This window comes from Bidens hawaiensis, unplaced genomic scaffold, assembly GCF_021521415.1.
Source record: "Bidens hawaiensis isolate Kalapana, Puna unplaced genomic scaffold, B.hawaiensis_p1.1 tig00009285_1, whole genome shotgun sequence".
Classification (NCBI taxonomy): domain Eukaryota; kingdom Viridiplantae; phylum Streptophyta; class Magnoliopsida; order Asterales; family Asteraceae; genus Bidens; species Bidens hawaiensis.
Genome location: NW_027491685.1, coordinates 154,213 through 226,301, shown reverse-complemented (window position 1 = coordinate 226,301; position 72,089 = coordinate 154,213). Strand labels below are relative to the sequence as shown.

General features: G+C 36.7%; 1 protein-coding gene and 1 pseudogene across 1 annotated transcript; both read left to right on the top strand.

Annotated features, from left to right (window-relative positions):
• Positions 1-28,174: 28,174 nt before the first annotated feature.
• LOC143531901 (tryptophan decarboxylase TDC2-like) lies at positions 28,175-29,706 on the top strand. Its single transcript, XM_077027094.1, has one exon. The coding sequence runs from the start codon at positions 28,177-28,179 to the stop codon at positions 29,704-29,706; it is 1,530 nt and encodes a 509-aa protein (XP_076883209.1). The 5' UTR covers positions 28,175-28,176.
• Positions 29,707-63,564: 33,858 nt separating this feature from the next.
• On the top strand, positions 63,565-65,080 carry LOC143531885 (tryptophan decarboxylase TDC2 pseudogene; annotated as a pseudogene).
• The last annotated feature ends 7,009 nt before the right edge of the window (positions 65,081-72,089 follow it).

The window sequence follows — 72,089 nt, the reverse complement described above, 5'->3', positions numbered from 1 at the left end:
CCAACTGCAGTTGAGTTCTAGCCCTTTTTTGTGTTATATTTTCAGGGCTGTGTGCATACTACGATGTGTTACATAATACACTTACCTTAAGTGGTAAGTGTATATTAGAATATGATTACTTGTGTATGTTTGTTGGACGATATAGAATGATTAATTAGTATGCACGTAGTTATATATGTTTACTTATACTTGAAGGTAATAAGGTATGTAACGAACGTATGTGTGATTGTATGGTACGAGGAAGGGTACCGGACCCTAATACACTACAAGAAAGTAACCCTATAGCGACCAAGGTTATATCGAGGGCAATTGTCGTCGCTACAACTAACCTTTTATCGATGACTTTTCGTCGACGTAGGACTGTTCAACTTTTCTACCTTTTTATACCCTATACCGACGACATATCATCGATATAGGGTGGACCAAACTTTTGGAGGGATTTGCAGATTTTTACCGCCAACTTGAAACCCTTTTTCGACGACTTGTCGTCGCTATAGCTTATACTAATTTTTTTAATTTAATTTGTTGATAAATTAATATAAAGGAAAAAAAACTAAAAAAACATATAAATCACCCAGTTTCGACGACTTGTCGGCGCTGCAACTTGAATTAATTTTTTATATTATTGGTTAATAAGTAAATTAAAAAGAAAAAAAATCCAATAAATAAATAAATAAATTACTATGCTAGGATGAAATGCGCTTGCTAAAGGTGAAATTAATTTTATTTATTTATTTATTAATGATTGATAAATAAAAAATATGTAATTTTAAAACTACTTTTTTCCACGTTTTATTTGTTTATGTGCATGTGCTTTACTAATTATTTGATTCTTCTTATAATATGTTTGTATTATTGTGTATAGATGTGTGGGCGGGTTGATGAATGTATGGATCAATCATTGGATGGATGGATCGATGAACGAAGCAACTGATGGATGGGTGGATGGTCGATGAACGGATGAATCAATGGATGGATGAATCGATGGATGGACCAATGAGGGGTGAATTGATGGATTGACAGATGGTTTTATGGATGGATGGATCAATGGATCTGTGAGAACCGAGCCCCGGTGCGGAAGCGTGAATAATGGTCGTTATAAACGGTGGAGCTCGGATCTGAGCTTGGATCGAATCGTATTCGCTCTTGAAAGGGGGTTTTGGACTGATGAGTGGTGTTTGGGAGAGAGCCTGAATCGATTACAATGAACAATAGACTGGAAGAACCATCTTATGCAATCGATTCACAAAGATAAAGAGGTGGTAGTATGATTTCATTAACCAAAAGATTGTCATTACAAAGCACTCATACATACACACATACATACAATAAAGATTAGCCACCTCGAGGAGAGCTCATCCTGGAGACGGCGGTTCACTCAAAGAGATAAACCCTAGATCTCACACAATACACAATACACTCATGCTAGAAAAATTAACAAATACATCTATTTATACTAGTCTAGCATGTCTTGGTCTTCAAGCCATCCACCCTTGGTTGAGACCAAAAATATTAATTAATTTTCACCCACAATAATAATAATTCGATGCGTCGGTCTAAAATATAAGTCCCAACAATCTTCCCCTTAGACCGATGCCATCGAATTTTCTTCCAAGACCACCTCAAAAACTCGTTGTCTTTCGTTGAAATTCTCCCCCTCACGTTAAGCTTCTCCCATTGTTCATTTTAGATCATTTCTCCTATATCACATTCGGATACATTTGTATGGGCATATGAACGAGGTTTTGAACTTCGAAGATCAACTTCAAGTAACAAGGTCATCACAAAAAGAAATAAACTCAATGTGATCATCAAATAATCTTCCATTCTTCAAATCTGTTTCTTCCCTTGTAAATCATCTTCAAACCATTCCCTGAATCAAGATAGCATTCAAGTCAACCATAACCCGTTCTTGATTGTCAAGTGACTGTTTTCATAGGAGGTTAAACTCTACTGAACATCCGTTCACCATGTTACTAGTGATGACTCTATCTTCTCAACCGTACTAGGATATCTGAAGACTCACAAGCAATGAAACATCTCTAAAGAATCTTGGATTATTGATCTTGATCAACTTTTCCTTAACTTGAGTCTTTTCACTTGATTTGAGGCAAGAAATTTGCAATGAAATTCAAGAATTTTTACTCCTCCAATTTCGTTGCAATTGTCTTTGAAAATTGAGTCTTCAAATCAAGTATGGGTGAAACAACCTTGACCATCCTTATCAAGATTGTTGATTCTGTAATAAACAAGGATAAACAAAACATTATGTTGGTTGACACTCATAAGGGATGAAATCCGTAAGCTTGGTCAACACTTGTTCTTGTAAAGCTCTTTGATGAAGTATGTGAAAAATTGATAAGGCTTTGATTTCCTTTTGCTTGTTGATGATTGGATAAAATTTACCAAAATACCCATGGTATATATCTTCCGTAAAGATCAGCTTGGTCAAACGGTCAACGGCACCAAAAATCTCAAGTGTAATTCATTTACGAGCATGGATTCAGTCCACGAGAACACATAAGTTAAAGTCCATTCACGAGCATACTCAGTTTTTACTCAAGCATGCTTGAAAACACTTGTTTTTTTTTTGTTTTTTTTTCATTGAGCATGCTGGGGAGCTTGCTCGAAAACACTTGTGTTTTTCTTTCATCGAGCATGCTAGAGAGCTTGCTTGAGGGCTTGCTCGAAGCCTTGCTCGAGAAAATAAGTGTTTTTCTGTGTTGAGCATGCTGGAGAGCATGCTCGAGGGCTTGCTCGAGGCCCTTGCTCGAGAAAGCACTTGTATTTTTCTGTTGTTACTCGAGCATGCTTCTGTCTTTACTCGAGCTTGCTCGAGACCTTGCTCGAAAATTACTTAGATTTTCTTTTCTTTTCCTGAGCATGCACAAAATCAAAGTGTGCTCGAAGAAGGTTTGCTTGAGTGGAACAAAGTGTGCTCGAGACCAAAAGATAGATTTTGAGATAAACCAGGACGTGCTCGGGGTTTATGTGCTCGAAACCAAACTTGATGTGCTCAATATAAGAGATGCTCGAGATAAGCTGTGCTCGAAGCAACACTTAGTCATTTTACATACTCGAGACCATTCTTATCATGCTCGAGACATCCAGACTTCTTTTCTGCATCATCAATCAATGATTTTCCAATACAGAACCTGCTTGAATATTCTCTTTGCATCTTCCATCTGCTGCTACAAACAATGATTAGATTGCTCCTGGTACCTGTTCATTCTTGACTTCTGCATATCAGATTGTACCAGCAGCAATGTTCTTCAATATTCCCTTTACTGTTTAAGCAGCACACTCATATCAGAAACAGTTACAAGCACATAAAACCCTAATTTTCAGATCAAGAACCAAGCTTCTACATCTGAAATTAATCGTTGTAGCAATATCCCAGTCATCTCGATATCAACCATCTATCTTCAATCTATCAACAGTCGTTACAGATATGAAAATCATCTTCAATAACAGTTTTGCCCCAAAACGAGCTAAAAACACTGTTACATCAGATCTGGATCGATATGACCAAATAAACATGAAAACCACTATTAACCAATCACATAATTTTGTTATTTTTTTCTTTTTATTGATGAAGGGTATACATGTAATTTGTCATCTAGGACGTTTCAATCTCTCTTCCACAGATTATTAAACCTAATTCATTAACAGCAAATCTCCCAAATCTAGAACACATCACGGCCGGAGAACTTTGAAAAGCAGGAGCCCAACCGGCAATCATTGTCGATTGATGACTCCGCGGAACCCTATCCACCACCACAAATTACTTGTCTTCACCGTCAACCATTTTCAATTTGCTCGAACGGGAACAGATCTAGAGTCTGCAAAACCTATCTGAGTGTTAATCCGGTAATAATGTTTAATGGTTTTGACTTTTGAGTAAATCTTCTAATTAAAATTGTTGATTCTTCTTTCATAAATTATATCGAGTGCTTACGTAGATTTTATGGTATTAGATTTATTACTTATTAGTATGCCTTATTCCTTGTTTTTCCTTGAGCAGCTTGTAGTGATTTGTATAACATTAAATCAAGTCTCCCATAATGTTAATAATAATAAGCCCTCATTTGCATTTATGATTGGATTACTGAAGGCATGCGATACAAATTTGGTTGCGAAAGTGACCACAGACAACTAATCTAGGTTATGCAAAATGCACCTATTCGTAAAAATTGAATGGAAAGCCCTGTTTTATATATGTTTCATTCTTTTACGGTTTTTCTCCAGAGATGGATCAGATTTTGATGAGTGGTAGAAGATGAAGCATCACAGACATTGATGGGTCGAACAATTATCATAGCATCTGATTTTGAAGACCGACGAATACAACAAATACAATGGCTAAGACAAACACCGCCGCTACATATACGTAGCACCGCTGGTACATATACGTACTGGTTGGTGAATATACGTACAACTGTTGTACATACACATACGTAACACGGATGGTACATATATGTACCGCTGCTGGTATATACATATACGTAACACGGCTGGTACATATATGTAATAGCGTTTGTTCACTTAAAAATCATTTTATGGTTTGTGACATTTCACTTGTATTTGTATCGTTTGAACTCATGTATTTCTTTAGTTTTACATGTATTTCACGTAGTTGTTGATTATATTTGATTTCATTGTTTTTTTAATACATTAACATGGCAAGTTTACATATATGTTACCCACTTCATTTTAATCTTACTTGAAAAGAAAAGTGGATCAAGATAGTAGATTGGAAAAAAAAATCATGAAACTAAAGAGTGGTATAAGAAAGACGAGAGAGAAATAAAAAAACAGAAGAAAAAGATTATAAAAGTATAATAGAGAAGAGATAAACGAAAATGATGGAAAATTAATAGGTCTTTTGTTTTTTACTAAAATGCCCTTTTTATTAAAATTCTGTATTACAAACTTTTTAATAATTACAATCATGCCACTATTGATATGGGTCCTTGATTAAATGTGATTAATGGTTGGATACAGGTTTTCATAGTTTTCAATTATATTGTGGTTCTCAATTGAACCATCCCTTATATATATACACACACACACGTTACATCACCGGTTCTGGTCGGACCGCGAACCAACAAATCTGGCCGAGTTATTAGAAAACGGGTATATAGTGTATTATTATTTATATTATATATATAGGGTTGAGTTCAATGGAGAAATGAAATTAGAGTGAGAAATTAGAGAAATCCTTTGAACCAATCAGATTCCTTCCTTTTATTTTTATAATATAATTAATTATAGGGGCATATTAGTAATCATAACATTATTCTTAAGTATGGTAAATATTAATTTTATTATTACAATCTGATATCACTGAACCACACAACAATCTAACATTATTCTTACATTATTCTTAAACACCTTTTTTATTGTGTGTACTCTAATTTTACCAACAATCTAATTCGCCACCCACTCAATTACTAACCATCACGCATACCAACAATACATTAACATTGACAAAGTTGATTACACATACCTCACCTACCCCATAAATGCAAATAACTAACTTCATACTTTAACTTTCTATAAACCTTATTCAAAACCATCAAACACCTCTTTGACTTCCTACACATCATTAACAAAGTAACAAATATGTAACATAATGATTGCAATACTTAAAACCATCGAACCAAAAACGTTAAACATAGTTTGTGACACAATAAAGGAGAAAATAAAACCATAACACAACCATACAAAACATCTAATTCAAACATAAACAAAAGGCCAACAACTAATAAACCAAATATCTTCAACACACCATGCTTATGACTTCCTTAAACCCAACATTTTCCTTCCTTTGAATCCTTTTTTTCTTAGCATCCTTTCCTACATTTGCAGCACGTGTCACATTCACAACAAAATCATCATGTTCCACGTCATTTGTGTTTAATGTCCCTTCACCTCCTCTCTTGCCACCACCTATTTTTTTTTCCTACAACACAATCACACAATGTTAGCCACATTGACTAACCTTATTCGATCAAGAATTTCAAACTTACCTTTAGTGGAAAGGTTATCAACTGCATTATAAAATAAATACCTTATCATACCATGAATCAACAACTAACAAGTTTAAAATACTAAATGATCTACATCCGTTACCTCTACTTCTCTTTTACCACGACTATCACTTCCATCCTTAGTCTTATTGGTAACCATTTCACATTCTACACCTGCATTAAGTTCAACCAAACAAAGTGTACGTACTGGAAATAAATTATATTGCCTATACATACAAACCAGATACTTAGAAAACCTTTTGAATGACAAACTTGTTAACCTTCACAACCTACATCATGTTCTACATTACCTAAAAAATAAATTACATTCCCTACACATACAAACCAAATACTTAGAAAACTTTTTGAATGACAAGCATGTTAACATTCACAACCTACATAATATGCTACATTACCTAAAAAATAAATTACATTGCCTACACATACAAACCAGATACTTAGAAAACTTTTTGAATACAATCATGTTAACCTTCACAACCTACATTTCCTACAACATATTCTACAATTGTCACAGTTTACATTAACTATACTCACACACCAGATAAAAGTTAACTAACTAAGTAACCAACACAATCTACTTTACCTATACATACAAACAACCAAATTGTAATACTCTTACGTTCATTGTGTAATAACAAAAAAAATCACTACGTCTTTAATAATGTTTCCTACACAGACATAACTACAAAATAAACACGCAACAACTGACATTTTGATTTGTTAACTAACAAAATAAACAACACAATCTACTTCGCCTATACATACAGACAACCAAAATGTAATACTCCTACATTCATCGTTTAACAACAAAACAAATTCTCAACATCTTTAAAAATGTTTCCTACACAGAAAACACTACAAAATCAACATGTAACAACGCTGCAATTTAAACCCAAAACAAACGGAAACCACCGTATAAAAATACAATACCTAACTACATACACATACATTATCTCTTTTAAACAACTTTACCTTTCACATTGGACCCCATTGGCGGTCTAACACGAATCTTCTTTGAAGTTCTTCTTTCAACACCTTTTTCTAAATAATAAGATTATATAACAATTTAAATGTCTCTTTATTAATAACCAATCTTACTCAGTTATAGCTTCAAAAAAATATACCATTTTTCGAAGACATCTTCATCTTTCTAGTTACCTACACATGGGAGGAACAGCACAATTTATTAGTAACAACCTACATTTTACAGATACAAACAACTAATCTCAACTTGTAAGACCCTTTTAATGACTATTTCCCATAAAAACCCGAATCATACATACACAAAATTCTGATTGTACGCACTAAACCAAAAACCAAAATCATCCTTCATCATTGAAATCAAAACGAAGAACAATCGAAAAACCCTAACCTCTTAACGCCGTCATCGATAATAAGCAAAACAAACACTAGATCTTCAATAACCGATTTCGATTTTATAGGCCATCAGTGAAGGAGAATCTTTTCGGATATTCAAAATATTTCTTTCCACTAAACAAAAAATATTTCCAGGTTTACGCCCCTTGATTGTAGTGTAGGTTGATATTATCGGATCTTTGAAGATAACGAAGGAGAGGATTTGAAGTTTACTGAACGACAATGAAGATGATATGGGAAACCTTCTGAATATATGGTAAATGAAAAGTCAAGTGATGGTTTGAAAACAAATAGGAAGTTTATAAAGAATTAATATAGTTTCCTATTTTAATTGTATTACCCAAAAGACTTTACTACCCTTTTCTTTAAAGAAAACCTCATAAAAATGCAAAATTAATTACCAAAAATCTAGAATTAATGTAGGCCTTTGATCACTATATCTAATGGCCAGGATTCATTTATCCAATTTCTCACATTAATTTCATTTCTCCACTGAACCATCTCCTATACACACACACACATACGAGTGCATTAAAAATGGGTATATAGCATATTATTATTTTACTGGTTTAACCGGTAGTCGAGTCCCGTACGTTAAGCAAACCGGTTCCTGCCTGGGTTCAAGTCCAGTACGTTACGTCAATTTTGATTTATAATAATATAAAAAGAGATTTTGCCGGTTTATCCGGCGGTCGAGTCCGGTTTCTGCCTAGGTTCGAGTCCCGTATACATTTATAGTTTCTGGTTTCTGACTGGGTTCGAGTCCGGATTATGCCTGAGTTGAGTCCGGAACCAAACCGTTAGTGACGGTTCGGTTTCAATTGCGAGCAATATATGTAATATAGATTCTGGTATCGTATACATGTAATTTAGTTTATGGTATTATTTATTATTTATAGTAGAGAATGTTTAGTAAAAAAAACTAATGCACGTTTATTTGTATTGTTTTATGCAGTATAAAATTCAAGAAATTGCGAGCAATATGCAAGATGAAGCAGATGGCAAGGTGACGTGTGCGAATATATATATAAAAATTTAAATAAAAGTTTCACACAAATCGGGTTTTAAAAATGGTTTTCACCAACAATCAAACCACACACGGAAGGCAAGTGTATCTATCGTTTGTAGCAAAGTATCGGTAAGAACCGAGTGTCAATCCATGGACACGGCTAACTTTTGATACTAAATCTTTGTAATTAATTTAACCAAACAAACAATCCAAGTAATTTTTCAAATAACTAAACTAGCATTTAACAATAACAAAGCAAGTAAAATACAACTAACAATCAATCCAAACAAGGAACAAGGCTACTTAGACTATGCATCCACTCAAACTTAGTGACAAAATAGCAATGATAATGATAAACATCATGTATTAAGCACCAACATCAAATTCCAATCAAGGCAACCTAATACTAGCAACAAAACAACATGATGGGTTTTCAACAAGTTAATAACCATAGATTAGTAAGTTTGTCAAAACTACCTAATCTCATAATCAAAGGAAAGCTAGAATGAAAACAACAAACTAACCACCTAAAATCATGTAAAATAGACAAGTTCAAGAACACTAGTTAAACACATGAAACTTTTAATAAGCAAAATATGAACCAAGAATTATGGCCTTAATCCCTAGCAAATATTAACCAACTCAAAGAATCATATTATCACCATACAATTTTCCAATATCATGTGATAGGTTTCATGCTTGTTAAAATTCATAACCAAGTTAATTTCCACTAGTCATTCCTAACTTAATGATATAAACCAAGTATGCATACACAAACTAAGTTCATAAACAAATGCTCAACATATAGTTTTCCAACATATTATGGTTAAACATCTATCAAACTAACAAGACTATGAATTAAAACAAGCATTCAACCATCAAACTCTATTCAAGAACATTTCATAAACTTGAAGAACACCAACTTGTCAAAATCATGCATAGATAAATATCACAAAAGCAAAAGCTTCAACATAATCTAAGTAACAAAAGTATTTAGCCCATAAGGCTTGATACAACAAACAAAATCAAAGTAATCTTACAAATAATTTTGTAAGATTGCAAAAGATTGCAAACTAAGATGAATGATGATTGCTACTTGAAAGGATGATCACACAAAGTTGGAAGCCTTGAATTCTCTCTAACACACACACAATAATTTTTCCAGCAATTCAGAGAATTCCGCTAAGGCTCCGCACTTGAAATGGGAGTAGTGGAGGTGTATTTAAGATTTCTGGACGTATGGCACGGGCATGCACGGTCATGAATCTAAGTGGAAAGTCAACACCCTGCTTTAGTCTGACCAAAAGGTCAGATTTCTCTGTTCTGGCACGGTCATCGGCACGGGCCCGCACGGCCATGCAGGTCATGCACGGGCATCCGCACGACCATGCACGGTCGTGCACTTTTGAATTCTTGCGGCACCAGCTTGCATTGGTAAGATTACCGGGAAGCACGGTCGTGCAAGGCCTTGCACGGTCGTGCGGGGTCGGCAGATTGCTGATTTTGTCCACAAAACGCCCTCTTTTCTTGTTTTCTTTGTCGGGCAGGCGCCCGAACCTGCAATTTCACAAATAACTCTAATAAGTACCAAAACCAATGAATTTGCATGGAGTTTAACACAAATATGAGGATAATTCAATGCAATAAGATGTACACTTTGTGTTACATCACAAGGACATTGATGAGGTTGCGTGTTTGAAACAAGCATTAGGTGAACGGCGTGGTTATGTTTGGGGTGTGGGTAGAACAATTAAAAGTGCAACCCCGACTTTACTTCTACTTCTTATGTACTGGCCTCGCAGTTTACTGAAATGCAACAAAAGTGGGAAGAACAACAAAAGTTGAATAAAGAACAACAAATGGTAAATCAACAAATGCAAAATCAGTTAGCTCAATTACTTGCAATGGCCAACAAACAATCGGGATCTTCAAGGCAACATGATGAAGATGATGAACATGATGAAAATGATTAGGTATATACATTCATTTTAAAAAATTTGCATGATGTAAATATAATAGAAGTTTATTATATCTTTGTTTGTTTCTTTGTTTGTTTTATCTTATAGGTGGATGGTAAAAACTCATCACAAACTCTCCATGGGAGATTATCGTTTATGTTTTGTATAAGATTATGGTAGAATGTGGCATTTATTAGGACTAATACTTTGATACTCATGGTAGTTTAGGATATGGCATGTATTAGAAGTAATATTTTAATACTCTTGGTAGTATAGGATGTGGCATATATTAGAACCATTTTATATGTTATTTTGCAGTCTTGTGTATTTTATTGTTGAGTTGAAAAACAGGAAAATTTAAAATAGAAAAAAAAATATTTGTAAATTTTGCTGCACCTATATCGACGACTTTTCGTCAATATAGGTTATTTTAGAAAAAAAAGTTTTTTGTTTTTAAAACAATCTATATCAACAACTTTCCGTTGATATAAGAAAATATATATATTTTTTAAAAATACCCTATACCGACGAAAGGTCTTCGATATAAGGTTTTTAATAAGATAAATCTTTTTTTAAAAGTAGGTTATATTGACGACTTTTCGTTGGTATATCGTTATCTATATCGACGACTCTATACCGACGACAATTTTTAGCTATTGCGACAAAGAAGCTGCGACGAAACTTATATCGACGAAATGTCGTCGATAAAGCCTATATCGATGACAAACAGGGGATATAGCGATGGAAGTTTACTTCGAAATAGGCTTGATTTGTTGTAGTGATAGTATCCGAGATATGAAGAGCACCAGACCCTAATAGTATCCGAGGGATGAAGGGCACCGGATCGTAATAGTATCCGAGGGATGAAGGGCACCGAACCCAAATAGTATATGAGGCATGAAGGGCCCTAATAATATCCAAGGTATGTAGGGCACCGAACCCTAATAATATCCAAGGTATGTAGGGCTAAATGCTCTTTAAAACGAATGAGTAATAAGAAAGTAATGTAAGTATAGAAATTATAAAGAAAAATGACAGAAAAAAAGTATGTAAGTATGTATGTACGTAAATATGTATGAAAGAAATACTAGTAAGTAGAGTAGGAAAGACGTATCTCTGGATATGTATAAGTAAGGATGTGAAAGTAATGTATGTTATTTGATTAACTAGAACTCACTTAGCGTAGCTGACTTTTAGTATGCACGCAGGTGAGTAGAATGAGGGAGGTTGCTTAGAGGAGGACACGTAGCAAATAAATGAAGACAGGCATCAAAGAGAAGAAAAATTCACGGGTTATTATGTTTAATGTTAAAGACTTATGTATTTTGCTTAAAACAAGTATTTATGTTATGTAAGAATGATTGATTTTATATTTCGTGTATGGTTTTAATTAACTCTGATTATTGAATTATGTGAATGAGTAAATCCAACACAACAAATGTAGGGTTCCCGGGACCGGGGCCTTACATTTACACTAATTTACCGTAAAAATGATTAAAAATTGGCGTATCTATAATATATATAAACGAAAACCCAAAAATCCTATGTGTTGCGATGTGGTCGCTCCCCCCTTTTATGAAAGCCACCATATTTCTTGATTTTTAAATTGAGGACTCTCATTGACTTAACCCAAATCCATGGGTATGGTTCTTACCAAAACCTGATAGGTCTTAAACGGTTTTTGTTTGGTTTTTATTTATAGGTTATTTATATATATACATTTGTGAACCGGATAAGTTTTTTTTAGTTCGAATTTCAAAAAGAAAAAAAAAGGAATAGACATACTTGTAAAATATTATTAATTTTAGATCTATGTTAACATTATTTTTTTAAATAAAAAGAAAATAAAGATATGACATGGGTCCATCTTAGTTATCCAATAAGAGTATGGATTAGAAACAAAAAAGCTACTTAACAACACCATTTGGTAAATATTTCTAAACAAACTTTTAAGAATTATTATACCAAATTAATGTTATTTAATTTTTGAATTTGATTGGATTTTTATTCTTTATTTTATTTTTGGGATCTTAAATTTTATATATGCATGTTATTAAATGACTATAGTTTTTCATAAGCTTATGCCCTTTCTAAAATCTTTTATATTACCTATCATTTTTATAAATATTATAATGTTACAATTTTCGTCTATATATTACCTATCACTTGTTTGAACATTTTATTTCCAGATGGATCGTGATTGGATGTACAAAGCTTCGCATACATCCGAAATTTATGCAGCCGGTGTTCAAAGTTTTTTTAGTGCCGCCGAAGCAAATCGCATAAAAAAAAAGAAGTCGGTCAATTTGTTGTCCTTTTTCCATATGTCAAACATTTCAATATTTTGAGGATATCACTGAAATAGAGGCACATTTGTTCGAAAATGGCTTTATGCCTAGATACGATTGTTGGTCAACGCATGGAGAATCACTAGCTGCTTTTAGCACGTCGTCGACCGCTAATGACACTACATACAACGACGACGCATCAAACCTTAATAGTACGTACAACAACGACTCATCAAACCTTGATGAGAATGATAACCATTTGAATGGCCCCTGTGACAATTTAAATGAAATGTTACATGATATGGAGACTAATATGGGCGATGCTGAAATAGAAAATTTACAACACCTATTTGAAGATGCAGAAAAACCGTTATATACCGGTTCTAGACTTAATAAACTTGATGCGGTGCTGAATTTGAGTAACTTAAAGTCGAAAAACGGATGGAGCAATAAAAGTTTCACGGAACTATTAGTGTTTTTGCATGATCGCATGCTTCCGGAAGACAATGAATTACCAATTTCGACATACCGAGCAAAAAAGCTTATGTGTCCGATGGGATTGGAAGTTGAAAGAATACATGCGTGTCCAAATAATTGTATTTTGTATAGAAAGCGGTACGAAAATGAACATAAATGCGTTGTGTGTGGTGCATCGAGGTATTATCCATGGACCAGCAACAAATCACGTCATATGCTACCGTACGGGCACCTGAACCCGAGCTTGAGCCTGAGCCCGAACCACAAATTACACTAGTAAATGATCCCGAACACGATAAGTGGGAAGATCCTGATTTGGAACCCATATTGGAGAAATTAAAGAAAAAAAAGGGTATCATTCGAGTTATGTTTAATCATTTACACAAATTTATCGGTACACGCCATTCCATTTGCATTTCTTCACCTCAAGGGATGTACCCCGAACGAGTTGCAAATGCAATCCCATATTCAGAGTTGTTAAGAATATTTTCAAAGGAATGGCTTGATTTCAGCATTATACATTCGTTTACAATGTAAGTTATTATTGTTTAAATATGTTACAAAACATATTTAGTTATTTGGATATAGTTTACTTAATTCCTAACTTTTATCTCATATCTATATATTCAAGGTATTTTTTTTTTCTCGCCCAAATCCGAATGCGCATTCCTTGATCCTAGCCGCATTAAAGGTACAGAATGTGACACAAATTCGGAGGCTGTTGTGGAACACATCAAAGAAATATTCAAATATCATGGAAACAAAAGATATTTTCTTGCACCATTTGCTAACAGGTAATATATATGTTTTCGTCAATACATACGCATACATATATTCATATACATATAGTGATACACATACATATTTATATGTTCATAATTTCTACTTTTTAGTGGTCATTGGACGCTTTTTATCTTTGAACCGGGTACCTCAACCGCCTATATTGTTGATTGTTTAAAATGGGGGAAAAGTGAGGAGAGCTACACCATTTCGGGTCTAGCTGATAACGGTTTCGGGAGAAAATTTACATGGACAGTAGTGAATGTATGTTTTATACTTTTATATCAAGTTATTACTTATTACAGGTGCTTAAAATAATTAATTGTGAATTAATTGCAGTGCAACCAACAACAAGAAGGTTGGGAATGCGGCTATATGGTCATTAAACACATGCGGGAATTTGTGGAGACCATTTAATAAATTTTGTTGAAAAGGCAAGTGTTTTTTGCATAAATATATAAAATATCAACTTTTCTATTTATTTGTGTACATTTAGATACTTTTATTATTTGTTTCAGTTATGGAATAAAGGAGGGATTACTTCTCATAAGGAAATTGACTTTATGGTCGTAGACTTAATGGATCATTGGATTAACAAGGTATTTGGAGTTTGACTGTTTGCGGGCTGGGCATGAACTTTCTAAAAGCGTCCCAAGGTTATCCCGAATTCTACTATTTTATGTTCATCTATATCTAAAGCGTAAAGTACAAACTCGCTTATATATGAGTAGGGTTTGAGTTTGATTAACTTCTGACTCAAATGCATATATATGAAGACTTTGGATATGTTGTTTTGTTAGGCAAGTATGAAGACTTCGGATTCAAATTTGCATTGCAAGTATGAAGATTGAATACGACTCTTTCGGGTTGCAAGGATGAAAGTTAGAGTTTTTTGAACTGAATATTTGAAACATGATTTTTGTATTTGGATTGCATTTGTGGTACCTTGAAACATGATTTTTGTACATTTTGAAACCTTTTTTAAATATATTATTTGGTTTTGCATCTATAAAATATTGTATATATGTGTAGATGCAGCTTGCAGCTGCATATATTGTCTGGTTTTGTATATTGTTGTTTCCAGTAAATAATAAAAAAAAAGAATTTAAGCTAAAAGGTGCGGTTAGTTTATATGTTATAAGATGCGGTTTAGTTATTCAGATTAGGATGTAAAATGTGCGACTAAAATATGCGGTTCAGATTAGGATGTAAAAGGTGTGGCTGTGAATATGCAGGTTAGATGATGCGGTTTCTTAAAAGGTGCGGTTCCTATATCTGAAGATTCGCATCTATTTGGTGCGGTCCCAGAACCGCAACTTTTGGCAAAATTCACCGCACCTTTTGGCTGTTTTTGTAGTAGTGATATATATATATATATATATATATATATATATATATATATAGGGAAGTATAAAATGAAAACCCACTTGAGTTGTGAAAACCCTATGTAACATCGTTTTTTTTTGTTACACACGTAATATATGTTGTTATATTTAATACAAAACATCAAAAAATCAAAAAAACATTTTTTTGCTATTTTTTAACATTTTTTACTAATTTTTATATGTTTTCAGAAGAGAGAAAATGTTATATATATGTTTATATTTTTTATTAACTTTAATTGTGGACCACAGGATTTAAACTTTAATTAAAAACATGTAGTTGAGAATGAGTTTTTATAATTTTCACAACTCAACTGGGTTTTTATTTTAACCTAACCCTATATATATATATATATATATATATATATATAGAGAGAGAGAGAGAGAGAGAGATGCCATTGACATAGAGGGTGTTTTGGATTGCTTATTTAACTCTAAAAGTGCTTATTTGCTTATGGCTTTTTGAAATGAAGTTTTAAAAAAAGTGTTTGGATTAGCTTATGTGGTTGGAAAAGCCAATAAGCACTTTTTAAAAAGTGTTTGACTTAGCTTATTTATGTAAAATGACCAAAAAGGTCGTTCTTATATATTTAAAATCATTTACTACTACATTATTTTTTATGAAAGCTAAATCCATTACTTTGCTTGACAATTTTTATAATTTCTTGATTAGACCAAAATAACATTACATTCATACAAATTGTAAATACTTCATAGAAAAAAAAACACAATTTTATTTTAGTACACTCGTACTCGCGATTCCATTATATCTTACGCAATCGTATCTCGTATGGCAAACACCCTCATAATCATATAATCTAGAATAACAATAATATTATAATTATAAAAGAAAAGTATCATAATTGAAATATAATTATGTCCTTCAACATCTGATGAATCAGAGGATAATATTCTTTAACATCGTATGAACAATAATTGGCTGAAAATATAGGAAAAGTAAGGAGACTACACTTAAAAAGTAGTCTTGGCTGGTCGACGGCAACGAGAGAACAAGAGAACAACAACAATGTTATTTTATGAATATATCTTGGATTAGGGTAAAGGGTGGATAGATTAGTAATTTTCCAATCAAAAAGCCAAAAGTGTTTTTGAAAAGTTAGGATTTGGAGTTTTCGGAAAATAGCTTTTCCAACCAATCAAAAAGCCAAAACAAAAAGGACTTTCACATTTGCCAAACACCTTTATAAGAAGATGAGCTGAGAAGAAAAAAGAGGATATTGAAAGCGGTGAAACGTGAAGAGAACATGCAATATGATATTCAAAGGGACCACTATCGAAGCTCATATCACAACTCATTAAGCCTTAAATACAATGAATAGTGAAAGATGGATGTTAACCACTTTTTGATAAATAATATATATATATATATATATAAGGGATGAATCTTACGAGAAGTGATATTACATCGAGAAGTGCGAGAAATGAATCTCATCCATTAATTTTGTTTGATCAATGGTTATTACTCAAAATGACACTCTTGTAATTTATTTTCACCATTTTAATGAACTTTAATATCAAAAAGGATATGCTAGCAATTTTTATGTACCATCATTAAAAACAAATGTATAACTCATAATTACTTAACTAGTCAATTAAATATTCTCATTAAAGCCACAACTAAATCACTCTTTTGAAAATTATTTAATATTTTTGGTGTACTATCATTTTGAAGGCTTACAAATGCTCATCTAATTTTATGGATGATTAATATCTTATTATTTGCAGGTGTACAGTGAAGAAACTGGTAAAATCCTCTTGTATCCATATGAAATGTAGGTACGTACGTACACACATACATACGTAGGCACGTATGTACCTACGTCCCTAAGTGTGTACGCCCCTACGTACGCACATACATACGTAGGTGCATACCTACCTACGTCCTTATGTACGGATATACCTACATGCCTACGTACGTACGTCCCTACGTGTGTAGGTACCTACGTGCCCCCTATGTATGTACATGCCTATGTAATTATGTAAATACATACATTCATAAAGTGTATGGCGTACGTATGAGTTTCATATAATCGGAATATACACGATAATTTCGATAAGTTTGTAATAGTTATTAAAAATTCATGTAAGATATACGTCTCATCTAACAAACAAAACAAAGTAAATACAAGTTAATATTCAAATAAAATTTAAGTTATAATATTCTGTTTTGTGACTTACTAATAGTAATTAATAGTTAACACAAAAAAAAAATTGTTCACTTGATTAACATACCCTTATAATTAATAATTAAATAAATAAGAAGAAAAATTATGATTGGTTCTGTTCACTTCTCGTCCTAAAAATACCTTTGAAAAGAATCAAATCCTATATATATATATATATATATATGATTAAATGTTAGTCTCGTAAGAAATATGGTAATGAAATTTTCGTAACTAATTAAGATATTGACTTTTTTTTTTTGGGTTTAGTCAATGCATTCTTTTCCTCACTCTTGATGATGATTTTGCTGACACTCTGGAGGTAATATGAACCAATATTAAATTTTGTAGGAACGTGTTCGTGTCATGAACAAGACGTAGATCGATATCTATAACTAACGTGAAGTTGCGGAATCCCTAAACGTGATCGAAAACAATAAGGTTTCTCATTATCGTCTCTCTATTTCTCATATATCTCAAGGTATACAACAAGATATGACAAATATCAGTACATATACGTTCTGGACCAAAAAGCTATGAAAACATATGTCAAAATCACTATTTATAGGGTGATAAGATGAATTTTGGCGCATATGTTTCCCCCCAGCGCATAAGTTCTCAACGGATATGTCTTCAGCGTATATGTTATACTCCAGAAAAACAAAAAACTGTTTTGGGCATAACTTCTCGTTATAGCTCCGTTTTACGTGCCGTTTTCGCCCACGTGCTCGTATTCAAATTCTCTATCACTCCATATAATAATATCTTCATTTTAACTCCATCTAAAATGATCAAACTTTTAGCTCCTTTTAAGCTCTGCGAATCTTCATTTGATAAAGACGAAAGCAATAGAATTATGCACTAACAGACTCCCCCTCGGATATTGCCGAGTCTTTCCATTCATATTAAATGCTTTAACATTTTAGCTCTAGGCATCGCTTGTCTTCTCAACACATCTCTTTCAAATTATCAATTCCTTCCTTAAGTGTAAAGAACATTTGACGTCAAGCTTCAAACAATTGTTTAAACATTATCATCTTTATTTGTATAGTCTTTGACACTTTTCAGAACTGAACTTCAATGATTCTCCCCCTCAATTCTTGATATTCTAACAGACTCCATCTCAAGCTTCATGTCTTGATGGGACCTGTTACTCATGATAATTGTAAGTTGAAAATCTTAATTAACAATGTAAGCATACTCAAAAACTTGTAAAGATTTTTCAACCATTTGACAAATTTACCACCACGAACATCAACAAAAAGTTGTTTATCAAGTCCAAATTAATGATCTTGAAAAACACTGACATTTAAGTAATTTTCCACTTGATTTTATAAAATTTTGTATTCCAACATCAACAGTCGAAAATAAAATGGAAAATATAAAATCTTTTTGGTTTTTAATGAAAAGTAATAAAGACAGTAAACAAATTAACTTCAAAGCTATTTACAAACATGTAAACAATTACACATTTTTGCGAGTTTGAGTAGGGAATCATATTGACCAAATTGCCCTTCCATCACAGTTTTAATTAACAATGTAAGCATACTCAAAAACTTGTAAAGATTTTCAACCGTTTGACAAATTTACCACCATGAACATCAACAAAAAGTTGTTTATCAAGTCCAAATTAATGATCTTGAAAAACACTGACATTTAAGTATTTTTCCACTTGATTTTATAAAATTTTATATTCCAACATCAACAGTTGAAAATAAAACAGAAAATATAAAATCTTTTTGGTTTTTAATGAAAAGTAATAAAGACAGTAAACAAATTAACTTCAAAGCTATTTACAAACATGTAAACAATTACACATTTTTGCGAGTTTGAGTAGGGAATCATATTGACCAAATTGCCCTTCCATCATAGTTTTAATTAACAATGTAAGCATACTCAAAAACTTGTAAAGATTTTTCAACCGTTTGACAAATTTACCACCACGAACATCAACAAAAAGTTGTTTATCAAGTCCAAATTAATGATCTTGAAAAACACTAACATTTAAGTATTTTTCCACTTGATTTTATAAAATTTTGTATTCCAACATCAACAGTCGAAAATAAAACGGAAAATATAAAATCTTTTTGGTTTTTAATGAAAAGTAATAAAGACAGTAAACAAATTAACTTCAAAGCTATTTACAAACATGTAAACAATTGCACATTTTTGCGAGTTTGAGTAGGGAATCATATTGACCAAATTGCCCTTCCATCACAGTTTTATTTTCAATGTTTATTATGACTGGTGTTAAGTCAGTCATTGGTATTATTGTCCTCCTAAACCTTCCAAACAAATGATTCAGGAATTTCTATGGTATGTTTAAATGGTTCAATTAAGCACGAATCTTATGTGGACCACACCCATCAGACATAATTTGTATATCTTTATACAATGAGTTTTTCACATGTATACTTTTTCACTATTTACTCAAAATCGATTAGCTGTGACTCATGCAAAAATAACAAAACATAACAACTCAGAACGTTAAAATGTTCCCTTAGATCGGTATTACTACACGCATATAAGGTTCCATTTTAACAAAAATAAAAAGATAAAATAAGTTGAAATTGTATAAGGCTTTAACAATCAGGTCGGATAATACCATATTATCGCGCGGAGAAAGTACAAAGCTTTATACGATTCACCAAGAAAATAATGCAGAATATCCAAATCTTAACCTTCAGGTCGGATAATCTTATCGCGCAGGAGAAGATCCAAGATTTGAATAAAAATAAAGAAAAAATTAAGTTGAATTTCTTTGCAAAATAAAATAAAAAATAGGTTGAATTTCTTTGCAAAATGAACACATGCACACACAGCAATATTTAAACTTTTCTTGTTTCTTAAAGCAAATATTAACTAAGCTTCAAGATCTTAATCCACTAGATTCGGCTGTATTTAAGTTTATATCACTTAATTTTCCTTACTTGTTTGTTTTAAAGGCCTACCAATGCACTAATACATTTAAGAACACAACCTTTTATGCCTACTTTTTACCGGATTTGGGACCAGATGATCAATATACTATCATCTTCCCTTTTTTCTTCAAAAACTCATTTTCAAGGAGCAATATTTTTTCAATGTTTTTGAGTTTTTAGCATTTTTGAATGTTTTTTACTTTTTTTTTTTTAAATATTTTTGAATGTTTTTTGGTTTTTCTAGAAATTTTTACTCCCCCTAAAATCAAAAACATTTTCAAAAAATAAACTTTACTGTTTGATGTGGTCTACAAATATTTTTAGATCACTTTTACTTAATCACAATGGCAGCTTCATTAACAAGAATAAAACAGTTAAGCAATCCAAAGTGAACATGAAAAGCAAACCGTAATGAGCCCCATCTTTCCAGATTTCATGTGTTTGCCCCGCCCTCTATTGATTTGGCAATGTTTAGCACAACCATGCTCCAATGATAGACATTATGAATTATGGGAGCCCCTAGACACACAGTTTTAAGAAAACAGAGAAATCCAGGCCCGCTTGGTCTTGGACCTCATGGCATTTTCAAAATTCTCAACATTTTCAGCAGTTTCAGACAAATTTGTTACCACAAAATGCTTGCTGTCTGAACCCTCAGAATTAACATTTAAAACATCTGAATTTTCTGAAGTTTCGGATTTTACAGATATGACAATGTTATCCGAACTTTCAGAACAAGACTCTTTCTCAACAAAATCTTGTTTTGATTTGACATTTGAGTCTTTTTTCTTAATGATCCAATGATATAACGTTGATTTGGATCTTTTCACATAAAATTTCAAACCCTCAAACCTTTTAACATCACAATCTTTCAAATCAACAACCTTAACAAATTTAGGTTTGATATTTGAATTGACATTTGAGCTTGTATTTTTAGATTTTGAATTTTGAAATTTTTGTTTTTCTGTTTTTAGAACATCTTAGTTGATTTTAGATGTAACAACATCTGATTTTGGAATGTAAGCAAACTTAGAACTCTTCTTATAACAAGTAGATTCCATAGTTTGTGTACATTTCTCTTTACGAACAAAGAAATCCTTATTGGATCGATTTTGAGACTGAATTTCTTTCTCACTTTCAGATGTTGTACTATGTACGAATTCAACCTTATTAACAAATTTTTGGTGGTTTCCATGATCGTGTTTATAACGATTAGGACACACAAAGAACACATGTCCCACTTCGTTACAGTTAAAATATCTCCTCCGGTCAACAAACTTTCTAACCAAAAGTTCTTGAACACGATCACGCCCAGTTTTTATATTTTCCGATTTTAGAGGCTCAGGGAAAATTGGGGGTTGATCCTGCGTATACCCCAAACCATGATCATTATAACCATAGACAACTTCCCCAGATATTTCATCTCTACCTGTCGGTTTGGGAAGAATATTGTCCAGGAGGTGAGATGCTGCTTTGAAACTGTTAAGCTTCAAATCAACCTTTTCATTAACAGTTTGTTTTAACATCAAAATTGTTTTCTCATTTTAATCAATCTTTTCCCCCAGTGCCTTTTCACATGTTCGAAGCTTAGCATAAGCTTCCTTAATACGTTTAAGCTCATTTAGTAAAGAGTCGTTGTGAGTTTTTAAAATTTTATTCTCCACATCTTTTTCTAAACATTATGAAGTAAGTCACATTTTTCACATGACTTTACGTTATGAATGTTTAACGACTCGTGATTAGACTCTGATTTGATTTTAACATGATGAGCAGAAGGTTCAGAGTGTACCTCGAATAACTTAACCTCTTTGACTTTCATAGTCGGGATGTCTGAACTTTCTGTTTTAGCTTGATTGAGAGTAGGTTCAGTTCCCTTAGCTCCAGCAGCAGCTTCCTCAGCTTCATCCTCAACATTAATTTCCCTTAATTCCAATTTCAGAGGATCACAAGTAGACTGACAGCATGATTCCAAAACCAATTCTTCATCAAATTCTGAACCACCATCATTATCGAACTTTAGAGTGGTCTCAAATTCTGGCAGTGATAGTTCTTCAGATTTGACGATCTTTTCAGCAAGTTTATCAATCATCTTTTCAGACTGGTCAGTTTGAACTTCAATCTCATCATCAACCTTTTCAGAATCTTTAATTACCTCATGCATCATTAGCTTCTCGATGAATCGGGAGAGATTGTATGTGTCGGGGTTTGATTGTATTGACAAAATGATTATACCCAAATCTTCAGTTGAAGTTTCAACGAGTATATCGGCCAACCTTTCAATGTATTCGAACTCTCGTTTCACAATCCCCATATGCTTCATTTTGCTCACAAGCTTGCAATATCTTTTGATTAAACGATCAACCGATTCTCCAGTCATCATCTCAAAATCAAATTCTTTCTTCAAAACGTTTCTTCTCGATGTAACTTCAACGTTAAACAAACTCGAAAATCCCATTTTGAAACTTTTTGTAATCTTTATTCAACAAATTTTAGCAACTTTTTGGCTTGTTTAGGCTCGCTTATCAGCAAAACAGTAAATTTCAGCAACTTTCTGGTTTGTTTCAGCAATTTCAGCACGTTTAAACATCAATTTTCAGAGCGAAAACAGTCCGTTTCAGCACAGTTCAGCATGTTACAGCTCGTTTTAAACGCGATTCAGCAACTTTCAGACGCGTTTCAGCTATTTCAGCACTAAAACAGCTCGTTTCAGCAAATTTCAGCGCGTTTTCAGCAGTTTCAGCACGTTTCAGCGTGTTTTTGGCAGTTTCAGCACGTTTCAGCGTGTTTTCGGTATGTTTCAGCGCTTAACAGCGCGAAAACAGCTGTTTCAGCTCAAAAACAGTAAACTTCAGCACCGAAAACAGTTCGTTTAAGCACGATTTCAGCAGCTTCAGCAACTTTCAGCACGTTTTTGGCCCGTTTCAGCAGCAAAATCAGTTCGTTTCAGCGCGTTTTGACAGCCAATCAGCACGTTTTGGTTTGTTAAAACTGTAGGCAGCAAGTTCAGGTTCGTTTCAACCCGTTCATCATGCGAATCAGATCTGAACTCGAGTTTTTACGTGTTTAAACTTCTGATCTGAACCAAACTGCACCCAACACTCGTTTAAATTTTAATTTCTGAAAATGACTAAATTGCCCCTGATCTTAAAGCTTCCAAAACAACGAGCAAACACCAAAAACAACTCGTGAACTTGTAATTCGAACATGAATCCAAATGATATGAGCACCGAACTCGAATTTACCACCGAATGAACTAATAGGAACACTACACTTTTAAGCAAATGAACCGAAAAGAACTCGAACACAAAACCAAACTCAATTAGGAATGAACACGAAATAGATCAAACACCGAACAAGAAGCACGAACAACACCGAACATTTACAATGAATTTGGTAAAGATTTTCAGGTCGCCGGAAAATTCTGTTGTCGCCGGAACTTTGCCGGAAAAAACAGTTAGGGCGCCGGAAAAAGTTGTTAAAGACCGCCGGAAAATTCTGTTGTCGCCGGAAGTAACCAAAACTCAACACGAAGAACACGAACTGACGGAATCAAAAGCGAGCAAGTTAGAAGTAACGGTTAAGCACGAGATTCAACGATTAGTTGTAGAATTGAGCACCGAAAGGCTCTGAGCTTTTGGATATGATTTGACTTTAACGAAACCGAAACGAACTTTTTAATGAGTTAAGAAATAGATCGAATCTTAACGTGAAACGAGTGTATCTTGTTATTTTCTTCCGATATCGAGCACCAAATCTCTGATACCACTTGTAAGAACGTGTTCGTGTCGTGAACAAGACGTAGATCGATATCTATAATCAACGTGAAGGTGCGGAATCCCTAAACGTGATCGAAAACAACAAGGTTTCTCATTATCGTCTCTCTATTTCTCATATATCTCAAGGTATACAACAAGATATGACAAATATCAGTACATATACGTTCTGGACCAAAAAGCTACGAAAACATATGTCAAAATCACTATTTATAGGGTGATAAGATGAATTTTGGCGCATATGTTTCCCCCCAGCGCATATGTCCAGCGCATAAGTTCTCAACGGATATGTCTTCAGCGTATGTGTTATACTCCAGAAAAACAGAAAACTGTTTTGGGCATAACTTCTTCGTTATAGCTTCGTTTTATGTGCCGTTTTCGCCCACGTGCTCGTATTCAAATTCTCTATCACTCCATATAATAATATCTTCATTTTAACTCCATCTAAAATGATCAAACTTTTAGCTCCTTTTAAGCTTCGCGAATCTTCATTTGATAAAGACGAAAGCAATAGACGTATGCACTAACAAATTTGTGTATATATAAAATACAAGAAAGTCAAAGAGTTTCAACTAAATAGTTTTGTCACTATAATTTGTCAAGGAACTTGAGCAATTGCTTCTATACCTTACAAGTGGGTTGAGTTGGGTGACAAGCCAAGAGGTGAAGTTGGTTTACCCGTTAACACTTTTGTTATTTATTTTTTAATAGGTTTGAATATGCAATAAATTAGTAAAATATACTGAAAAGAGAAATGCTTATTTTTGACTTGATGATGACTAGGAATTGCAAATTTGATGCAAACTAACAAAATCAATCATAATTATTTGTTTCCGAATTTCGTGAAACAAGAGTGAGAAACAATAAATTTACATTTATAACCTTATCTTTTGTGTTTAAGTAACAAAAAATGGTTCATTTTGATCCATATAAATGTTTTTAGTTTTGTATCAAAAGTTTGGTTGAGTTAGCATTTGCATCGTCAGTTGTTTGTTAATAAAAAAGGTAAAAAAAAAAACTTGCTAACGTTTTGCATACCAAGGTACTTGGTCGGAGACTTGAGATACTAATAAATATATGTTAGTTATGATTCTAAATATTTTCACTTGATGGCTATTAGTTATTTTAAGTTACTAATTAAGGTTCCACTCTCTTTTTTATATGCATAATTTGACTTTTACTTATAGTAAGGGGTTCAAAACAAGGACTACCGACTATACGGTTAGGTACTGATGTGATTGTCTATTGCCATGCATCTTGTAACAACCGAACATGTCATGGTTTCATGTTTAATTATATAACTGATTTCTAGAAATGAAGATTATGCCCATAATCTATACGGTTCAGTGTCTTAGCCGTTCACTAAATTATTTTCCCACTTAATAAGAGCTCTGTCAATATCCAGATAGTAGAACTATTCTCTCACATAAACTAACCGGACCCTCAACTTCATTGTTATCTTCAATTCTTGCAGAAATCTCATTAATCACGTTTCTTTCTTCAACGGATAGTAAGGTTTTCCTCATGCTAAGAGAATGTATTTGTGACTGAAACCAATCAATTAAAGAAAACACTTCATTAACATTACCTTTCTCAATAATGAACCGATCACTAAGAACAAATAGAAATCTATTCACCAAGCTACAATACCTCCATTGAACTACATTTGTCATGGAATATTAAAACCTAATTCCGTTGAATTAATCGGACCATGAACGAAGGATTGAATGAAGAGAACGGGGTTTCTTATAAGAAGTTTTAATATCATTAGTTTGAAGACGCATTTTTCAAGCGACGACTTTTCATAGTCACCTAAATTTTACAATTTCAAAAATTTTAAAAAATACATAAATCTTAAAATAAATAAATAGAAAATTAATATATATATATATATATAATATTAATCATATATAAATTATTAATAATAGAAAAAAACTTAGTATTAACATATGATTAGAAACTTTCATTAATTTAATTCAACAAGTAAAATTAAATAAATCCCTAAACTCCTGCATTTGTGAACATATGACCCCTTCTTTCTTTGGTTTTATTATTTTACTAGGATATAGCCCGTGTAATACACAAGTGGTTAAAAAAAATACAAAAAAGGTTAAATTTAATAATATACGTAATAACATACCTTGTCGTCTCAACAACATATTAAAACATATTTATATGTCTAAAAATAATATTACATATTTTTATTTTATGGATTCATAACATACTTTATGGAAGAATGATTTTGTTTTAATAATATAAATAAGTAGATTAAAATTAAATAGCTTATTAGGTGTAAATTATAATTTTGAAAATTGTTGAAGTGGAATCTTATATGGATAACTTAGTTAAAGATCATGTGGCAACCATGTTGCTTTAATATAATAGTTAGATTTTACTTTTACTTTTAGTTTTAACATATGACTGGAAACTTTCGTTAACAAAATTCAAAAACTAACATAACTTCTCTTCTATTCTCTATATTGCGTCACCAAACTAAGCTTGATAGAAGTGAATAATATTCTTCTTATCCATTTCGGATATATAGTGTATAATTACAATTCCAACAAAATCCCAATACAAGAAGCCCATACATACAACAAAAACATAAACGAAACTTTACAGAAGTAAAAAATACGGTAGCTCTCCCCAAAATGAAATACGTTTGAGATATATGTGAAATAGTGAAGTGAAAGTGAAGTTAACTCGAATTCAAACTCATAAATTGAATCAAAGCCCAAGACATGCACAATTAAGTCCGTCCAAATTAATTGATAGATCTATTATAGCCCATTTAGCCTTTGAATCCAAATTCATAGATCCATTAAAGCCCCTTTTACAAAAATCTTTTAACCAAGATATACTAAGTGCGTCCAAACAACTCTATACAAACATAAACAAAAAAATAATAATAATAAACTAAAGTTTATCAACTAAATACATAAGTTACTAATATATTTATATTGTTACATATACTCACAATCATTCAAAAAACAATCTAAAAGTAACCCGCATAACAGACGGGCTAAAAGCTAATATATATATATATATATATATATATATATATATATATATATATATATATATATATATATATATATATATCTGTGTGTGGAGAGGATAAAGATTAAACTCATTCTTAAAGAAAAAACTTAAAAACTCCAAAAAATTATTTTTAATTAAAAATAAAAAAATATTTTCAAATTTTCGTTTCTTCTATTCTTCTTATATTTTTTATTACTCTTCATTGGATAAAAAAATAATAAAAAATAAAAAGACATTGTAATGCACATGCATAATACTATTATTAACATCCTTACAATAAATAACAAATATTGTAAAACACCCCTATAAAGGGATAAAATTACTAATAATTAATATCTGATTTAAAAAAAAAGATATTGTTTTTAATATAGTAAAAAGATAAGCGGGTCATTGGTCTCATCAAACTCAGATTGCTTCTAAGAAGCCCTTTTATCATAAGACCCTAAATATGTTATTAAAAACCGGTACGTACCGGCCGGTTGAACTGGTTATACCGGATTTTCGTAAGACAGCCAATAGTTAGAGCATGATATTTTTGGACGTTTGCTAGAATATCGTACCACCAGTTTTTTTAAAAATACCTGTTTAAACTTACAAACCAGTTTAAAATCCAAAACATTTTTGATATTTTTCGTGGCCTACATTTTTTAAATTTGACTTTTAGCATCCTTTATAGTGGTAACAAGGCGGGTCCCCAAGTGATGATCATAAGCCCATAAAATACACGTGTTAGATCTAAACATGGCATTCACTACTCACCAAACTTCCCATATGTGGTAAAAACTCAAAAGCCCATAAATATGGCATTGAATACTCAGCTAACTGATACTGTAACTACATAAAGCATTACGTTGTAACCTTCCACTTATAAATACATCACCATTTCTCCATTCCAATTCGCCAATTCCAAATACTTCATTTCAAACCCATAAAATGGGAAGCCCTAGTTCCGACCATATCACATTCCCACAATTGTCCGTTTCCAAAGACTTCAACCACCTCAACCCCGAAGACTTTCGCGCCAAAGCCCACAAAGCGGTCGATTTCATCGCTGACTACTACAAAAATATCGAAACCTACCCAGTTCTTAGCCAAGTTCAACCCGGCTACCTCAAAAACCGCTTGCCCCAAACCCCACCCAACACACCCGAATCATTTGACACGATCCTAAAAGATGTCCAAAACGATATTATCCCTGGGATGACACATTGGCTAAGCCCAAACTTTTTTGCATACTTTCCTGCTTCGGTGAGCTCGGCCGCATTTGTTGGTGAAATGTTGTGCACGTGTTTTAATGCTGTCGGGTTCAATTGGGTTGCTTCACCTGCGGCAACCGAGCTCGAGATGGTGGTGATGGATTGGCTCGCGGTTATGCTTCACCTCCCGAAAAGCTTCATGTTTTCGGGTTCGGGTGGCGGGGTTTTGCAATCCACCACAAGCGAGTCGACTTTGTGCACCCTAGTTGCAGCTCGTGATCGTGTACTTAATACTATTGGAGTCGAGCATATTGGAAAGTTAGTCGTGTACGGGTCAGATCAAACTCATGTTATGTTCAAGAAAGTATGCAAGCTAGCCGGTATTGATCCTAAGAATATTCGGTCGGTACCGACATGTTTGGAGAATGAGTTTTCTCTTGATCCTAAAACCCTTCGAAAAGTCATTGAAGCTGACGTGGAACAAGGGTTGGTTCCGCTTTTTCTATGCCTTACAATTGGGACCACGTCCACGACCGCAGTGGACCCCGTTAACGCACTTGCTGACGTGGCAAATAAGTATAATATGTGGGTTCATGTGGACGCGGCTTATGGTGGAAATGCATGCATATGTCCAGAGTATAGACATTATCTTGATGGAGTTGAGAAAGTTGATTCACTGAGTTTGAGTCCGCATAAATGGCTACTCAGTTACGCGGAGTGTTGTTGTTTATGGGTGAAAAACCCTAATTTGATTGTGAATGCGATGCGAACCAATCCCGAGTACTTAAAAAACGAGCATAGCGAGTCAAACTCGGTGGTGAGTTACAAGGACTGGCAAATCGGGACGGCTCGAAGGTTCAAGTCCCTACGTTTATGGTTCATCCTACGTAGTTACGGTGTTGAAAATTTACAAGATCACATTCAGTCGGATGTTCGAATGGCGATAACCTTTGAACAGCTAGTGAAGTCGGATGCGAAGTTTGAGGTTGTTGTTCCACGACGATTTTCCTTGGTGTGTTTTCGGTTAAAACAGTTCAACGGGTTTGACTCAGGGTACATTGAGTTGCTTAACAAAAAGCTTCTCGAGCGAGTCAACTCGACCGGGCGAGTTTACCTCACACACACCGCGGTTGGTGGGACCTATATGTTGAGGTTTGCGGTGGGAAGCACACTCACAGAAGAACGCCATGTGATTAGTGCTTGGGAGGTAATAAAGGATGTGGCTAATACCATGGTGAACGAGGACGAATCTTTAAGTTGCAAGTAAAGTAAAATCATATTATTATTTGAATATTGAAAAAATAAATCGTACGTGTGATTTGATCATGATTGAGATGAATATTGAAAATAAAGTGTCCGTGTGAGTATTTGATTGAGAAACATGTTTGATATTGTTATTTGATATGAATAAATGATGTTTTCTAATTTTTGTGTTTGCTTTTATGTAAGAAAAGATTGAATATTAATTAATTAAATTTTTTTTTTTGTGTAATTACAATCCCCCGATCTATTCAACAATAAACATAAATTTAACCCAACAATAAAGGGAAAAAATCTTGAAAAACACAAACAATTTTGTAGCGTCCATTGACTCTTTGGATCAACTCGTTCCACGGTGGATGCCATTCAGTTCATCCGAAGGCATTCGGGACTGTGTAAATGGAAGTCCATGGTGGATGCCACTCCGGATTCCCGACTGACCCGTTGATCGATACCATCTCCTCCTTTGTACATGCTGATTATTCAGCCTGTTTTAATAGGTTCTGAAGAGTTGATGAAGCGGATTTTGCCACCATATGGGTGCAGTTGTTGGTACCCATTTTGGGACGGGAGGTGTGGCTTATTACGGGGATGGTCTTGGTGCAAATGGAACCCGTTTGATGGTTGTTTTGAGGTTGGTTTTGGTCCGGGTGAGGGAGGTTTTTTGGGGGTTGGGTTTTGAACAATAAAAAAAGTTGGTGTGGGTGTAGAGGGCATCAGGTGGTGGTGAAAGAAATTGAGGAGCTGTGGTGCTGTCATAATAGGCCACGGTAGTCAAAAGACGGCTCACGAAGACCTCTTGAAATTGCATCATAGATATTAGGGTTCGCATCGTAGCTTGCATCTGATTGAGGGTATTAAAACCCTTGCCGGAATAACCATCGTTGGAAATAACCGTCAGCTGAGGGTATAAAAACCCTTCCCCTGTCAATTGTAAAATCATCACAAACTCATTTAATTAATAAAGAAATCCGTTTTCTATATTATTTTGTATTCATATTATTGCTCTCATACTAATTTGAACACTTAGAAAAAAAACTACAGTTGCTCTATCATCTTATGAAGCTGAATTCATGGCAGCCGCCTTAGCTGCCCGTCATGCCTTATGGTTACAAGGATTGTTAGAAGACTTCACTAGTTGGAAGCAAGAGAAAGTGACACTTTTGTGGATAACAGATCGATCAGTAATAGCATTAGTGAAAAATCCAGTATTTCACGGACGGAGCAAACATATAAGTACAAAATATCACTTCATACGAGAATGCGTGGAGAAGCAACAAATCAAAATGGAACACATTAGTGGCGAGGAACAGAAGGCAGATATACTAACAAAAGCATTACCAAGAACCAAGTTCATGGAGATGCGCGAACTACTAGGCGTCAAGGACCTCGCAATACAAGATCAAGATTAAGGGGGTGATTATTAGTTAATCATCGATCCCGTTAAGTTTATTAGAGTTTAGGTAACTATATTAGAAAATACCGTTAGTATAGTTAGTGCCATAAATGTAATTAGGTGATAGTTTGTGTTAAAATTGTAAATTTGAAAGTACAACAGATACAGAACCGTCGTGTCCCTTGCCGGAATAACCATAGCTGGAAATAACCGTCACCGGAGGGTATAAAAACCCCTCCCCGGTCAATTGTAAAATCATCACAAACTCATTCAGATTAATAAAGAAATCGTTTCCATATTATTTTGTGTTCATATTATTGTTTATCGATCCAATTTGTTATCATATCGACTATCTTGATGCTGCAATCACGGATAGCGCGGATTCTCAACTGCTGTGTCCGTTGATGGATATTAAAAGTTTTGTTGAGGTTTTGTTAAATCCATAATCAAATGCACAAACTGAATCAAATACATGCCACAAATAATCACATACGCTTCCATAAAACAGCAAATTAGTTAGATACTTAAGATTACTATATATAAACCAAAAACTAAATAAACATTTACGCAATAGATTTGATGTTCGAAAGCCATTTTTGGATATAGGTTAACACAAGTTATTTTCTACTGTTTTGCAGAAGTCGTTAAGAAAGAACCACACCAGCAACCCGTAGCAATACCTCCTTCTGCAAATCAGGTAACGGCTTTTTTTGGTTTTTTAATAGACTAGGTGTTTTGATTTACCTACATTTACTACACCAGGATGCATGTTATTTTAATTTCATAACAACCCTGAAGAGGTAGGTCCCAGCAGAGACCAGTTGGTCCCGCAAGACTCACCTTGAACAGGGACGTCTGCGCAAAGGCCATCTGCTCCCGCAGGACCCACCATGCTCATAGAATCTTACGCGCAGTACGCAAGCTGTACACGCAGGGAAAGCCTCCCAATGGTGAAGTACCCCGCCTGTTCCCGCAGTTGCGGATACAAGCCATCAGGGAAGGCTACCCGCAGACAGCAGGGCTACACGCACAAGACACTAGCTACTTCAGCAGTCACGTGAAGGAATGAGCAAGGCGGGAACAATCCCGCCCAAATGAGCCAGTCTGATTCTGAAAGATCTTTTGTACCATACCTACCAAGGTATGGATAGGACAGACGATCTGACCAGAACAGCCCATGAGCCAATCACAGGGTGACAGCTCACCGACAACAGTGCGAGGAGGAGCACCCTCTAGTACTGTTTGTCACTATTAGCCGCTGCCTACTCACCAACCCTTACTGTGGAGCATGCGCAGCCTACAGTTGGTGGAATAGTGTTACTGTTGGCCGTAACCTATTCACCAACCAGCATGGCCTGCGTACAATCCACAGTAAGTGGGACGTGCATAGTCTACAGTTGGTGGAATAGTGCAGCCGACTTTGTTACTGTTGGCCGTAACCTACCCACCAATCAGTATGGCCTGTGCGTAATCCACTGTTGGTAGAACAGGAATACTATTCAGCCGGCTGTACCTGCTTGGAAACCTACCTTCGGCTATAAATACTCCAACATCTTGGAATGGTAAGATCATCTGCTATCCAGTTATCTAGCAATCTCTTAATATACACTTATATTCAGAGCAATCTAGTCTGATTCTCACGCCGGAGGGTGGTCACAAGGAGGAACCCCCCCCCCCCCTTCTCAGTGACGAGCTTACGGTGTTTGTTTTGCAGGTCTCCTGAAGAACAGCCTTCTCAGCTAGACCTCATTCGTGGGAAACATTACTTAACCCCCAGATTATCTATAATCTGTACTGGGTCACTTAGTGTTTCTTCATTGGCGCCATCCGTGCATAAAAGCTAGAACTATTTTAGTTTTCACAATTTCTGAAGAAATGGTTAACGTTACTCCGGTCCAAAGGCCTGTAACTGACCAAGAAACCCCGGTAACCACCCCAGCAACTGGGGGGAACACCGGCGGTTATACAATCCTTACGAACACTACCCCGACTACCCAAGCCGGGGCAAGTGGAGTAAATATTCCATTGGGGTTCACCGATACCCAACTGGAAAAACAAACGAAGGTCCCTCGCCAAACACTAGATCAAGTGAAGGCGTGGGCCGAAGCACGGCAAAGAGAATTCCAAGCCGAATTGGATGAACGCTTGCGTTCAGCTCAACAGGCTGACGAATTCACCAGTACTCGCCAACACCTCAATATGAGCAGTGACTGCGAGTACTCAGAAGACGAGTTGGAGTCTGATACCGACGCGAACCCTCGCCATAAGGCGAAAGGGAAGCGTAAGGACACAGACGTCCAACCAAAAAGGAATTTTGGGGAAGCTTTTAAACCAATCGCGGAGAGAAACCCGCGTGACTTCTCCAAAACCTTTAGACCAACTGCTACAAATGCAGGAAGGTCAAAATTCGCAAGAGACATTGCGGAGGCAATCGCCCCGAGAAGTGCCAAACAAATGTCAAACATTGGCACTTATGATGGTCTATCCGACCCAGACGACCATCTGAACAGGTTCATTGCGGGGGCTACCGTCAGCAACTGGACGGAACCCACGTGGTGCTACATGTTCCAGATGACTCTGGTCGGAGCAGCCAGGGCATGGTTCGATCGTTTACCGATCCACCACATATATGACTGGGCGGACTTTCAGAACAAGTTCAGCCAGCACTTCAGCCAATAGAGGAAGTACACTGAAGAGCAGTGGACGATCCTCAACTGCGTGAGAGAGGAGGATGAATCTTTACTAGACTTCATCACTCGCTTCAACTCCAAAAAGCTTAGTCTCGGCAACATAAGTGAGGATCTGGTTCGCGCCGCCTTCATCCAAGGCGCCGAATACCCAGAACTTATCCGCACGTTGACGGGTAAGGATGGCATGCCATCCACATGGGATGCCATCATGACGGCGGCAAAGCGCTTTGCCGAGACGGAAAAGCAACTGGGAAGGGACCTTCCCCAGAGTACGCACCTCTACACGCAGAGGACAAGAGAGAACAATGTCCGGATCGCCCGGCAGAACAAAAAGAGGAGGCTAGGTATTTGGCAGTCAAGGGTAAACTTTGACACCTCATCCAGCTCTCGCCCTCTTGTTGGCGGAAGGGACAACACACACCCTTCAAATCGAAAACACCGGTGGACGCCACTCACAAAGAGCGTCACGGAGATATTTGCCACGGAAAAATTGCCATGGCCCAAAGCCCCATCGATCCGGCAGAAACCTAATGCGGATCAAAGCAAATCCTGTGATTTCCACGGGACAAAGGGTCATGGTACTGAAGAGTGCACATCCTTGAAGGATATTATTGAAACATTTGTTAAGGATGGAAGGCTTGCACATCTCGTGGCATCGATCAGGAAGGGAGGAAGGAATGACAACCGGTACAGAGGTAACGGACGAAAGCCCGTCGACATCAGCATCAACATGGTTCATGGCAAGGTCAGAGGAAGAAAAAGACGGGTGATAGAACCATGCGCGTGGAAGGAAGCTGAGGTGCGCTTCCCGCGAGTGCCAGGAGGCCCCAGCAAAGAAGGCCCCATCGTCATCAGAAGCCAGCTGGGGCACTACATCACCTCCCGCACTCTTGCTGACAACGGCGCTTCGTCGACAGTGATGTACAGGCAGTTCTTTGATAAGCTGGATGATGAAGACAAGGAACGCTTGGAAACGGTCTACGCTTCAATGGAAGGGTTTGATGGCAGTACAGAAACACCCCTGGGTATCCTATCTTTCCCCGTTACTCTTACTGATGGGAATCATTCACGCACAGAAGACGTGGATTTTGTCGTGATGAAAAAGCCACACCACACATACGACATCCTATTCGGAAGAGATGGGATGGCAAGATTCAACGCCGTGGTATCTTCAGTCCACGACATGATGGGATGGCCAACAGCTGAGGGTGTAGCAATGATCTCTGGCATTCCCCAGGTATGCATTGCATCTGTCTCATCTAAACCCAAACCGAAGAAGGCTAAACCAACCGTCACTGAACCGGAAAAATGGGCCTTCAATGGCAAATACCCCGACCAGGCCGTTACCATTGGACCAACAATTGTTGATCCCACCCGCACCTTACTCAAGCGCTTACTGCAGAAAAACGCTGACATCTTTGCGTGGACACCAGCTGACATGACTGGTGTACCCCGAAGTAAGGCGGAGCATAAGCTCAAATGCGATCCGGCTGTTACGCCAATCGTACAAAAGCGCAGGGTAATGGGGCCTGAACAAACTAACGCGTGTAGAACCCAAGTCAAGGAACTCCTTGACGCAGGCATCGTACGCGTTAGTAGATATCAAACATGGGTTGCAAATCCCGTAATGGTACCGAAGAATGACAAACAATGGCGCATGTGCATAGATTTCAAAGATTTGAACAAAGCATGCCCCAAAGATTGTTATCCGTTACCAGAAATTGATCTCAAAGTGGATTCGTTGGCGCCATTTCGCCTTAAATGCTTCTTGGATGCGTATAAGGGGTACCACCAAATCCACATGGCCATTGATGACCAGGACAAAACCGCATTTCGGACGCCCGATGGTACATTTTGTTATAAAATGATGCCATTCGGACTTAAGAATGCAGGGTCCACGTATCAACGACTAATGGACAAAGAGTTTCATGCCCAAATCGGGAGAAACTTGGAAGTCTATATGGATGATTTGGTCATCAAAAGCCTCGAGCCTGAGGCGATGTTGAAAGACATTGAAGAAACTTTCAACACGCTCCGAAAGATAAACATGAAGCTCAACCCGAGCAAGTGTTCATTTGGGATGGAAGAAGGGAAGTTCTTGGGAGTCATTGTTACTAAAGATGGCTTTAGAGCGAACCCTGAAAAGGTCGAAGCCATTGTTAAAATGGAATCACCTACCACCATCAAACAGGCTCAGACACTGAATGGGCGACTAGTCGCACTTAATCGCTTCTTGGCAAACCATGCGGATAAGTCGTTTCCTTTCGTGTCAACACTGAGAAACTGCTTGAAGAAAACGCACTTCCGCTGGACACCAGAAGCGGAAGCAGCTTTTCAGGAGATTCGGTCACGCCTGATCGAACTCCCAACGCTTACAGCACCACAAGCGGGAGAGGAGTTAATCCTATACCTTTCCGCAACAGATAGAGCAACCGGGGCAGTCTTGCTAGTAGAACGAAAGGGCATCCAGATGCCAATCTATTATGTTAGCCGTGTACTAACAGACGTAGAAACCCGGTACTCTACCCTCGAAAAATTGGTCTTAGCACTTATACACGCTTCACGCAGGTTAAGACGATATTTCCAGGGCCACCCAATCACCATTCTCACCAACTTCAAACTCTCAAATGTTCTAGGCAAACCCGAATTATCGGGACGTCTAGCCAAATGGGCAATTGAATTGGGAGAATATGCAATTAAGTACAAGCCAAGACCAGCCATAAAAGGCCAGGTCTTGGCCGATTTTATTGCAGAAGTCCCCGTTTCGCGGGAAAAAGAGTGCCAGGAGGAGGCTCAACCCTCCCCAGCACAGGACGTCAATGATGTCTGGCGACTCTATACTGATGGAGCAGCCAGTAACGAGGGTTCAGGCGCAGGGTTAAAATTAACCAACCCAGCAGGCCAAGAATATACTTACGCTATTCGGCTGGACTTTCCAAGTACGAATAACGAAGCCGAATATGAAGCATTCTTGGCCGGTTTGAGAATTGCGCGTAAGATGGGAGTGAAAAACTTAGAAGCCCACGTGGATTCCATGCTGGTGGCCAACCAAATAAATGGAACATACACGGCTGTGAATGACACCATGGCCCTGTACCTCGCCCAGGCAAAAACCCTTATGCGTGATTTTAGTGATTGTAAAGTCATACACGTCAAGTGCAGCGAAAACAAATCTGCGGATGCGTTAAGCAAGCTTGCATCACTAGCCTTCACCCACTTGGGAAAGGACATCCGCATTGAACTCCTCAAAGCACCATCAGTCCCGCACAAGGAAATTTGTGTCATCCAGAACAATACAGAAACATGGATGACACCAATAATAAATTACCTTGCAGCAGGAATACTACCAGAGTCAAAAACACAGGCAAGAAAACTACGCTGTAAAGCACTGAATTATCAACTCGTCAATGACATCCTTTACAGACGTAACTTTCTTGGCCCACTCTTGAGATGCGTGGACAACCAAGATGCCGACTACCTCCTAAGGGAAGTACACGAAGGCATCTGTGGGGTACACGCAGGCCCCCGCGCTGTTGTAGCCAAGCTAAACAACGCGGGATACTTTTGGCCGGGGATGCATACGGATGCACTGGCATACATCAGAAAATGCAGGTCTTGCCAGATTTACGTGCCTAACACGCATCGCCCAAAAAACGAACTGGTTCCAGTCACTTCTTCGTGGCCATTTCAGAAGTGGGCCATCGATGTGACAGGCCCATTTCCTACAGCAGCAGGAAATGTTCAGTTCCTAGTGGTAGCCATCGACTACTTCACCAAGTGGATAGAAGCAAAACCTTTAGCCCAAACAACCGCAAAGCATATCAAAAAATTTATTTGAGAATTTATAATTTGTCGTTTTGGACTTCCACAGAATTTGGTGAGCGATAACGGCACCAACTTTGCTGACAAGAAGCTACAACAGTGGCTGAAAGAACTTCAAATCACCCACACATTTACCTCAGTGGCACACCCGCAAGGTAATGGTGAGGTGGAGAGAGCAAACAAGAGCATCGTCGAAGGCATCAAGAAAAGACTTTTGAAACACAGATCCGGCTGGGTGGACGAGCTTCCGCACGTCCTTTGGGCAAACATAACGCTGAAGAAGGCCAGTACGGGGGAAACCCCGTTCAGCCTCACTTATGGCACGGAAGCCATGGTCCCGGTCGAAATTGGTCTACCCTCACCAAGGGTCTTGAGTCAGCCAGAAGACAATGATGCGGAAAGACGGTTGGATCTTATGCTAACCGAGGAACGCAGAGACTTAGCCGCAGTGCGTGAAGAGAATTACAAACGACAAATGCAAAAGTACTACAACACGCGGGTAAAACTCTGCAACTTCAAGGAAGGAGACTACATACTGCGTAACAACGAGGCTTCGAACCAAGAACGCCCAGGAAAGTTGGCCCCAGTCTGGGAAGGGCCATATGTTATCAAACAAGTTCTGGGAAAGGGCGCATACCGGCTCGAAAGGCTCGATGGCACTCCCATCCCAAGAACATGGAATGGAGCTCAATTACGCAAATGTTATATGTAGATCAATTCCAAAACTTGTAAAGAAAAGGCCAAGAGCCACTTCTAATGGAAATGATTCTCCTTTCATAATGTGTTTACCTTTATTCTTATGAACTCCCCACTGGTGCCGGTGTTTACCACATAAAGGGGGAGAAGTAAGTCGTTACGTGTGGAAGGCGGCAAAACCCGCATAAACACAACGTTAAAAATAAGGGAAACCTACACGCAGGTATGATGTAAGTAAAGTTTAGCCATCCTTGTAAGTGCAAGTGACGGTCTTATCCGCACAATCACAAATAAGGAAGCAAAACTTTAAACTATCATTTACCACGTTCAAAGGTTATCCTAAAAAAAAAAAAAAAAAAAAAAAAAAAATACAAGGAAAAAAGGAAACCCTACACGCAGGTCAGGTATGGGTAAAGTTTAGCCATCCTACCAAGTGCAAGTGACGGTTCTATCCGCACAATCACGAAGGAGGAAGCGAAACTTTAACCCACTATCAACCACGTTCAAAGGTTAACTTATCCTAAATACTTAGAAATGAGGAAAACCTGCACGCAGGTCAGATAAAGGTTAAAGTTTAGCCATCCTACCAAGTGCAAGTGACGGTTCTACCCGCACAATCACGAAAGAGGAAGCGAAACTTTAACCCATCATCAACCACGTTCAAGAGGTTAACTTATTCTAGAACACTTGGAAAATTGCTAACTTAAACTAAGTATGCAAGTCATGAGTTTATAAAGCAAGGAATCCAAAGAAGGAAATAACAATCTTATACGCAAAAAAGATTTATATTTCAATAATATATTACAAGAATGGCCGGGTTACTACCCGCCTAGAAGAGAATCTATACAAGTCTAAGCAATGGAAAGGGATCCTCGGGGTCAAGCTTCAGGGCCGCCTCCACTAGGACCCGCTCCGTCAGAAGAACGGGGTGGTTCGAGGAAAGCTTTGAGGACAGCTAACCCATCATTAGCAACAGCTACTTCATCCACCTTTTCCACCACTGGATGCGGGAAGGCGGCGTATTGGTTCAATGCTTGATCGTAAATGGCTTCGGTATCCACATCGAACAAAGGGAAGTTGGAAGGCGGGACGCCTTTCTCAACAAACCCTAGACCAAGCATGAAGCCGGCCTTTTCCCCATCATCATGAGAAGCGTTGAGGGCTGCGGTCATAGCATCATCGTAGGAGGTCTCTGAAAAGACCCGACGCACAACCTACAAAGAAAAAAATACAAGTATTAGAACCTTTTCTTACAAAAGAAATGCGTGAAGATAAATCTAAACATACCTGAGGCAACGCTTCTCGAAGAAGCCATTGGAGGGCAGCTTGAGCTTCGGTATGGGCGCGTTCGGCTTCGCTCTTGTTAAGGTTGGCAAGTAAAACTTCCTTAGCGGCAGCCTCTTCGACGCCCTTAAGCTTCCGCTCGGTTTGGTCAAGCACCCCCCTCAGGTCCAGGATTTCCTGGAGTTTCTTGGCATCTTCCATTGCCAAGGCATCATGAGCGCGTTGGAGAGCCTCTAATTTGCCTTTCAGCTCCTCATTCTCCAAACGCAGAGGCTCAGCAACGGCTTCAGCCTGGGCAGCCCTCTCGGTTGCGTTTCGCGCAGTTTCCCTGGCCAGCCGAAGCTGTTCATTCACAGCTTGGGCAGCCTTGGAACGGGCCTCGAGTCGCGCCTGAACTTCAACCTCGAGGGCCTTGAAGGCCTTCTCCTTGGCGGCGGCAGCTGCCGCCAGCTGTTGGTTCTCCTCCCGGAGAGCACGCGCTTCAGATACGTCTTTGGCGCGAGCTGCTTTCAACTTGTCGTTTTCACGACAAAGCAGCTCGATGCGCGGCTGCATCCGGGCCTGGAGAACCCGAAGCTCATTGGTTAGCCTACCCTCCTGGTAGCTAGCCAAGGCTTCCCCCAACGCACCATGAGGAGCAGCGTGGCGAGCCCAGTCCACGCACTCCACAGGGGTACGAAGGGTTGTTCCTCGGCGTATGTTCCATCGTGGAACATACACTTCATTGGAATCCGACACTGCAAAAGAAACAAAGACAGTAAGGAAAAGATGATAAAAAAAAAAAAAGGGGAAAAACAAAGGAACCCTACGCACCTGTAGGGTCAATGACAGGCCGATATCCGCCAAACCCATCACCTGAACCTAAAGGAAATCCATCCAACAGGTCAGGCAGATGGGAAGGTGGCAAAGATCGGCGGGAAGCCCTGCGCGTACCTGATGGTCCGGCTGTCGGTGCCGGTGGCGCGGGCATGGTGGCAACCGCCGTGGTCGCCGTCGTGGTCTCCGCCGCGGTCGCCGCCTCCTTAAAAGCAGCAGTAACCGCCGGTTCCGTGAAGGATGCTGTAAAAATCGCTCTCACGGCCGGCGGTGACGTCATCTCGGCCGGAACAGTTGGCTCGACGGAACGAGCAACTGGACCAGCGGATGCAGGCGCAGGCGACTGGGTCGACGCCTCAGGAAGGCTGACCGAGCCTACCGTCATTGGCGAGGAGGTACTCCCCTGCGTTTCACCTCGGATTGCGTCAACATCCACGCCTGCACAAAGAAGAAAGTGTTAAAAGAAAATTATGAAGTGACAAATCTACAAAGGCATTATGAGTATACTTACGGGTTTTCTTGACCCTGAACGTACGGACGGGCGGGGAGGAACCCGATGGAGCCGGCCTCTTGGTACCGGTCACCGTCGTCTTCGTTGGTTCTCCGGAGGTAACGGTCGTAGCCTCCGGAGCAGTGGTCTTCTCACCACCGGGCTTCCCCGCCACCTCTTCACTATCTGACTCCGTGTCAGATAGAACCACTGGATCAGCTGTGGAGGCCTTCTCCTTCCCCTTCACGCCGGCAGCAGTCTTCTTCTTCCGCACAAGGGGAGGACCATCTGCGGATTCCTCAGAAGAAGATAGGATGTAAGGATTTCCAACAGCGGGTACAGCATTGAGGGGTTCGGGATAAAATATCTCCTTACCTGGCCGCCGGTGGCTCAGGATCTCTTGGCCCGGCGGATAGACCTCCACAAACCTATCCGCCGTTTGCTCCAGGATGGGCAACTCATTGTCGTCCAGAGCACGAGTGCCCACCCGCACGGGACTGTCAGCTTCCCGCGGGAACAGGAGCGACTCCAAATTATTCCCCTCTGAAAGAAAAGAAACAGTTAGAAAATAAACTAATATCAGCAAGAAAGACAAGACATACCATAAGGAATAGAGTTCAAACCGTATTGAGAAGGATAGGAAACCGAGACGCATCCTTCCATACCCGGCTCATCCCCAGCAGCACCATCCCGGACTCCGCAAACCGGTAAACCGGAGATTGGACCCGGGATATCTTCGCGAACCATTCCGCCTCCTGGTAGTTGGAAGCGTGAAGGCTCGGAAGCGCTTGACCCTTCTTGAACTTCATAGCAATGGGGATGGCGCGGGCAGAGATGTAGAAGAACTCCCGCTTCCACGATCGTAGACTGCGCTCGGTCACGCAGATCTTTAAACCCTTAATACGGGTTGTCAGGGTGTACCACCCTTGGACGCACCTCCAAGTATAGAAGGTCATCAGGCGGTCCACGTAGGGCTCAATACCCAGAATCCGGCACACCCACTCGAAGTGCCGGACCTTGGCAATCGCCATCGGATGCACCTCGGTCAGGTGCACCCGTGCCTCTCCAGGACACGGTACATAAACTTTGTCAATGGGAACCTAAGGTTTCCATAAACAAAGAATGCAGCATATACCCCGATCTTGCCACTGGGGGCATCGTACACAGTCTGGTGAGATTCAGGAAACTCAGGCTCGAGAGACTCGAGCATGAACTTCCTGACGATGTACTGGTACTGATCGACAGGTAGAGCACACCGGCACTCGCCAGCAGTACTCCTATCGTCGGCTACAGCTTCAGCATCATGAGAAGACATTTTTGCAGAAAGAAGTGATTTCGGGAAAATGCTTGCCTGAAAAAGGGGAGTATTTGCCGGAAATCACTAAGAAGAAGAAGAAGAGAGGTGAAAGTGTGAATTGCAAATAACCCTCTTCCCCTTTATATAGTAATCGCAATTAATGCGGTGAATTTAATGCGGAGGAGAGAGAAATCGACAGTGCAATGAAACTATGACACGTGGCAAAAAGCAAGCTGGCAACAGCTGCTGAAAGGACGTGCCAGTAACTTCGCGGCCACGCGCCCGAAAAAACACGCCCACGCGCCTGAAAAAGCGACTGGAATGACCATGTTCTGTCACGTCACCATAACTTCCTGCACGTCCTGACACAGTCAGAAGAAACTGTCGCACGACGTTTCAGATGTTTGGATTGTTCTTATCCTTACCAACCTTTTGAATTTCAAAATTCAAAGATTCAAAAGTAAGCGGGAAAACACCCCTTACCTTGGCAACCAAGTAACCATAAGACGGACGCGGGTACAGTGTTAAGGCAAAACCCTTCACATACCTTGCACCCGCAGGGAATTGAAGCCAAGAATACCCCGGCAACAAAGTAACTATAAGACGGGTGCGGGTGCAGTGTTAAGGCAAAACCCTTCACATACCTTGCACCCGCAGGGAATTGAAGCCAAGAATACCCCGGCAACAAAGTAACTATAAGACGGGTGCGGGTGCAGTGTTAACGCAAAACCCTTCACATACCTAGCACCCGCAGGGAATTGATGCCAGGGGCACCTTGAAAGTAAAGTAACCGTAAGACGAGCGCGGGTACAGTGTTCAGGCAAAACCCTTCACGTACCTAGCGCTCCGCAGGGAATTGAAACCAAGAAGGATCTTCTGGGCAATGCTTGCGGAAACGGAAATAATATCCCCGCATAGCGGGAACGTCGAGAACTACATTGTTTGAGGCTCCAGGATGGAATTGGTGGTTTAAACATAATTGATCACTATGTTCAAAACCACTAAAACCTCAAGGAGAATCCACACAAGTGAGACTCAACGCTCCTGACTTGCGAGAAGGTTACATACCTACCCGCATCATACCCAAAGATCAAGCAAAAAAAAAAAAATCGGGAATTTTTGCAAGTGACATTAGGAAACCCGCGGGAAGAATCCCCACGGAGAACCTTAAAACTAAACCCTTTTCAAAACCCCTTGCTTAAAGTCCAAAAGTTCACCTCACTTTATTAAACATTCGTGAGAAGAACATTGGACTGGGGGGACTTGAAGAGGTAGGTCCCAGCAGAGACCAGTTGGTCCCGCAAGACTCACCTTGAACAGGGACGTCTGCGCAAAGGCCATCTGCTCCCGCAGGACCCACCATGCTCATAGAATCTTACGCGCAGTACGCAAGCTGTACACGCAGGGAAAGCCTCCCAATGGTGAAGTACCCCGCCTGTTCCCGCAGTTGCGGATACAAGCCATCAGGGAAGGCTACCCGCAGACAGCAGGGCTACACGCACAAGACACTAGCTACTTCAGCAGTCACGTGAAGGAATGAGCAAGGCGGGAACAATCCCGCCCAAATGAGCCAGTCTGATTCTGAAAGATCTTTTGTACCATACCTACCAAGGTATGGATAGGACAGACGATCTGACCAGAACAGCCCATGAGCCAATCACAGGGTGACAGCTCACCGACAACAGTGCGAGGAGGAGCACCCTCTAGTACTGTTTGTCACTATTAGCCGCTGCCTACTCACCAACCCTTACTGTGGAGCATGCGCAGCCTACAGTTGGTGGAATAGTGTTACTGTTGGCCGTAACCTATTCACCAACCAGCATGGCCTGCGTACAATCCACAGTAAGTGGGACGTGCATAGTCTACAGTTGGTGGAATAGTGCAGCCGACTTTGTTACTGTTGGCCGTAACCTACCCACCAATCAGTATGGCCTGTGCGTAATCCACTGTTGGTTGAACAGGAATACTATTCAGCCGGCTGTACCTTCTAGAAAACCTACCTTCGGCTATAAATACTCCAACATCTTGGAATGGTAAGATCATCTGCTATCCAGTTATCTAGCAATCTCTTAATATACACTTATATTCAGAGCAATCTAGTCTGATTCTCACGCCGGAGGGTGGTCACAAGGAGGAACCCCCCCCTTCTCAGTGACGAGCTTACGGTGTTTGTTTTGCAGGTCTCCTGAAGAACAGCCTTCTCAGCTAGACCTCATTCGTGGGAAACATTACTTAACCCCCAGATTATCTATAATCTGTACTGGGTCACTTAGTGTTTCTTCAAACCCTTCACTTATCACACCATGCCCAGCTAGTTGATTTTGGGATTTTAGTTATTTTAATTTCAAAACCATTTACTTATTTTAATATTCAAAACCCGAATTGGTTCACAAATATCAGTTCGGGTGAAAGTTTTAGTAAACGAGGTACAAGGGAGGTACAAGGGTATATATGTCATCATGCTGGTTACAAACTATGTCCAATAAATAGGTTATAATCAAATGGGAAACAATTTGCTAACGGGTCAGTTTTACAGCTAAGGGTAAATCCATAAAGGTAGGTATTTTGGATAAAGAGCCACAAATAAGAGAATGAATGTTAGAGGTTATCATTCTTTTGTAAAACAGTATTACCACATCAAAGAGAATGACAATAATAAAAACGAGAATGCATTAATAAACTACTACTATGCAGAAAAGGAAAGACATGTATCTAAGAACAGACAGTAGATTGTTTAAAAGGGTATTATTTTTTAATAATAAAAAACCATTTTACTTATTTTAATATTCAAAAACCGAGCTGGTTCACAAATATCATTTCGGGTAAACGAGTCAGATTGCATATGAGGGTATATATGTCATCGTGCAAGTTACAAACTGTGTCCAATAAATAGTTTACAATCAAATGGGAAACAATTTGCTAATGGGTAATTTCTACAGATAAGGGTAAATCTATAAAGTGGCAGTTTTGAAATCAAGTGCAACAAATATTGTAAAGAATATAAGTTTGGTTGCTATTTGGTAAAACCAAATCAGAAACTATAGCTTGTAATTTAGATTCCAGGTAAAGTAAATAGGTTTACTTTGAGTTGCTTAGTTAACTGATAAAAGCTTTTCTTTTCTTTTCTTTTTTTTTTCTTTTTGTGTTCTGGGTCAAGCACAGGAGCAGTTAAACCTTTAAGATTATTGGACGGAACATCTGAATTCGTGCTCACTTACGAAGACATATGGCAGCCCGTTAATTTGACTATGCAAAATGTCGATACCGTAAAAAACCAACCCCCTACTGACTAACTGAATCCCCTTTGTGTCCCCGCGGACATGTCCCCAATTTTCAATAGTTCCCCATGGATATATAATGAAAACCGAAAGAAAGATAGCTTTATTGTAACGTCCGCACTTTTGGGAAAATACAAAATAAAATAATATAAAGTTTTATTTAATCATGTGTTGTGCAATGCTATTTAAATTAATTAAATAATAATGATGCGAGAGGATAAGATTAGGGATGTTATGGGCTTAAGAGTGATTATGGACCTAAAAGCCTATGGGCCTAGAGTATTTAAGGTCCTAAACATTCCCTAAAATCCTCATATCATCTTGCCTCCACACACTCAAAACACACACAAACACCCTCTCCTTATTTCGGCCAGATCTAAGCCCAAACCAAAACCAATTCGTGATAGATATTCTCCTAAAGGACAAGAAACGAAGAACTATTCGTGTATTAATCCAATCCGACGCAAAACCGAATCCAAAAGGTATGTTTTAGTTCAAAAGGCTAAGTGTTTGAGGTCAGTTTGCCATGAAACCTGGTATAAAGGTAGATCGGGATATAAGAAACAAGAAAAATATAACTTGATGAGCCATAAGTTAACGGGTTCATTATGAAACAAACAAGTGACGTTCGGGCTGTGTAAAAAGCAAGTAGACAAAGTTGTTACGACCCAAAACCCATTAAAATGGTGAAATCGGGTCATAAGGAAAGGTCACGAAAGAAAACGGCTGAAAAAAAAAGGTTCGCATACAGAAGAATTGCATCGCATAGCCATGCGATGCGATTTGTTTAAGAAATGCGATGTGATTCGTTTAAGAAATGTGATGCGATTCATTTGTCCATGCGATGCGATTGGTTTTGTCCATGCGATGCGACTGGTTTGCGTCCATGCAACGCGACTGGTTTGTGTCCATGCGATACGATTCCTTTAGCCATGCGATGCGATTGTTTTTTCATGCGATCCGAATTGTTGTAAAACTTAACTCGACCCGTTTTTCTGATGAATTTTTAATAACTCGACCCCAGCCAAGGGGCAGAGCCCCTTGGACCCTGCTAGGGGCTGCCGCCCCTAGACCCCGCTACCATGGGCGCTGCCCCCGGACCCCGTTCATTAGGGATTTCACTAACCTAGAAGTATTATTTGGTTAGAAGTAGTTAATTGGTACTTATATCATTACACAAATAGTTGCACATAGCTAAGGAAGGGCGCTACCATTAACTCAGAAAGAAACCAACTGCAGTTGAGTTCTAGCCCTTTTTTGTGTTATATTTTCAGGGTTGTGTGCATACTACGATGTGTTACATAATACACTTACCTTAAGTGGTAAGTGTATATTAGAATATGATTACTTGTGTATGTTTGTTGGACGATATAGAATGATTAATTAGTATGCACGTAGTTATATATGTTTACTTATACTTGAAGGTAATAAGGTATGTAACGAACGTATGTATGGTTGTATGGTACGAGAAAGGGTACCGGACCCTAATACACTACAAGAAAGTAACCCTATAGCGACCAAGGTTATATCGAGGGCAATTGTCGTCGCTACAACTAACCTTTTATCGATGACTTTTCGTCGACGTAGGACTGTTCAACTTTTCTACCTTTTTATACCCTATACCGATGACATATCATCGATATAGGGTGGACCAAACTTTTGGAGGGATTTGCATATTTTTACCGCCAACTTGAAACCCTTTTTCGACGACTTGTCGTCGCTATAGCTTATACTAATTTTTTTAATTTAATTTGTTGATAAATTAATATAAAGGAAAAAAAACTAAAAAAACATATAAATCACCCAGTTTCGACGACTTGTCGGCGATGTAACTTGAATTAATTTTTTATATTATTGGTTAATAAGTAAATTAAAAAGAAAAAAAATCCAATAAATAAATAAATAAATTACTATGCTAGGACGAAATGCGCTTGCTAAAGGTGAAATTAATTTTATTTATTTATTTATTAATGATTGATAAATAAAAAATATGTAATTTTAAAACTACTTTTTTCCACGTTTTATTTGTTTATGTGCATGTGCTTTACTAATTATTTGATTCTTCTTATAATATGTTTGTATTATTGTGTATAGATGTGTGGGCGGGTTGATGAATGTATGGATCAATCATTGGATGGATGGATCGATGAACGAAGCAACTGATGGATGGGTGGATGGTCGATGAACGGATGAATCAATGGATGGATGAATCGATGGATGGACCAATGAGGGGTGAATTGATGGATTGACAGATGGTTTTATGGATGGATGGATCAATGGATCTGTGAGAACCGAGCCCCGGTGCGGAAGCGTGAATAATGGTCGTTATAAACGGTGGAGCTCGGATCTGAGCTTGGATCGAATCGTATTCGCACTTGAAAGGGGGTTTTGGACGGATGAGTGGTGTTTGGGAGAGAGCCTGAATCGATTACAATGAACAATAGACTGGAAGAACCATCTTATGCAATCGATTCACAAAGATAAAGAGGTGGTAGTATGATTTCATTAACCAAAAGATTGTCATTACAAAGCACTCATACATACACACATACATACAATAAAGATTAGCCACCTCCAGGAGAGCTCATCCTGGAGGCGGCGGTTCACTCAAAGAGATAAACCCTAGATCTCACACAATACACAATACACTCATGCTAGAAAAATTAACAAATACATCTATTTATACTAGTCTAGCATGTCTTGGTCTTCAAGCCATCCACCCTTGGTTGAGACCAAAAATATTAATTATTTTTCACCCACAATAATAATAATTTGATGCGTCGGTCTAAAATATAAGTCCCAACAATCTTCCCCTTAGACCGATGCCATCGAATTTTCTTCCAAGACCACCTCAAAAACTCGTTGTCTTTCGTTGAAATTCTCCCCCTCACGTTAAGCTTCTCCCGTTGTTCATTTTAGATCATTTCTCCTATATCACATTCGGATACATTTGTATGGGCATATGAACGAGGTTTTGAACTTCGAAGATCAACTTCAAGTAACAAGGTCATCACAAAAAGAAATAAACTCAATGTGATCATCAAATAATCTTCCATTCTTCAAATCTGTTTCTTCCCTTGTAAATCATCTTCAAACCATTCCTTGAATCAAGATAGCATTCAAGTCAACCATAACCCGTTCTTGATTGTCAAGTGACTGTTTTCATAGGAGGTTAAACTCTACTGATCATCCGTTCACCATGTTACTAGTGATGACTCTATCTTCTCAACCGTACTAGGAAATCTGAAGACTCACAAGCAATGAAACATCTCTAAAGAATCTTGGATTATTGATCTTGATCAACTTTTCCTTAACTTGAGTCTTTTCACTTGATTTGAAGCAAGCAATTTGCAATGAAATTCAAGAATTTTTACTCCTCCAATTTCGTTGCAATTGTCTTTGAAAATTGCATCTTCAAATCAAGTATGGGTGAAACAACCTTGACCATCCTTATCAAGATTGTTGATTCTGTAATAAACAAGGATAAACAAAACATTATGTTGGTTGACACTCATAAGGGATGAAATCCGTAAGCTTGGTCAACACTTGTTCTTGTAAAGCTCTTTGATGAAGTATGTGAAAAATTGATAAGGCTTTGATTTCCTTTTGCTTGTTGATGATTGGATAAAATTTACCAAAATACCCATGGTATATATCTTCCGTAAAGATCAGCTTGGTCAAACGGTCAACGGCACCAAAAATCTCAAGTGTAATTCATTTACGAGCATGGATTCAATCCACGAGAACACATAAGTCAAAGTCCATTCACAAGCATACTCAGTTTTTACTCAAGCATGCTTGAAAACACTTGTGTTTTTTTTTTCATTGAGCATGCTGGGGAGCTTGCTCGAGGGCTTGCTCGAAAACACTTGTGTTTTTCTTTCATCGAGCATGCTAGAGAGCTTGCTTGAGGGCTTGCTCGAGAAAATAAGTGTTTTTCTGTGTTGAGCATGCTGGAGAGCATGCTCGAGGGCTTGCTCGAGGCCCTTGCTCGAGAAAGCACTTGTATTTTTCTGTTGTTACTCGAGCATGCTTCTGTCTTTACTCCAGCTTGCTCGAGACCTTGCTCGAAAATTACTTAGTTTTTCTTTTCTTTTCCTGAACATGCACAAAATCAAAGTGTGCTCGAAGAAGGTTTGCTTGAGTGGAACAAAGTGTGCTCGAGACCAAAAGATAGATTTTGAGATAAATCAGGACGTGCTCGGGGTTCATGTGCTCGAAACCAAACTTGATGTGCTCGATATAAGAGATGCTCGAGATAAGCTGTGCTCGAAGCAACACTTAGTCATTTTACATACTCGAGACCATTCTTATCATGCTCGAGACATCCAGACTTCTTTTCTGCATCATCAATCAATGATTTTCCAATACAGAACCTGCTTGAATATTCTCTTTGCATCTTCCATCTGCTGCTACAAACAATGATTAGATTGCTCCTGGTACCTGTTCATTCTTGACTTCTGCATATCAGATTGTACCAGCAGCAATGTTCTTCAATATTCTCTTTACTGTTTAAGCAGCACACTCATATCAGAAACAGTTACAAGCACATAAAACCCTAATTTTCAGATCAAGAACCAAGCTTCTACATCTGAAATTAATCGTTGTAGCAATATCCCAGTCATCTCGATATCAACCATCTATCTTCAATCTATCAATAGTCGTTACAGATATGAAAATCATCTGCAATAACAGTTTTGCCCCAAAACGAGCTAAAAACACTGTTACATCAGATCTGGATCGATATGACCAAATAAACATGAAAACCACTATTAACCAATCACATAATTTTGTTATTTTTTTCTTTTTATTGATGAAGGGTATACATGTAATTTGTCATCTAGGACGTTTCAATCTCTCTTCCACAGATTATTAAACCTAATTCATTAACAGCAAATCTCCCAAATCTAGAACACATCACGGGCGGAGAACTTTGAAAAGCAGGAGCCCAACCGGCAATCATTGTCGATTGATGACTCCGCGGAACCCTATCCACCACCACAAATTACTTGTCTTCACCGTCAACCATTTTCAATTTGCTCGAACGGGAACAGATCTAGAGTCTGCAAAACCTATCTGAGTGTTAATCCGGTAATAATGTTTAATGGTTTTGACTTTTGAGTAAATCTTCTAATTAAAATTGTTGATTCTTCTTTCATAAATTATATCGAGTGCCTACGTAGATTTTATGGTATTAGATTTATTACTTATTAGTATGCCTTATTCCTTGTTTTTCCTTGAGCAGCTTGTAGTGATTTGTATAACATTAAATCAAGTCTCCCATAATGTTAATAATAATAAGCCCTCATTTGCATTTATGATTGGATTACTGAAGGCATGCGATACAAATTTGGTTGCGAAAGTGACCACAAACAACTAATCTAGGTTATGCAAAATGCACCTATTCGTAAAAATTGAGTGGAAAGCCCTGTTTTATATATGTTTCATTCTTTTACGGTTCTTCTCCAGAGATGGATCAGATTTTGATGAGTGGTAGAAGATGAAGCATCACAGACATTGATGGGTCGAACAATTATCATAGCATCTGATTTTGAAGACCGACGAATACAACAAATACAATGGCTAAGACAAACACCGCCGCTACATATACGTAGCACCGCTGGTACATATACGTACTGGTTGGTGAATATACGTACAACTGTTGTACATACACATACGTAACACGGATGGTACATATATGTACCGCTGCTGGTATATACACATACATAACACGGCTGGTACATATATGTAATAGCGTTTGTTCACTTAAAAATCATTTTATGGTTTGTGACATTTCACTTGTATTTGTATCGTTTGAACTCATGTATTTCTTTAGTTTTACATGTATTTCACGTAGTTGTTGATTATATTTGATTTCATTGTTTTTTTAATACATTAACATGGCAAGTTTACATATATGTTACCCACTTCATTTTAATCTTACTTGAAAAGAAAAGTGGATCAAGATAGTAGATTGGAAAAAAAAAGTCATGAAACTAAGGAGTGGTTTAAGAAAGACGAGAGAGAAATAAAAAAACAGAAGAAAAAGATTATAAAAGTATAATAGAGAAAAGATAAACGAAAATGATGGAAAATTAATAGGTCTTTTGTTTTTTACTAAAATGCCCTTTTTATTTAAATTCTGTATTACAAACTTTTTAATAATTACAATCATGCCACTATTGATATGGGTCCTTGATTAAATGTGATTAATGGTTGGATACAGGTTTTCATAGTTTTCAATTATATTGTGGTTCTCAATCCCTTATATATATATACACACACACACACACGTTACATCACCGGTTCTGGTCGGACCGCGAACCAACAAATCTGGCCGAGTTATTAGAAAACGGGTATATAGTGTATTATTATTTATATTATATATATAGGGTTGAGTTCAATGGAGAAATGAAATTAGAGTGAGAAATTAGAGAAATCCTTTGAACCAATCAGATTCCTTCCTTTTATTTTTATAATATAATTAATTATAGGGGCATATTAGTAATCATAACATTATTCTTAAGTATGGTAAATATTAATTTTATTATTACAATCTGATATCACTGAACCACACAACAATCAAACATTATTCTTACATTATTCTTAAACACCTTTTTTATTGCGTGTACTCTAATTTTACCAACAATCTAATTCGCCACCCACTCAATTACTAACCATCACGCATACCAACAATACATTAACATTGACAAAGTTGATTACACATACCTCACCTACCCCATAAATGCAAATAACTAACTTCATACTTTAACTTTCTATAAACCTTATTCAAAACCATCAAACACCTCTTTGACTTCCTACACATCATTAACAAGGTAACAAAGATGTAACATAATGATTGCAATACTTAAAACCATCGAACCAAAAACGTTAAACATAGTTTGTGACACAATAAAGGAGAAAATAAAACCATAACACAACCATACAAAACATCTAATTCAAACATAAACAAAAGGCCAACAACTAATAAACCAAATATCTTCAACACACCATGCTTATGACTTCCTTAAACCCAACATTTTCCTTCCTTTGAATCCTTTTTTTCTTAGCATCCTTTCCTACATTTGCAGCACGTGTCACATTCACAACAAAATCATCATGTTCCACGTCATTTGTGTTTAATGTCCCTTCACCTCCTCTCTTGCCACCACATGTTTTTTTTTCCTCCAACACAATCACACAATGTTAGCCACATTGACTAACCTTATTCGATCAAGAATTTCAAACTTACCTTTAGTGGAAAGGTTATCAACTGCATTATAAAATAAATACCTTATCATACCATGAATCAACAACTAACAAGTTTAAAACACTAAATGATCTACATCCGTTACCTCTACTTCTCTTTTACCACGACTATCACTTCCATCCTTAGTCTTATTGGTAACCATTTCACATTCTACACCTGCATTAAGTTCAACCAAACAAAGTGTACGTACTGGAAATAAATTATATTGCCTATACATACAAACCAGATACTTAGAAAACCTTTTGAATGACAAACTTGTTAACCTTCACAACCTACATCATGTTCTACATTACCTAAAAAATAAAATACATTCCGTACACATACAAACCAAATACTTAGAAAACTTTTTGAATGACAAGCATGTTAACATTCACAACCTACATAATATGCTACATTACCTAAAAAATAAATTACATTGCCTACACATACAAACCAGATACTTAGAAAACTTTTTGAATACAATCATGTTAACCTTCACAACCTACATTTCCTACAACATATTCTACAATTGTCACAGTTTATATTAACTATACTCACACACCAGATAAAAGTTAACTAACTAAGTAAACAACACAATCTACTTTACCTATACATACAAACAACCAAATTGTAATACTCTTACGTTCATTGTGTAATAACAAAAAAAATCACTACGTCTTTAATAATGTTTCCTACACAGACATAACTACAAAATAAACACGCAACAACTGACATTTTGATTTGTTAACTAACAAAATAAACAACACAATCTACTTCGCCTATACATACAGACAACCAAAATGTAATACTCCTACATTCATCGTTTAACAACAAAACAAATTCTCAACATCTTTAAAAATGTTTCCTACACAGAAAACACTACAAAATCAACACGTAACAACGCTGCAATTTAAACCCAAAACAAACAGAAACCACCGTATAAAAATACAATACCTAACTACATACACATACATTATCTCTTTTAAACAACTTTACCTTTCACATTGGACCCCATTGGCGGCCTAACACGAATCTTCTTTGAAGTTCTTCTTTCAACACCTTTTTCTAAATAATAAGATTATATAACAATTTAAATTTCTCTTTATTAATAACCAATCTTACTCAGTTATAGCTTCAAAAAAATATACCTTTTTTCGAAGACATCTTCATCTTTCTAGTTACCTACACATGGGAGGAACAACACAGTTTATTAGTAACAACCTACATTTTACAGATACAAACAACTAATCTCAACTTGTAAGACCCTTTTAATGACTATTTCCCATAAAAACCCGAATCATACATACACAAAATTCTGATTGTACGCACTAAACCAAAAACCAAAATCATCCTTCATCATTGAAATCAAAACGAAGAACAATCGAAAAACCCTAACCTCTTAACGCCATCATCGATAATAAGCAAAACAAACACTAGATCTTCAATAACCGATTTCGATTTTATAGGCCATCAGTGAAGGAGAATCTTTTCGGATATTCAAAATATTTCTTTCCACTAAACAAAAAATATTTCCAGGTTTACGCCCCTTGATTGTAGTGTAGGTTGATATTATCGGATCTTTGAAGATAACGAAGGAGAGGATTTGAAGTTTACTGAACAACAATGAAGATGATATGGGAAACCTTCTGAATATATGGTAAATGAAAAGTCGAGTGATAGTTTGAAAACAAATAGGAAGTTTATAAAGAATTAATATAGTTTCCTATTTTAATTGTATTACCCAAAAGACTTTACTACCCTTTTCTTTAAAGAAAACCTCATAAAAATGCAAAATTAATTACCAAAAATCTAGAATTAATGTAGGCCTTTGATCACTATATCTAATGGCAAGGATTCATTTCTCCAATTTCTCACATTAATTTCATTTCTCCACTGAACCATCTCCTATACACACACACACACACACATACAAGTGCATTAAAAATGGGTATATAGCATATTATTATTTTACCGGTTTAACCGGTAGTCGAGTCCCGTACGTTAAGCAAACCGGTTCCTACCTGGGTTCAAGTCCAGTACGTTACGTCAATTTTGATTTATAATAATATAAAAAGAGATTTTGCCGGTTTATCCGGCGGTCGAGTCCGGTTTCTGCCTAGGTTCGAGTCCCGTATACATTAATAGTTTCTGGTTTCTGACTGGGTTCGAGTCTGGATTATGCCTGGGTTGAGTCCGGAACCAAACCGTTAGTAACGATTCGGTTTCAATTGCGAGCAATATATGTAATATAGATTCTGGTATCGTATACATGTAATTTAGTTTATGGTATTATTTATTATTTATAGTAGAGAATGTTTAGTAAAAAAACTAATGCACGTTTATTTGTATTGTTTTATGCAGTATAAAATTCAAGAAATTGTGAGCGATATGCAAGATGAAGCAGATGGCAAGGTGACGTGTGCGAATATATATATAAAAATTTAAATAAAAGTTTCACACACATTGGGTTTTAAAAATGGTTTTCACCAACAACCAAACCACACACGGAAGGCAAGTGTACCTATCGTTTGTAGCAAAGTATCGGTAAGAACCGAGTGTCAATCCATGGACACGGCTAACTTTTGATACTAAATCTTTGTAATTAATTTAACCAAACAAACAATCCAAGTAATTTTTCAAATAACTAAACTAGCATTTAACAATAACAAAGCAAGTAAAATACAACTAACAATCAATCCAAACAAGGAACAAGCTACTTAGACTATGCATCCACTCAAACTTAGTGACAAAATAGCAATGATAATGATAAACATCATGTATTAAGCACCAACATCAAATTCCAATCAAGGCAACCTAATACTAGCAACAAAACAACATGATGGGTTTTCAACAACTTATTAACCATAGATTAGTAAGTTTGTCAAAACTACCTAATCTCATAATCAAAGGAAAGCTAGAATGAAAACAACAAACTAACCACCTAAAATCATGTAAAATAGACAAGTTCAAGAACACTAGTTAAACACATGAAACTTTTAATAAGCAAAATATGAACCAAGAATTATGGCCTTAATCCATAGCAAATATTAACCAACTCAAAGAATCATATTATCACCATACAATTTTCCAATATTATGTGATAGGTTTCATGCTTGTTAAAATTCATAACCAAGTTAATTTCCACTAGTCATTCCTAACTTAATGATATAAACCAAGTATGCATACACAAACTAAGTTCATAAACAAATGCTCAACACATAGTTTTCCAACATATTATGGTTAAACATCTATCAAACTAACAAGACTATGAATTAAAACAAGCATTCAACCATCAAACTCTATTCAAGAACATTTCATAAACTTGAAGAACACCAACTTGTCAAAATCATGCATAGATAAATATCACAAAAGCAAAAGCTTCAACATAATCTAAGTAACAAAAGTATTTAGCCCATAAGGCTTGATACAACAAACAAATCAAAGTAATCTTACAAATAATTTTGTAAGATTGCAAAAGATTGCAAACTAAGATGAATGATGATTGCTACTTGAAAGGATGATCACACAAAGTTGGAAGCCTTGAATTCTCTCTAACACACACACAATAATTTTTCCAGCAATTCAGAGAATTCCGCTAAGGCTCCGCACTTGAAATGGGAGTAGTGGAGGTGTATTTAAGATTTCTGGACGTCTGGCACGGGCATGCACGGTCGTGAATATAAGTGGAAAGTCAACACCCTGCTTTAGTCTGACCAAAAGGTCAGATTTCTCTGTTCTGGCACGGTTATCGGCACAGGCCCGCACGGCCATGCAGGTCATGCACGAGCATCCGCACGACCATGCACGGTCGTGCACTTTTGAATTCTTGCGGCACCGGCTTGCATTGGTTAGATTACCGGGAAGCACGGTCGTGCAAGGCCTTGCACGGTCGTGCGGGGTCGGCAGATTGCTGATTTTGTCCACAAAACGCCCTCTTTTCTTGTTTTCTTTGTCGGTCAGGCGCCCGAACCTGCAATTTCACAAATAACTCTAATAAGTACCAAAACCAATGAATTTGCATGGAGTTTAACACAAATATGAGGATAATTCAATGCAATAAGATGTACACTTTGTGTTACATCACAAGGACATTGATGAGGTTGCGTGTTTGAAACAAGCATTAGGTGAACGGCGTGGTTATGTTTGGGGTGTGGGTAGAACAATTAAAAGTGCAACCCCGACTTTACTTCTACTTCTTATGTACTGGCCTCGCAGTTTATTGAAATGCAACAAAAGTGGGAAGAACAACAAAAGTTGAATAAAGAACAACAAATGGTAAATCAACAAATGCAAAATCAGTTAGCTCAATTACTTGCAATGGCCAACAAACAATCGGGATCTTCAAGGCAACATGATGAAGATGATGAACATGATGAAAATGATTAGGTATATACATTCATTTTAAAAAATTTGCATGATGTAAATATAATAGAAGTTTATTATATCTTTGTTTGTTTCTTTGTTTGTTTTATCTTATAGGTGGATGGTAAAAACTCATCACAAACTCTCCATGGGAGATTATCGTTTATGTTTTGTATAAGATTATGGTAGAATGTGGCATTTATTAGGACTAATACTTTGATACTCATGGTAGTTTAGGATATGGCATGTATTAGAAGTAATATTTTAATACTCTTGGTAGTATAGGATGTGGCATATATTAGACCATTTTATATGTTATTTTGCAGTCTTGTGTATTTTATTGTTGAGTTGAAAAACAGGAAAATTTAAAATAGAAAAAAAATATTTGAAAATTTTGCTGCACCTATATCGACGACTTTTCGTCAATATAGTTTATTTTAGAAAAAAAAGTTTTTTGTTTTTAAAACAATCTATATCAACAACTTTCCGTTGATATAAGAAAATATATATATTTTTAAAAAATACCCTATACCGACGAAAGGTCTTCGATATAAGGTTTTTAATAAGATAAATCTTTTTTTTTAAAAGTAGGTTATATTGACGACTTTTCGTTGGTATATCGTTATCTATATCGACGACTCTATACCGACGACAATTTTTAGCTATTGCGACAAAGAAGCTGCGACGAAACTTATATCGACGAAATGTCGTCGATAAAGCCTATATCGACCACAAACAGGGGATATAGCGATGGAAGTTTTCTTCGAAATAGGCTTGATTTGTTGTAGTGATAGTATCCGAGGTATGAAGAGCACCAGACCCTAATAGTATCCGAGGGATGAAGGGCACCGAACCCAAATAGTATCTGAGGCATGAAGGGCACCGGCCCTAATAATATCCAAGGTATGTAGGGCACCGAACCCTAATAATATCCAAGGTATGTAGGGCGAAATGCTCTTTAAAACGAATGAGTAATAAGAAAGTAATGTAAGTATAGAAATTATAAAGAAAAATGACAGAAAAAAAGTATGTAAGTATGTATGTACGTAAATATGTATGAAAGAAATACTAGTAAGTAGAGTAGGAAAGACGTATCTCTGGATATGTATAAGTAAGGATGTGAAAGTAATGTATGTAATTTGATTAACTAGAACTCACTTAGCGTAGCTGACTTTTAGTATGCACGCAGGTGAGTAGAATGAGGGAGGTTGCTTAGAGGAGGACACGTAGCAAAAAAATGAAGACAGGCATCAAAGAGAAGAAAAATTCACGGGTTATTATGTTTAATGTTAAAGACTTATGTATTTTGCTTAAAACAAGTATTTATGTTATGTAAGAATGATTGATTTTATATTTCGTGTATGGTTTTAATTAACTCTGATTATTGAATTATGTGAATGAGTAAATCCAACACAACAAATGTAGGGTTCCCGGGACCGGGGCCTTACATTTATGCTAATTTACCGTAAAAATGATTAAAAAATGGCGTATCTATAATATATATAAACGAAAACCCAAAAATCCTATGTGTTGCGATGTTGTCGCTCCCCCCTTTTATGAAAGCCATCATATTTCTTGATTTTTAAATTGAGGACTCTCATTGACTTAACCCAAATCCATGGGTATGGTTCTTACCAAAACCTGATAGGTCTTAAACGGGTTATAACATCTCATTAAAATAAAAATTAATCTTACCAATTATTTGATATGAAAATCCTACAAAATAGGAATATACTAAAATTTAATATCCAATTTAAAAAGAAAAAGATATTATTTATAATTAATAAAAAATTTTATAGTAAAAAACATAAGCAGGTCATAGGTCACCAAATCTAGATAGCTTTTAAACGGGTTATAACATATCATTTATTTATGAAACCCTTTCATCATTAAACCTAAGTATATTATTAACTTTTTTACAATAAAGAAAATTAAAATCAAAAAAATAAATATTAAAAAACGAAAAATGTAAAACAACCATTCTCTCAAGCCATCAGATTACTTTATTTGTAAATGAAGGCTTCTCACCCATTTGACCCGAATTCACGGGTAAAGGTCTCACCAAACCCAGATAGCTCTTAAACAGGTTATAACATCTCATTATATTAAAAAATAATCTCATCAAATATTTGATATGAAAATCTTCTAAAATAGGAATATACTAAAAATTAATATCATATTTTATTTTAAAAAAATATTATTTATAATTTAGAAACAATTTTATAATAAAGAAAATAAACAGGTAATAGGTATCACCAAATCCAGATAGCTTTTAAACCGGATTATAACATATCATTTATTAGTGAAACCATTTCATCATCAAACCTCAAGTATTTTAATTATTAACTTTCTTACAATAAATAAAATTAAAATCCAAATATACATATATAAATATTAAAAACAAATAATGTAAAACAACCCCCGTAATACGGGGGATAAAAATAGGATATTAATTTTTAGTATATTCCTATTTTATAGTATTTTCATATCAAATATTAAATGAGATTATTTTTAATATAATGAGATGTTATAACCCGTTTAAGAGCTATCTGTGTTTGGTTAGACCTTTACCCGTGAATTCGGGTCAAATGTGTGAGAAGCCTTCATTTACAAATAAAGTAACCTGATGGTTTGAGAGAATGGTTGTTTTACATTTTTTGTTTTTTAATATTTATTTATTGGATTTTAATTTTCTTTATTGTAAGAAAGTTAATAATATACTTAGGGTTTGATGATGAAAGTGTTTAATAAATAAATAATATGTTATAACCCGTTTAAAAGCTATCTGGATTTGGTGACCCATTACCCGTTTATGTTTTTTACTATAAAATTGTTTATTAATTATAAATAATATCTTTTTATTTTTAAATTGGATATTAAATTTTAGTATATTTCTATTTTGTAGGATTTTCATATCAAATAATTGGTAAGATTAAGTTTTAATTTAATGAGATGTTATAACCCGTTTAAGAGCTACCTGGTTTGGTAAAACTCATACTCATGAATTTGGGTTAAATCAATGAGAGGCCTCCATTTAAAAATCAAGAAATCTGGTGGCTTCCATAAAAGGGGGGAGCAACCACATCGTCTTAATTGTAAATAATATATTTTTTTAAAATAAAATAGGATATTAATTTTTTAGTATATTCTAATTTTTTTAGGATTTTAATATCAAATATTTGATTAGATTATTTTTTAATATGATGAGAAGTTATAACCCGTTAAGAGCTATCTGAGTTTGGTGAGACCTTTACCCGTGAATTCGGGACATGCATCAAAGAGAAGAAAAATTCACGTGTTATTATGTTTAACGTTAAAGACTTATGTATTTTGCTTAAAACAAGTATTTATGTTATGTAAGAATGATTGATTTTATATTTCGTGTATGGTTTTAATTAACTCTGATTATTGAATTATGTGAATGAGTAAATCCAACACAACAAATGTAGGGTTCCCGGGACCGGGGCCTTACATTTATGCTAATTTACCGTAAAAATGATTAAAAATTGGCGTATTAAGAATATTTCGTGTCAGTGATATTAGTTGAAGAATTATTAGTAGATGTAAAATTAGTCTCTTACCATGAATTAGAGTAACAAACATGCATCATCCTGTAAAGTGCCTTAATAAATCATTCCTATCTGATGTCTTTATGATTACCTCCTTTATATAGGTGGTATTCTTAAACGGAGATGAGAGAAAGTCATCCTACAAATTCATCATCAACAAATAGCAAGATTCAAGAACCAATAAACATACCAGTATCCATAATTGTGATGCTAATAATCATTAAAGAAATTATGGTTAATGATTCTAATCCCAATAGACAGACAATCAGACAACCTTATAGGTAATGTTCATATTCAACAATATATAGGAATAATTTAAACCAAATCAGTGTTCACGTTAATTACTATTACTAATATATATAAATTATAACTTTGGTGCCGCCAAGTGCTCTATTAGATCACTTGGCGGCACCGTATTAATCAGCGAATTTGGTGGATTGTTTATTTTAGTTAAGTTATCATAATGAGAGTAAAGAAAACCGATCAAATGTTAATTTTTTTTTTCTGATATCATAACGAAGTTGACGGAAACCGACCAAATACGAGTATACTTGTCGTCTAAACGTCTGTGACTGACAACGCTCGGGTTTTACCAACGCACAAGTTTATCGTCTGACGCTCTCCGCCCCGTCCCCCATTGGCCATTGGTCCACCTTCATATTTATATTTTTTAGCTCCAATACCATAACGAGCATAATCAAAGCCAACCGAATTCGTGTCGAATTACTGCCACAATGGTTGAGACCCGGCAACACTTGTGTTTTACACCGCCCAGGTTTGCTGACCAAATAAACATCGTTTTAAATATTTTGTTTTTTATATATTAAGATTTTTATATGTTAATTTGACAGGTCCATTTTTTGAGCTTTAACGCTCAAACTTTAGCAACGATTTTTGTACCCTAACGAGCGTAACCGATACTGACCAATTTTGCATCGACTCATCATCGTAACGCTTAGGTTTTACCAATGCCTGGGTTTCAACGCTGAAGTTTTGTTAGCTGCCCCGGCGTAACGCGCCGAGTTAAAGAACTAGTTAGTTACAAAAATCAAATAGAACCTGTAAATACCAATTACGCAAAAACCAAATCAGTCTTCTTCGAAGTAGATTCATCCATTCCATTTGTCCCCTTTCCCACGTTGATGAAAATGGATGGGCCACCAACTTTATAAATACTAGGTAATCTTTGCAAAATTAATAAATTGTGTAGTTATGCGCTCAGCCTTTTGGCTAATTAAGTAAAATTTTATATTTAGCTCATTGGCAAAATAAGTTATATGTTTGGCCTTTAATCGTGAGTTTGATATATGTTCTACCTTTAATCGTGGGTATGATATATGTTCATTAACGTGTTATTGATACTACGTTGATTCGACACACGGGTTATAGTACGACATTTGATTGTGCCCGCCACACCCTAGTTAGTTTAGCTAAGAATGGTGCGCAAGCATATGGATTATACTCTAGGTCAATGGTATGGCTGATATGAGCTATGTCTATGTAGCAATTAAACATTATTGTTGATTAAGTTTTTCAATTTAATAACTAAACCTGAAAAGAAGTGATTGCCTCTTCTCATCTTCATAACCTCAACTCTCTTGTGTGTTTCGTATTTAAGTTGACTTATAATTAAGTTTAGTTTAATTTTTACAAATCCTCTATCAAAGTTTCTAGGCTTGTTTTTACTATTAAACAAGACATGTTTACTAACCTCTGCTATCCCACCTACCCAGCTACTAGGTCATTTAGGTTTTTCCAGGACTTAATGACGGTCATCAAAATAATGTTCTTGTCGGGGTGTGCGCTTATTATTATGTTGTTTTGCTTAATTCTATTTGTTATTGATTGACTTAAATTTAAAAAGCTAGATGTAAAATATTTTTTGTTTTTGTTTTTGTATATTTAGTTTTATTTGTTTTTCTTTACCTAGGGTATTCTAATTTGTTTGTTAAAAGTTCTTTCTTTGCAGGCCTAGTAGAATCTCGAGTTTTAATCTAACCATGGAGGGAGTGTTTACATGTGGCAGGAGCCTAGGGCATTCAAATCCATGTTCATTCTATTTATGTGAATGTTGATGGAGTCACTTTCACATGTTAGATCATTATTGCAAAGGCTAATTTGAAGCATATGGAAAGCTTAAGGATGAAGTCACTGTTTGGCAACGATATTTGATGGTGGACTATGAATATGAAGCCTAACCGGCACCAGCGCTTCTTCATGTTCCCCACGGCTGCCGTGTTTTTAAGTTTTAACTCGTGCTTCGTTTGTTTTTTGTGATGAAAAGTTCGACATATCACTTACGCTATTTTCTTTGTTTTTTCTCGAGTTCTTCAACTTTGTTCCATCATGCTTTTCGTCCTTCTTTCTTCTTGATCGTTGCTCTTATAACTTGTGTCGACTTCTTTGCTTCCTGATGGTTCAGTGAAAACTTCCTAGTCGGTTCTTCATTGATCCTTGAATCTTGATACTTATTTTGCTCTTCTATCGTGTGATGCTCTAATTAATACCACTACTGAAGGCAGAAGCTATTCTAGATAATCAAAACAAACAAACCAATTAATTTAGAGACAATAAAACCCGTCTTAACTCTTTGTTATTAAAACTTAACTCAATACTAATGCTATCACAATACTAAAACTTATTAAACTAAGAAACATTAAACAAACGTATTAGAAAACCAAACTAATCTATTTATTCAAACTTTTGTCTTTTTCTCATCGTTATTCAATCTTTATCTTCACAAAATCCGTACTCTTCCTATCTTTATCTCTAACTTATTCCCAACAGCCAACAGAAACCTTCCATTCTTGTCCATAACATTAACTGCCACTTCCATTTATATACAAATAGATCACCACCCAACACCTTTGTCTCTATCCCAATTCATTTCCAAATACTTCATTTCAAACCTACAAAATGGGAAGCCCTCCATCCGCCTTAATCACACTCTCTGAATCTTCGGACTCCAAAGACTTCAACCATCTCCACCCGGAAGACTTTCGCGAAAAAGCCCGCAAAGTGGTCGATTTCATCTCTGATTACTACAAAAATATCAAAAACTACCCCGTTCTTAGCCAAGTTCAGCCCGGTTACCTCAAAAACCGCTTGCCCAAGACCCCACCCAACACGCCCGAATCATTCGACACGATACTAAAAGATGTCCAAAAAGATATTATCCCTGGCATCACACATTGGCTAAGTCCAAACTTCTTTGCATACTTTCCGGCTACGGTAAGTTCTGCAGCATTTATTGGGGAAATGTTGTGCGCTTGCTTTAATGTAGTTGGGTTCAATTGGGTTGCTTCACCGGCTGCAACCGAGCTAGAGATGGTGGTGATGGATTGGCTCGCGGTTATGCTTCACCTCCCGAAAAGCTTCATGTTTTCAGGTTCGGGTGGTGGGGTTTTGCAATCCACCACAAGCGAGTCGACTTTGTGCACCCTAGTTGCAGCTCGTGATCGTGTACTTAATAATATTGGAGTCGAACATATTGGAAAGCTAGTCGTGTACGGGTCAGATCAAACTCACTCCATGTTCAAGAAAGTATGCAAGGTAGCCTGAATTGATTCGGAGAATATAAGGTTGGTACCAACATGTGTGGAGGATGAGTATTCTCTTAATCCTGAAACCCTTCAAAAAGTCATTGAAGCTGACGTGAAGCATGGGTTGGTCCCACTTTTTCTATGTCTTACAATTGGGACCACGTCCACAACTGCAGTGGACCCTGTTAAAGACCTTGCTGACGTGGCAAACAAGTATAATACGTGGGTTCATGTGGATGCGGCTTATGGTGGAAACGCATGCATCTGTCCGGAATATAGACATTATCTTGATGGAGTTGAGCGAGTCGAGTCACTGAGTTTGAGTCCGCATAAGTGGCTACTCAGTTACTTGGACTGTTGTTGTTTATGGGTGAAAACTCCTGGTTTGATTATTGACTCATTGAGTACAAATCCTGACTACTTAAGTAACGAGCATAGCGAGTCAGACTCCGTGGTGAGTTACATGGATTGGCAAATAGGGACGGGCCGAAGGTTCAAGTCTCTACGTTTATGGTTTATCCTACGTATTTACGGTGTTGAAAATTTACAAAATCATATTCGGTCGGATGTCCGAATGGCAATAATGTTTGAACGGCTCGTGAAGTCGGATGTGAAGTTTGAGATTGTTGTGCCAAGGCGGTTTTCTTTGGTGTGTTTTCGGTTAAAACAGTTCAATGGGTTTGACTCCGGGTGCACCGAGTTGCTAAACAAAAAGCTACTCGAGCGAGTGAACTCGACGGGGCGAGTTTACCTGACTCACGCAACCGTGGGCGGAGTTTATATGCTGAGGTTTGCGGTGGGCGGTACGTTCACAGAAGAGCGCCATGTGAATAGTGCTTGGGAGTTAATAAGGGACATGGCCAATACCATGGTGAACGAGTATTAAGTTGAAGTTATGTAATATACTAATATATGAAGGAAATAATTGTTAAAAAAAATACATGAATATGATATTTACAAGATGAATAAATTAAGTTGTTGAAGATGAGCAAAAGAATATTATTAATAGAAATCTTATACTGTGTTGGACGTAATTTCAGACTCCAAGTTAAAAGTCGGTAAACTTGAAGGACCAATATTAACAAGTTGGTCATAGTTGGTTATATTTCCTAATTATAGTATGTTTCCTAATTGTATTGTAATTAAAATAGGTAATGTCTTGGCAAGTTATGTAGTCTATATAAATCTAGTCATGGTTAGACATTAAAGTACATGTGAGATGTAACCGAGTTAGGGTTCATTTGGAGACACGCTAGATGTAACTGAGTTAGGATTCATCTAGATGCAACCAAGCTTAGGGTTCATCAAGAGTCAAACCAAGTCAGGGTTTGAGAGTTTTAATCAGTTTTTTGAGAATATAAACGGAGTTAGTCGTTTACTTCGTATTTGTTAATCGGGACTTGATAATGTGGCAGATCATGATATAATTGTTCCTGCCACCCAATTTACATCAGTTCATGAATCTTCAAGGACACCCAAAACATATGAGCTTGAGCTTTGTTCCCTCAGAAAATCTGTGAAGATTAAACGCGCTTAATTTCTCGATTGCAGAAATAACAGACATAAGGCATCAAATTAACTAGAAAAGAAACATAACTGAACTGTTTGATAACCGAAACTAACTATAGTAAATTCAGAAATAAAATAACTAAAAAAGAAAAAAAAATCTTTAGGCTGCAACATATAATCAAAACAACAATCTTCCTGCTACGGGTTAACGGAAATGAAACTACTTCATTATCTTTTAAAACAACCTTAGTTGAACCTAAAGAGTCAATAAATTTAAAAGTTCAGTTTACGGATAAGACGACTCTCAAACGCTTAAACATAGTTAAAAAACATAAGCAGTCCTCTATAAACTATAGCTGGTTTCATAATCGCAACTGCAACTGTTTGTTAGATCTACCTTCATAACGTTGCATAATTCGCCCTTTTTAATTTAGCAAGATCAGAACAGTTTGCATATCTGTCACACAAAGGAGCTCCACCTACCCAATTATCGGTCCAAAAGAAAACGTCTCTGCCCCTCCTGACCTCCGCCTTTATGCAGTTATGACCATTGAGCTTGTAAGTAACTAATTCCTTTTCCAAGCTGCCAATGTCGTTCCACACCCCCAGAATACTCTTTTTGAGTGGGATAGTTTTTGACGATCAAGGGGAGCCATGAATAGCATTAACTGAAACCCACAGTTGCGAGGGGTTCAATTTGAACTTCCACCGCCAATTAGAAGTGCCAAGTTTGCCTCCCAAATACCACTCACACCAAGTCATTCATATATCTTTGGAGCCATGATTCTACTCCAAGCAACCCAATTAATCTTCCAAATATTATTTTTGGCACCCATAAAAAATTCCGTCTTATTCCTTCAATCGTCTTTACCATGCTTTCACTAGAGTGAGTCGACCCGCAAAGGAAAGTGAACTAGCTTTAAGATTTGGCAATTTGGAACTGAATCTGTCTATAACCGGTAAGCCCAACTAAGTGAAAGGAAACTCACCCGAATTACACCGTGCAATGATGCTATACAATTCTTTAATTCTAGATGCTGTCGATATTACTATTACTAAAATTAACCACAATTAGTTTCATTATTTATTGATTCAAGATCTACTACAGATATCTTGTACTTTCAGTAGCAAACTAGCAGTGACCAGTGGCAGTTCCATGACATAACTGTTCTTGCCCTTCAGATAACATCAATTCATGAATATTCATGAACAACCAAAACACATGAACTTGAGCTTTGTTTCCACCATTATCTACGCATAGCTAAGCATAGCTTGCGGAAATAGCATGCATGAAATCTGATGGAAAACTTACATTGAAAGACAACCGAACTAACTGTTGTAAATTCAGAACCAGAATAACTAACAGAGAAACAAATCTTGCTAGGCTGCAACATATACTGAAAACAACAATGTTCCTGCTATTGGTTAACGGAATTCATACAACTTCATCATCTTTTAAAAAGATAATACAACTCTTAAACGCTTAAACATAGTTTAAAAAAACATAAGCAACCCTTAAACCATAGTTGGTTTCATAATCACAACTGCACTTATAAATCTACCTTCATAATGATGCAAATACAACAATTTACAGCATTTCCGGTTTCAATTCTATTACTTTGGCCTTTTTTCTTGACCTTCTGAATTAGGGAAGAACCGCGATGAATACTTTATGTCTGTTTTCTCATTACAAACCTGCCTTTTCTTAGTTTTCGAGAGAGACTCTAAGTCGTCGTCGTCATCAATCTCAATGATCTCATGCAACTTGTGTTCTAATTTTCTTTTGGAGCCCTCATTTTTGCTAACTTTCCTAGAGCTTTCTGTGACACATGAAAGTATACCATAAGATTTTGGACCATATATTGCCTGTATTAATATCTAGACACCAAGATATAAAATAAGCAAACTAAATAAATCATTGAAAGAAGAACAAAAAGTAAGAAATTTATACCAGCAGCATCAGATTCCAAAGATTTGTTCTCAAAAGCCCGAATTTTGCTCTCATACTCAGAATTCCGCTTCATCATGGCATCAAAATCTCTTTGTTTACTCTGTAACTCTTCATTTAGCTTTAGATTTGCATGGACCAGTCGTTCTTTCTCCTTTTCAGCATTCGCTTTAAACTCTCGATCATCCAAAGACCATTTCTCATAATCCCTAACTTTTCCTTCATATTCCGCACTGACCTTCATCGCCGCATCAATATCATTTCGTTTCATCTTCAATTCTTCAGTCAGCTTCATATTCTCCAAAGCCAGTAATTTTTTCTCCTCTTCAGCCTTCAATTTAAACGCCTCATATTCGGCATTCACCTTGTCGTTTCTTTTAGTCTTCGACGCATCATTTAGCTTTGAAATGAGAAGTTGCTTCTCCTCTTCTGCCTTCTTTTTAACCTCTAAATCATCCAAATATCGCTTCTCGTAATCCCTAATCTTTCTCCCCTTCTCAGCATTCACCTTCTTGACCGCGTCAATCACGGTTTGTTTCGTCTTCAACTCATTACTTAGCTTCAGATTCTCCGAAACCAGTAAATCCTTCTCCTCTTCACCCTTCTTTCTCAACTCCAAAACTTCCACAACTTGCTTCTCGTAAACCCTAAATTGTGTCATGACATCAGCATTTAGCTTCATCACATCATCAATCTCGGTTTGTTTCGTCTTCAACTCGTTATTTAGCTTCAGATTCTCCGAAACCAGTGAATCCTTCTCCTCTTCACCCTTCTTTCTCAACTCCAAAACTTGCAAAGCTTGCTTCTCGTAAACCCTAAATTGTGTCATGATGTCAGCATTCAGCTTCATCACATCATCAACCTCGGTTTGTTTCTTCTTCAACTCATCTTTAGCCTTCTTTTTTAAATCCAGATACTTCTGCTCCATATATTCTTCTCGGTCCCTCAACATTTTCACTGCGTGTTCGAACTCCAGCGGAGAGAAGGATGCTCGGAGCTGAAAAATAAGCTCATTCACCGTTGGGCATGCTGATTCCGATTCTAACAGGCAATCGGCAACTGGGTTAGCTTCAGAACTCATTTTGCTATAATGTACGACGATCGATCAATTGCTTCAAAACCCTGATGATTTCTGAAAGACGTGTAATCGTATATGTGATATATATATATATGATAAAACTATAGGCAATTAAATACAAAGATATTTTCGTTAATGCCCCCAACTTTATAGCCATTACAAAGATACAGGCAATTAATATTAGTTTGAATACTTCAGCGACTTAAAAAACTTTTATTAACAAATAAACTATTTAACTAATTCTATAAGATATTCCCTAATTAATTGATAAGAGTTATAGCGAACCATAAGCTAGTGTTTGTTATTAAGGAATGAAAGGTGGAATGTAATAAGTCATTCAAAGTAATAAAAAAAACATGTTTGGTTACCATGTATGAATGGAATGAATCATTCAAATGAAATGAAATTTTTTCCATTTTAGGATTTTTATTTTTTTGAGTATGAGTGTCTTTTTTTTCATTTCTTTAAAGAATAAAAAAGTCAAAAATTCAACAATCATTATTACTATTATAAAATTATAATTATATTATAATTATTATTATTATTTTCCAGTTATAGTTATTATATAATTATCATTATTGTTTTTTATATTATATTATAACTATTATTATATTAGAACTATTACTACATTATCGATATATATATATATATATTTAAATTTGACGAGTTAACATTTCACAACGCATATACGGTTTAACGATCTCGTTGCAGCACGAGGGTCCTAAAAATAGTTATTATGGATATTCATTTACTATTAATATTATTTATTTATTTTTTGTATTTATTTTTTATTATTGCTAATAAAAATATTAATAGTAATAAAGTGATTAATTATTCCATTCTTACATGGTAACCAAACATGACAATGGAATGGTAATGATCCATTTCATTCCTTTGTCCATTTCATTACCACGTCCATTCCATTCCCTCATCTATTCCATTACCCCGTACCAAACATACCCTAACACTCTATTCCAGAGTCTATTTTATGGAGAGAAAAGAAAAAAAACTGGGAGGAATCATAAAAAAATAGTGTTCCAGAGTTTTTTTTGGAAGGAAAGGAGGAGAAAGGAAAAGAAAACTGACTAGTTTTATTTTCTTTCCAAATTGGAAAGAAACAAAGAGAATGGAAAGAGGAATCAAACTCAATACAAGTTAATTACTATGTTGCCCTTATATCATCAATTTATTGTTTCATTTCTCCTTCAACCTTAACCAGACTTGATCGTTCGTTCATCCTCACGGGACTCCGACGCCGGCGAAGCCCCAAGCACACCCACACCCACACCCACACCCACACCCACATGCTACATCTGCTTCTCAGCTCTCGTTTCAGCCCTTTGTTATCAGGTATTCTTAGCTTAATTTAACATCTAACAATTTGTTTTGAATTTACATCTTTAGGGTTATAATAACATAATGATTAATAAGTTTGAGGTTATCGGAAGGATAAGCATCTTCTTTGTTAAGTGTCAATTAATTAGTTCTTTGTCAATATATTATTCTTTGGATTTAATAAATTGAAATTCAAAGCTTCTTCATACAATGCAAAAATTCTCTTAAATCTTGCTTTATAATTCTTTAATGGTATTTTGAAGCACATATGCTTGTGGTGTTTGTGAGCCGAACCGTTATTAACGGTTTTCAATAATCGAAATCTAAAACCGAAAACTAAACCAAACCAAACCGTTACTAACGGTTTGGACAGTTTGGTTTCACGGTTTGACCTTATAAGGCCTTAAAAAATGGCATTAATTATACAATGAAAAACTAATTTAATTAAACTGTAACACCCGTTAAAAATTCGTTGCTAAAACTATCGGCTTTTAAACTGAAAGAAAAAAATTAAAGGTAAAAGTGTTTCTTTCTATAAACAAATAAAATAACCCACTCATATTTAAAATATTATTACTCGAACATCTAACAGGAGAGACTGTCATTTAAATTATGGAAAATTAAAAGAGTATTTAGTTAATAAAATAAATATTTAAAAAAAAAATTTTATACAGATTGGATTTTATTAAATAATACAAATCATGAAAACTAATGTGGTATAGTATTCATAAAATACTAGTGTCGAACCATCTCCCTTGATAATAAACTAAATGCTCACATAACAAATTACTACTAATATTATTAATATATTTCAAGACATACATATGGTAAAATCGTAATATGAGTATACAATCTATGGACACTAAATATCTAATTACTTTGAATTATGATATGTATTCTGACAACACAAGCTCCTCCATGTGTTTAGTCTAAACGCCACGAGTCAAAGCACTTGGCTTACACATGTCTAAACGCCACGAGTCAAAGCACTTGACACTAAGCCGACATTCACTATTCTATATATATTTATGTAACACATTTAGTTTAGATACATATGACACATATGTAGAGATGATAACAGAGTGTTAGGAATGGGTGTTTTCAAGCATTCCAACTCAAACCCCACACACACTTTACCTCAGTTTTTGTACCCCAAACCCATATGTCCTCTCGAAGAGTTCTTCTGCTCGAAGTCCGTGTCATCCCGACACCACTCCGGAGTTCCGACACTTCGTTTCCCGACAGGCTCGGGTGAAGGGCGATAGGCGCAATGTGGCGCTTTGATGGCGCACTTCGCACGCTCACATCGCCTTGAGCCGCTTAAGAGCCGTCTTTGTATTTTTGGATGATGAGACGAGATCAAGACTTGGCAAGTTACCAAAAGATCAGGGACTAAAAATGAACATATTTGAAGTTTTGCATCTTCGCGATACGCGAAGAATTCGCGAAGATGCAGGACACGTCACGGGACACGTGTCACCACGCAGTGACACGTGGCAGGCCTAGGTGACACGTGGCAAGCCTATGCGGCGACTCAGCGAAGCTAGTACATCTTCGCGATAAGCGAAGCAGCTTCGCGATACGCGAAGATGCAAAAAATTTTCTATAAATAGATGGCCATGGGGTGTTTCACATCCATCCCACACACTCCAAAACACATACACAACCTCGATAAACGTGCCATAACCACGATATGCCAATATCCGACAAGTTTTATCTCGAAATGCGTGCCGTAACTCTACTTAAATACTCCCTTGACTTTCCTCCAAGTAGAAGTTCGGTCCAAGTAAAGCATAGGCATTTCGTATAATAAGCCGTTCTAGGTAGGGGTTCTGTCCGGTTATTATATTATAAATGGCTTAAACCCTAGTCAGGGATATAGCCTATATCTTGATTATATAATAAAGCGAGAAAACAGATTTTTATGAGTGAAGATTATAAATGAAATATTATGGCTTTATTTTAAAGATTTTATAAATATTTCTTATGATAAAAGAAATGTGAAATGTACGTTTCTTTATGAAGAAGA

What these genes read in the sequence shown, in the direction of transcription:
- LOC143531901 (XM_077027094.1), top strand. Translation starts at nt 28,177, where the DNA reads ATGGGAAGCCCTAGTTCCGACCATATCACATTCCCACAATTGTCCGTT.